Source organism: Lampetra planeri, unplaced genomic scaffold (assembly GCF_965212315.1).
Source record: "Lampetra planeri unplaced genomic scaffold, kcLamPlan1.2.h2 scaffold_383, whole genome shotgun sequence".
Classification (NCBI taxonomy): Eukaryota; Metazoa; Chordata; class Hyperoartia; order Petromyzontiformes; family Petromyzontidae; genus Lampetra; species Lampetra planeri.
The window spans coordinates 1-64,176 of NW_027615206.1; the positions used below are offsets into that span (position 1 = coordinate 1).

The 64,176-nt window shown below is 43.1% G+C and overlaps 2 protein-coding genes across 2 annotated transcripts; both read right to left on the reverse strand.

Moving 5' to 3' along the window:
• Window positions 1-464: 464 nt before the first annotated feature.
• LOC144741010 (delta(14)-sterol reductase LBR-like) lies at window positions 465-3,819 on the reverse strand. The gene is given in 9 exon segments (XM_078623705.1): window positions 465-559; window positions 650-844; window positions 1,116-1,170; window positions 1,752-1,948; window positions 2,069-2,255; window positions 2,824-2,907; window positions 3,340-3,477; window positions 3,479-3,595; window positions 3,655-3,819. Coding segments are annotated over 9 exon segments (1,233 nt in total).
• A 7,719-nt stretch (window positions 3,820-11,538) lies between these two features.
• On the reverse strand, window positions 11,539-50,795 carry LOC144741011 (protein enabled homolog). Its single transcript, XM_078623706.1, is given in 24 exon segments — window positions 11,539-11,576; window positions 11,990-12,047; window positions 12,816-12,900; window positions 15,282-15,348; window positions 15,571-15,622; window positions 15,970-15,978; window positions 16,160-16,208; window positions 16,815-16,929; window positions 17,671-17,735; window positions 17,737-17,828; window positions 19,327-19,407; window positions 19,729-19,812; window positions 19,815-19,885; window positions 19,888-20,124; window positions 22,420-22,425; window positions 22,466-22,505; window positions 23,824-24,001; window positions 24,003-24,046; window positions 24,048-24,153; window positions 31,365-31,437; window positions 41,490-41,667; window positions 43,815-43,862; window positions 43,864-43,981; window positions 50,704-50,795. Coding segments are annotated over 24 exon segments (1,986 nt in total).
• Between the last annotated feature and the right edge of the window lie 13,381 nt (window positions 50,796-64,176).

The following is a 64,176-nucleotide window of genomic DNA, read 5'->3' on the forward strand; positions in this document are numbered from 1 at the left end:
AGAAAAGTTACTGTGGTTCATTCGTACAACATCACACTTTGGCCGACACGGGTTAGCACGGTTAGCACTGTCCGGGTCCTCTGGCTTTCTACCACCGCCAAAGGCATTAAAATTAAAATTTAATTGTCTGTAGCTGGTAACTACACAGCTGGTATCGGCTACAGCACACCTGCATCCCGTAACCGGAGCATGTGGGAGATGATGAATGAATAAACAAATGCTTCACGTCATCATATTAGTGTCAATCATATGAATCCTTGTGGTCAGAGAACGGCAGCAGTCAACGTCCTGTGAGCGATAACCTACATACTGACCTGAGAACCCACTGTGGGTGTGTAATAACAGATGATTCTAGAGCGGAGGTCATTCAGTGTTTCAGTCAATGTTCAGACATATTTTTCATTTAATAAACACACTGAATGACCTGTGCAGTCTTTACTTCCTGTGTCATCTCACCCAGCCAATCAGCCCGGGCGCATCTCACAGAAGAACTTTAAATCAAAGTCTTTGATTCGAGGATTAAGCTCTCGTCCTTTGAAGAAGTCGTACATGAAACTACCTGGAAGGACAAGGAGAGACCCAGACAGCTGTGTCAGAAGATGGTGGACATAGAAGAATGATGAAGAAGGATTGGGGATCTTTGCCTCACCAGAGTTTCCACCAAGTGCTAGCTGGTCGGGTGCAGCGTAGCGGGAGCGGACGTACAGGTAGATGCTGAGCAAGACGGAGATCAGGAAGGTGGCCACGGTCAGGGGGAGGAAGTGGCTGTGGATGTAGGTGAGGTCAACACCCTGATGGACGGCTGCCGCAGCCACTGCAGCGCTCAGCACAATGGCAAAGAAACCTGCAGGGGCACAGGGAGCACAGCACATGGAGAGATGGAGGCTGGACGATGAACTGCAACTGGGGTTCATGTCAACAATAAGGCTCCACAATCCACAGCACACGGCACCACACCTTCACACATCCACATGGACACCACTGACTTACACGTCTTATATCGTACCTTGAGGAGCTAATTTTGAGATATTGTACTAAATATTACCTTGATGTAGACCACTGCGCCCCCAAAGACAAACTACTCTTTTAATTAATTAAAGACTAAAATGACTCACCATTGGTTCTGTAGGTCAGTCTCTGTCCAGACCTCAGTGGCATTCCCTCGCTGAGCTGCAGAGACACAAGGATCAGCTGTGTGAAAGCACATTTGGTGAATGAGGGGTCACACATGAAAACGTCTGGGGTAGTAAATGTGATGCAAAAGGATTCTTAACTAAATAATTGTGATAATCATCATTACTGACACAGAAAATGCAATAGTTGATCAATTAACTACAGAGGACATGTAATGATGCAGGTTAGATGCTTACTATAGTTACCATATCAATAGTGTATCTCAGATTTACACACTGTCTACTATTTCCTTCAAGGAATCATTGCTCTGCTGATCTTTTGACTCTGTTAACATTAACCTTTCAGCCCGTCAATGTGATTAGTTTCAGCTTTGCAAATAAAAAGTTGTAAAATCAGCAATTTGGCAAGAGACTAATGAGGGCAGGTCGTGTGCAGACATCGTCTGATCATTGAATAACGTCTTTCTGCAGCTTCTCATGACCCGTTATCTAATTTCTGCTTCCTCCAAGGGGCCAACATAAGAAAAATCCACATGCAGGTTGAAGAAGTCGTTCAGCGCCAGTGAATACAGATTTTACTACAAAACCAGCAGGCAGACTGACCTCACACGCACTCACCTTTCCGACAGGCAGGATGTAGAGAACGACGTGGAAGAGGATCCACAGGATGACAAAGCCGAGTGCCTGAGCATCCCAGAAAGCTTCCAGGGGGGGTAGAGGAGGGGGGAAGTTGGCCAGGCTGGGGTCCACCAGGTTGACTTGGAGCACCACGAAAAGTACCCAGGCTGGCAGAAAGAGCATCCAGAAGTACACTCCTGGAGGGAAATCAGGATCAATCATTAGTTTGATCTCGATACATCAACATGGCTGGACGGACGTTTGTCAAGCTCTGATTTCAGTCTACACACTGATGGCTTGTCCATGCTGACACCTACCCAGCTTCCCTCCAAAGTCCAGTGAGCTGGAGAGGCTGGCAGCAGGAGCTGCAGCCATCTTGTCTTCCTTCTCCGCCAACGGCTCTTTGGTCTCAGCTGCTTTGGCTTCTCCGTCATCCTTCCTGCGGCGCAGGTTGTAACGGCTCTGATTCTTCTCAGGCTCCGCGTCTGTCTTCGCCTCAGACTGCTGAAATAAGATTGTAGGTCAGAAAAAAAATCCTGAAAACTGAGAACGTGAGACACATGTCGACTGTTTCCTCACATGGCCCCCAAAAATAATGGCAGGTAATAATAATTAGTAGTTCCAAACTATGATCATTTTAGGGAACGTGCATACGAAATGACACTGGTAAGAAAGACAATGAGTGACAACACACATAACACTGAAAACAAGTCTGATGACAGGAACTATTCCAACAGCTGTGGATTATTGTCGTAAATTTGTTTACAGAGGACCTGTAATGCAGTGAGAAAGTTGTAAAGCAGGGGCACATGCTCGTGCGCCATGTGACTGTCTAAATCAACCATGATCTTATGAGGGGGCCTCTCAGCTGGAAAACACACAGGCCCCCATCGTGCATGCATCATGACATTCCATCAGCTCTGACTTACCTCAAAGCCCATTCACAGTAAGTAACACACTGATCCCTGAGCTGGGTCAACATGGCTTTTTAACATTTTCTGATGTTTCTAGCTGAACTGATGACAATCATTGAGTTTTCCTCAATGTTTGTTGTTGAAAGGTTACAACTCACCTCATTGACTTTGTTAGTGGTGTTATTCTCCTCTTTCTTTTCATGCTTATTGTTGCTATTGGCGTCAGCTGCCTTTGTCTGCGGCTGTCCATCAAACAATGAAGGGAGTTTCATGGAGATGAAGGGACAAAATGGGGAAAAAACGTGAGGGACAGACAGAGGAAATAAGCCAGGCCTCATCCAGAGTGACAGGAAGATTTGATTTCACGATAGGCTTTAATTTGATTCTGGAACACTGACTGAAATGAAATGACACTGGCTGAGTTCTGTTCTTCTCATACAATAAGTGTGAGAAATCATTACGATAGGTTTCCTCAGCATCTGTGCTCATATTCTCACCTTGTTCTAAATCTGTTTTTGTGTCACATGCCAAATGATTGTATAGGATATACGACTGACTGGTGTAATGGACTGTATTTTCAGTCAGGTTTTTCTTGTTTTTAAGTTTTTAATTCTCCTGATTTTACACATTAAGACAGCTCAGTCAGTATTATTACACTGTACTCGTGCACTTACCAGAGGACTGAGTCTGACCTCTACGGCATTCCTCAGCTTAGAGTCCCTACGAGATGGGGCCGTCTCTGTGATAGCGGCGGTAGCCACAGCGGCCGCAGCACGGGAGGAGGAGCGCCGCGAGGTCCGTGCTGGGGAGCGGGGACCGACTGCGGCGGCGGCCAGGTGATCGAGAACGAGATCGAGAGCGGGGAGCGGGTCTGGAAACCAGACGCACTCTGGAAAGAAACAGTGGTTGAAACCAGAGAACGGATGAGACCTTCAGTTTTATTTAATGGAGCAACAAAATAAAGATGACATAGGTTTCTCTGGTCTCACCCTGATGTCCTGCTCCCTGAGCTCCAGCTCAGTGCCATCCTTGTAGATGACTGTGTAAAGCTGACTTTTGGAATCAAAATCAAGCACCTTGACCTCATAATACAGGTTGCTGCCTGGCCAGCGGCCCATCACCGTGTCCCCTCTCTGGTACTTCACAGCTGCCATCGTCATTGACCTTAGAGGGAGTCAGAGATTAGATAAAACCTGGGCAGAAAAGGAGTAAAGAGCCGGGGAAACAGAGAGGGACAGAAAGAGGAAGGAAGAACACATGGTGAACCTATAAAGTTTACATTTATCTGTGAGGGTTCTCAGCCACCCAGGTCTTTGTAACTCGCTGTGCTACATCCTTACATCATAGCCAAGTTGACTTCTAGTTTGCTTGAAGACCTACCTCATGTATTACATTACCATGGAAGGCAACAGCTTTAACAAGATCATGTGAAAATTGGTCTAACGTGAGAATTTAGTCTGGATTTACTGCATGACCCTGACCAAATGTACAACACAATATATATCCCTCAGCATTAATGCAAGCAGTGGTGGGCTCTGTTTGTTTTGTTGTTTTTTTCAATTGGACAAAACCAATCGCATGAATAGTGCAGGGAAAAAAAGGCAATTGTCCCCTTACCTCACAGGTACATGACTTTTGATAAATGTTCAATATAATCTGTTAGTAGTCCTGAAATGCTCCAAACTCCACAACATTGGCAGACACTTTGGACAGGCAAAACCCTACAATGATGTGCACCACTGGACACAATGAGGTAGACCAGGCAAGGTCAGCATTATGGAACATTAGTGACCAGGGAGGCTCAGTGTCTAGAAAACCACCACACTACTGCAGAACTGCTGACAGGTCTGTCCCTGTTTACCCAAAGCCATCTGTCTGAAAGAGGTGGGCCATTCAAGTCGGAGCAAGGACTTTATCACCGTCAACCAGCAAATGTTACTTAATTAAACAGTGGTTGTGAAGTTTAAGTCGAGTGGGCTAGCTTGAGGCAAACCATGAAACAAAAAGCAAACTGATAACACAATCACCTAATCATCTCATATGCCATTATGCTTAGAAACTGAGCAGGTAACATACAGAATACGCGTGGAGGTTATGAATAGGGAATTATTAGGAATTCTCAATTTTATCCTGACCTACTGAGGAGAAATGGCTCATCATGTTCAGGCTAAATGTGAGCTAATCAACCCACAGGTGAATCATCTATCAGCCTTCAATGTACCAACTCCATCTCTTGTACACTTCTGAAAACAAAACCTAACTCCAATGATTTACAACAAATATCCTTTGACATGTTGGCTGCCAGGAGCCCCACAAACCGAGGCAGGGAAAGGCAAACATATGGACCCAAGCACAAATCCTCTGGTACCTAATCTGATTTAGCGCAACACAAAATCCACAACATCAGTGAAAAACGTCTCAATATGACACACCCAAAGTTAGTCCCTATGATCCTGTCCTGGCTCGGCTGGAGTCTTCCATGTAGGATGTGGAGGGTAGTGCTGGATCGTGGCTGATGAGAGTTTCCCATCGGTTCAGAGTTGTGCTAATGACAGGACAGGGGTTGTAATGTGGGGGGAGCTACAAATAGAAGTCAAGAAGGCAACCCCCCTGAGTGCTTAAAAAGGCTTTTTAGCGACTTAACTACTAAACCCCTTCAAAATGTCACACGTGAATTAGGTTGGATCGTCCAACAAAGAAACAAGATCTCTACCTCTGCCAATAAAGCACGTTTCCTTCAGGGCTGATACATCTGTGTTTTATCAGTATCCAGCTAAAAAAGTTCTAAAACTGTAACATGTACACTATAAAATACTGATACTGGTACATGGTAATAAGGGCAGGTGTTATCAGCTGTTTCAGCCGACACGTTTCAGTTTTATTATGTTCGGTTGTAACAAAATGAATCAGTTGTAATTGTAAATAAATGATCAGGACCAAACTACACATTCACAATCTGTTGTTAGACGTGTCATTAGAATAACTAACGCCGACTTCATACTAGTCAGTCGAATAAACAACTACTTTATTAAAAATAACCGATAACCAAATAAGGACGGTTTACTACTTAACCTAGATAGTTCGGAGAAATGTACTAATAGTTAAAGTGAGAGAGGTCCCCAGAGCAGTCATTCTCATGTTAAATATATGTAATGCAATTTTTGACGTTCACTTCGTGTACTAATGTATTAAGTTAATTTATGTGTACATGTATACATTTAGGTATTTTAGAGCTGACACACAGAAGTTGCTTTTACGAATAACAGCAGCTATTCGCCATTACTCTACTTCATCGTGTTCAGAAGCTGCGCCACTGTTGGCCAGCTTCAGATAGCTGCTACCGACAGAAAGGAGGGAAAACGTCATGCGTTCAAATGTTGTTAGTGGAAAAACAAACGCGTCCCCACCGGAAAGCACACCCATGAGCGGAACGAATAAGTTCGACTAAATATACGCCAACTAGCCCAGCAGCGGACAGGAAAAAAAACGACATGCTGATGTCAGTGCTTAAGTCAAATTTAGAAGTTGTTTTTTTTTTTTTTTTGACGTAATAGTTATCGTCTATTTACTGGATGCCGTATGACTTCGCGTGCGAATGTCATCCAAGAGCAAAAACGGAACGTCCCCGCCGACGTGCGACTGGCCAGCGGCTACAAAGACCTCCAGTTCCACCACAAACCGACGGGTTTAACAACGCGGTAACCAAACTTAATTCTTTCACACGTCCAGATAGAGCAGGAGAGAGGTGTGGTGTCCAGGAACTAGTCTGAGCCTGAGCCCGTTATGCAGTTTGCTCAGTGAGGTCCGGCTCAGACCAATTCCTGAACAAAGAGAAACGTGATTCCATTTAGTAATTCGCACAACAAACACGCGTCCCGGGCGGACACACTTACCTTCAAACTTACGGAAATACTTCCACTGTGCAAAAACGAATGATTCCTTTCGCAACAAATTCGGCAGTGCAAAAACTTAATCGTAATATTTAAGTACCAAACGTTGCTAACGTTTGACGTAAGTGTCGATCTCCCTCCCTCTGGGTAAGACTCACCAGCAACAAGGAAGGCGCGAAGACTGCTGATTGGCCAGCATGATGTTCATTTCAAACAGACGTGCAATCTCATTGGTTACTAGTCGACATTAACCACGTTGTGATTGGTTCGACTGTCATGGTCTACAGAAACAAATACACAGGAAAAATACACATTATTACTGTCATTTACGACAGCATTTGTACTAAAATCAACACAACAGGATGACTGAAAGTATACAACACTTGAATATGTGACTAAACCACTAAACCCAAGTACGTTTTTATTGAGGTTATTAGGGTTTAATAAGAACATGTACAATAATCATAAGAACACATTAAAACCACGGATACACCATCAGCAACATTATTCTAAATATTACTCTAATATCTTTGCCTTGTTTTCATAATAAATGCTTATATGGTTATAATTTATATCCAGAAACTATTAAGGGTTTGGCTCCATTTGTAGATTGTAAATCAGTACCATGTTCCTGTGTCACCTTTCAACCCTGACGAACTGTTTCTATCCTGATGAAAGAGGTCTCATCCAGGATGAAACTACTCCGACCCACAGGCCACTCAGGTTCACTGCGGACTTTTCTCGAATCACTGCCTTTATTATTCATTATACTGAGGCATCACTGGAGGAAACGGAGACGTTATCTGAAATATGATATTAAGCAACCTTAGTGGCATGATCTAGATATGTAAAACATACCCAAGACGTATCACAGGAAAAGACGGCAGATTTTTAAATTTTTAATGGTCTAATCCCATTTCAGCATCACTCTTAGCTTCCTCCTCGTTCTCTCTGCAGCTCTTGGTACTTAGTTTCCGGTGTCAGAAGAAAACCTCAAATGAACTGCAGATACAGATGCATTGTCAAACTTCTCTTAGCACCGCCTACAACACCTCCTGCTGCGCAGAAACATTTTACACATTTTCATATTACACAGAGACTCAGTGCTGCAGGATGTTTTTGTATTTTAATCACATTAAAAAATAAATCACATTTGGTGCTAAAAATGTAGACTGATATACGCAAAGAACTTTAAACAGTATTTTCATTTAAAAAAAACAAAACACAATCTCTAGTTTTATTTGCAATACAACTGCACATGTGTATATGTTAGCTCCTTTTACCTTAATGTTGTCTTTGCTGTCTCTAAACAACATAATATTCGTCATAATAGTACATAATAGTCAATGTACCAGATTTTGCCTTTTAGAACAGCCTTCTTTGGAATCCCAATGAGAAAATCACTGAAAGGTGCATTTCTTTAACCACTGACCTGTGGTTGTTTGTGGTTTTGGCAGAGATGGATAGAAGACAGCACCAGCAGTCCCGACTTTCTTTGTGCCCTCGTCCAGCTTCTTGTGTCTCCACCTACATCAGTAGTCCACCCCACATTTTGCACAGAATGAGCAGCTGAGGTGAAACGTGTCTGCTGCTGGAGGACTTAGGAGAACTAAAATGGTGTGAGGCAGCTGACTCGAGGTCAGTCATCAGCAGATGTCAAACAGTACACATGCCACACAGGATGAGAGAAAACACTTTTTCACCTGGTGCAGTTACTGATGTGGAGACAGATTCATGTTTGAAAGAAAGACCAGTAGCTTTTTGTGCAAATATATATATCATGTAAATATATCTGCATTTTTTAAAAGAAGAAAGTGATCATGTTTTGAATAACAATAGTAATAGGATATAATAGCATCACAATCCCACCATGTTTTATTCTGTATTTGAAGGAGGAATAAAATCCACATGAGCAGCAATGAGCCTGAAGAATCCTCCTGACGACAATGATGCATGAGACACTCAGAAACAACTTCTAGTCTTGTATTGCAATTTTTATTTAACTTGCTCAAACAAAACAAAATGTTAGCATGTAAGAAAAGACTAATAAACATGAGAGCAGTTCGGTACAAAGCAGATGATAAAAGAAAAACGCGTCCTTGAAATGTGCGGTGCTTTGAGGCTAATAATCCATTGTATTCACCTTCACTTCCCTCATCACAACTGGACAAAGATAAAACGTGAGAATAACAGACAGATCTCACAGCAGAGACAGAAAACTAAGCTGCTGAACACAACAATGTCCCTTCTGTGACACTGAAACGGCGTAAAGGAGCCACAGCCCGACTCATCTGGTGTAGAAAAATCATGAGGGAGTTAAGATCTTCTCTGAACCCTCAAATGTCTCAATGGTTTGACTGTACATCTGAGTTGGAGGAAATACAAGTTCATGTAAAAAAAAAAAAGAAAAGAAAAAGGTTTCCTGGTGGGGAACAGTACCAAAGTCATAGAAGTCTCCTTCCATCTAAACAACCCTCATGGAAAAAAAACAACAACAACAAAGAACAACTGCATGTAGTGATAGTTCTTAGCTATTAATTCTAGTCTTCTTTGACATATTAAATGCAACTTCGGAACAAGGCACAAACCACATAGATTCACAAAGAGAGAAACGTTTCACCTGCCATCGTGTCCGGAGTCTGAATATATATATATATATATAGACAGATAATCGTTCTGCTTTTTAGATCTCTTGACAAAGGTGATACAAAAATAAGAAAGGCGACTTTGTTGAGTGATTATGTTGAGCAGGAGGCTGCTGAGTTGAATCCTTTGGTGCGACAGCCACACTGTTGTCAGAGTATGCTGGATTGCTCTGTTGGGTTTTTGTTTAAAGTGCAATCGATGCTGCGTAAAGGCAGCGAGCCTCTTGGCTGCATGTTTCCATTAAAATGGTGGATGACTACCAGAGCGTTTTCCAACCCACCTGAACCCTGACCGTGGTGCCCAAAGCTCCGTCCACTGCAACCACCGCAGAGTCCTTTAACACATCACAGTATCGTTTTTTTTCTAGATGCAAACACGACCTCTTTCTAAGCGAACTGGGATCCAGTGCTTGGAATCCCAACATACAAACAAGGTGATCGTCAGACTTTAAAAAGGGGCACACCGCCGTTTTTAGGTCAGAATGATTTCAATTGTCTTCGGTGGTAAATGAAGGAGGTTTTTACTCCAAATTAACTCTGATTCATCCATCTGCGTTTTATAAAGGAAGCAAAGCTGCTGCATCATCATCCACCAATTTGACTGCGGTTCCCTTTAAAGACGATGTTCTCACATCTGTTCTCTCACACGTGAACCAGAGCTGTGACATCATGAACTCAGCTCAACAGCAAATCAGTCTTTTTGTATTCAATTCATGTAAAGATGCTGAATGACAAAGAATGATTTCAGAGGTAAGAGGTTGTAAAATTTTCAAATGTGGCTATGGATCTTCAGGATCTCATATAGACAACATGGACCTTTATCTGTTCCCAGTCACAGTCCTCAGACACCAGCCTGTTCCTCTCAGGTTGATTGTACTTTTTGCTTTGAGTGGGACGAACAGACACACAATGACACGTCCCCTTAAAACTTTAAGGGTAAATACAGTGTCTTATTTCAAGGAGTCAAATAAAGGCAAAAAAAACAACAACAACAACACACCAACAGTAAGTACTGGTGAGAGTAAATGGCACATTTCTGTCCTTCACAGACACCATCCCCTGACCATCTTATCTGTATTGTGCACCTTTCTAGTTTCACTTTTATAAATGTGGTAACATAAAAATACAGAATAAAAAACTCGGATGTAGATAAAGATGAAGGATCCTTGGATGTCATAGAAAAAATAAGAACGAAAGATGGGTGTGGTGGTTTATTCAATGTATTAGGTGTTACAGTGCTGCTGATCTTGTCAAAGGATCCAAAAGGGCTTGTACAGGACACGGTTGGGGTGGGGGTGGTGGTGGTGGTGGTGGTGTGGGTGTGGGGGGGGGGGGCTTAGATAGATGCTACACTTATTGCTTGTAAGAAAATTTTGCGACAGTTTATTGTGATTCGTGGCAGACTGGTGAGCCTCGTCTACAGGAAGGAACAACAAGGGAGAGAGATGCACCTGACAGGACAAACTGACACAGCATGGATGGAGAGTCAAACACGAACAACGAGTCGCTTGTATTTACATGTACGGCCACCGTCATTAAATGTTGGCTGTTAGTCACAAATCAGTGCTGTTTGCTGACAGTTTGCTTGAGAGCTACGATGCAGCCACGCCCCCAACGCTTAATAGTCTTAAAAAAATACGCTGTTCTCTATAAAGTCGCCTGTCGGTGAAGTCCACGGACAAAGAAAGCAGCCTGTGGAACAACGGTAGGACTGAGCTACGTGACACTGGATGTGATTGGTCAGTTCTTGTTGTTCTAAAGAACTTGTTTCCTTCTTTTGTACAGATTCAGGCTAAAGTAGTGGTTGCGGAAGACAAGCTTTACAGAGTCCTGCAGAAGAGGACTTCACCACAGACGGACCCCGATGCACAGCTTTTCTTTTTCACCCGTGTTCCTGTTTCTAAACTGCCCCGATCCAACATGTGTTGATGTGAATCCCCAGCGTGTGCTCAGACTCTCCGACCATGATGATACAGTGTCTCCAAATGGTTCAATACTGGTTTGTATTTGTTCTCATAAGACAAACAGAGAAATCTTTGCATAACAACATTTGTGACATTTTTTTCGCTCCCGCTGTCCTCCAGGAGGGTTCAGGGGACGTGTGGAGAAGAGGGGGGGGTCACAGCTATCAGAGTTAAAAGACCCCCCAATCATAAGCCTGGTCTGTCTGTGTTTGCTGTGTGATGCTGCTGTCCTGTCTGACTACATATGTGATTATGGTCATCGCTGCCATCCTGTTGTGTTGTTTTTTGTTCTCCACTGCTGCCATGTGCTGTCTTCAACTGACCAGAGTTTTCTGTTGGGTCTTGTGGATGAAGACGCTGTGAGTTTGGATCCTCTATGCTGTGCTGGACCTGCCTAGCTCCTCCCTGATTGCTGAGGACACAGAGAATCAAGTAGAAACTATCAAAAATACAGAAAGCCAATGAGGGTGAAATCAATCAGAGGAAATAAAACAAAAATATGGGAGAATATTGTGCAGTATCTGGAAGAAAAAAGGACCCATATTGGAAAAACTAGTGACAATAAATGCATACATATTTCCAAATAACTTTATGCCATTAGTGGTACACGTTTGTTAAACCACCAACAGATGTGACTGCAGCTTTATCTGTGTTAACGTGACTTTAATGAGAAAGTACTCCGTAATTACAAGAAATTATAACCTATTAATATCAGCCACCTAAGTGAAAGACCATCAGCTGTGATGCACACGAAAAACAATTAGGACTGTAAAAACAAAAAAATACTGCAAAGAAAGACAGAAAGAATGAAGACTTTTAGATTACCATCAATGAGCTCTTCTTTTAGCTTCGACAGCTCCTTCCTCATCTCATCCAGAATGTCCTACAGGACCAAAACAAGCATCATGGACGTCAGAGGAGACTAACCAGGCTCCATCTCCTTTATTTCCACCCTCACACAGTCACATGACAGTGGAGGGAGGGGGGGGGGGGGCAGGCTGTCATTAATGGAGGCACATGTTCTTTGCAGTGGAGCTAATCCCTGACAGATTAGGTTTATATGTGACTACACTGTGAACACAGAGTCACGGAGAGGACACAGATAGAGGAGACGCTCTTTGGATTCCAACACAGCCAGAGACACAAGTGCTGTAGTGAGTTGGTGGGGTGGGTGGACATTCAGAGACAGACCAAAAACTTGGAAATGTTCCACTTTTTCAGTGAATATATGGGCGGAGGGTAATCTTTATGTGTTTTCTTAATTGTTTACAGTATTTACATACAATTGTTCTAAATATGTATATATAATTATGGTTATTATTCATATTTATATACATTTTGTGAATTTCTGATGGACATATATAAAGTACCTATCTATTTCTGATGATGTTGTGTAATTATAGTATTTATAGCTTTTTATTATAAATACTGACATTTATCTATTTACTTCACACTTTACAGTGGGTCTCTGGCATCTGTCATGACTGACATGTTAATAATATAATACTAACTATCTAGGTTAAATGTGTAGGACTAGATACATTTTTACTTCCTCCAACCCCCTTTGAATGTGGAAGTGTCTGTTTTTATATCCATATCTACATCTACAGCATATCTATATCTATATCCATATGTGATGGTGTTCACCTACCTGTTTCAATCGGTCATAGTCAACAGCCTCTGTTAGTACGCCATTAGCACTTAAGGATGCAGTAGGTGTCGGAGTGGATTTGGGTCTGGAAGGAGACAGGAGAGTTCTACTCAGGGTGAAATCAACCAGGAATGAGAAGGAGAGAACAGGATGGTTGAAGAACGACACGTCAGTCGAGTCAAAACCTGGTCCAGAGTGAGTGACCACAGCGTGGGATTTCTGCTCAGGTAAAGTTTCTTTCCTCATATGAGTTGAAAACCCAGAAATGATTTGTCCTCAGCAGGATCATGAAACTGTTGAAAGTCACTTCAGACAGAACAGTCAAATTACCTGTGTGGATGCAAATGAAATCTGCTTGGACACAAAAATATATTAAACAAAATACATGCAATCCACATGCACGTAAACACACACGAAAACTAACACACACACACTGTCTTATAGTACATTTACTTTGTATCTGCGATCCCTCTCATCTGTAGTTTTATGGCATCAAACATGGTACAGACTGTCTGCTGCGGCACGTCTGAAGAACAGTGATAAGCCAGAAGAGAAGGAACTGCACAGAACTCACTCACTCTGCTACACTGAGGAGCTGCAGCCAACCGCTTCCAGAGCAGTGTTACAGGAAGGAGACGTGACAGAAAAAGGGAAAGAGCTCTGCGGAAAAGACTTCACTGGCAGGCCGAAATTAGGTTCCCAGGCCTGACGCATGATTGTAGGGTGTTTCCAGTGGAATGTGCAGTGATGAACAGTGAGAAATATTACTACGTATGTGTGTGTGAGGGTGTCGGTGTATGTATATCATGTATGATTTTAGAAGAATATATGTGCAGGAGGGCTTTGTGTCTTAGTTCATGCAGAAAAAAAAAATCGAGTTCTTCACCAGTCGTTGCCTGATGACATTTATGCATTTATAGTGTAAAGATGTGATGCCAGTGTTCAGAGGTTTGTTATTGTCTTCATCAACACAAGAACTAATGTCTGTTTGAATAAACAATCAAAAATAGACAAACACAGTTCACTGGGTCATTCACTGGCACTGTAGCATGACACACACACACACACACACACACACACACACACACACACACACACACACACACACACACACACACACACACACACACACACACACACACACACACACACACACACACACACACACACACACACCTCTCTTATCTCCGTATGCCTGCTGATGTACGGACTACAATGATAAAACGGTGCCATGTCTGCTCAGTACTGGGCGGTCACTCGCTTAAATGGGTGTTTATATGCAGGGTGGGTGTGTGATGTGACGCACATATGGAGTTCCCTGAGTTAAAAAGAAGAAGAGGACAGCAGGCAAACCAGCATGCAAACACTCATTACATTACAAATTGATATTATTGGCAATCACAGCTTGTCAAGCAACAGCTCAGCTGGTCAGAGCAAACACAGACAACACACTCCAAATGTTTCTTCCCAAGCATTTAAACCTCTCCGACAAAACCAGATGACAGAGAATATTGATGAAAAAAGGAGATTTTACAGTAAAAGAGGGGGCATATGCTCCAGGATCTTTGCTATCTACCTGTTGGAGGAATCTGCTGCCATAGGAGTTCTCCACGGAGACTCTCGTCTGTGTGAGCAGCAGAGACACCGACTTTATCAAATACAGCTTAGGTTTATGTCCAGCAGCCAAATGATGTGACGTTCACTTGCTTTAAGTTGTATTTATCCAGTGAAGAAGACTTGAACGTGGGAGCAGCTAGTGTGGTCTCACAACTAATTCTGTATCCAGGCTTAAACAGGACAGCTTCCGTGCTCAAACCCAAAGACAGATATTTTATCTATAAAGGAGATTTAAGCTCAGCTCATACCACGGGTTACAGTATTCTAGATATAATTATATGAGTAATATGATATGACCTTTGACCTTTTGGATGTGATCATCATTTATTTGTTGGATATTTGCATAAAGTTGTAACTTAACTAAAAAGATACACCGTTATAAGCAGCTGATGCTAACTGAACAACCTCTCCTTTCACAATAAGGCTCCGTTTCTTGAGACAAAGAGAATTTTAAGGAGGATTTTCCTGGAATAGAGTTTGTTTTTAGACAACAAGGACTTGATAGCACAGCACAGTCAGGAGCAGTGAATTAATTCAGAATATACTGTCTGTATCGTACGCGATTGAGTCCTCACGACTGATTCCCATTTCTGTGCCTTAGCAGCCTGTCAGCTCAATGTCCGTACATCAGACGCACATGAATGCAACATAAGCTTTAGTGATGTTAGCTGAAGTGCTCCAGCAGTGCATCATGCTTCATTGTGTCCTGCTAGCATTGTACCCTATGGTCGCCTCCACTATCTCCAAATTAGAAATACTTTAAATGTAACGACACAACAGCTAAAACAAAGAAACTGGAAAGAAGCTTGTGAATTTTTCAGCGGACGAACTGGCAGAGAGTTACAGTACCTTCCGATGACTGGAGACTTGCTACCGTTCATGGTGTTGGTTCTTTCCCATGGCTTCCTGGGCATGTCTGGGGGAAACAAAGAGGAAATGTAGAAAACAAATTATTTCCATGTGACATACGTGTTAGTTCATGAAAAGAAAAGAACAAAGCAACAATAAAGCAGCCGTATGCGAGAGCAGAAGGAAAAACTGTTACTGTAAAAGTTCTAACTTGTATCATCGTCTGTGTTAGAAAGCTGCATCGTAATTGTTCCTGTTCTGCCGCCAGCCTCGGACTGACGGGTCTCACCTGGTGTGCTACAGGCCGACACTTTAGGGGTTGTAATCATCTCGCCCTCCTCCTGTTGACCAGACACACAGGGTTCAAAGGTCACACATGTGATTTGTGAGAATCAGTTTCAACACAGAAACAAGTGATACCTTATAGATTGGAATAGACGGTCAGAATGTGTGTAAAATCAATTAAACACATAACAGGAGCAACATCACTCAACTGGTGACGCCTCCCTTCCTCCCGTTTCAATGACGATGTTTGAAGATGAAAGTCACAGATTTGTTCAACTGTTCAACACTTTGTTCAACATTTATGGACTTTTATTGTGAAACCTTAGTTGGAGGAAGTTTGCATGAATTGAGTTAAACAGGAACATCATCTCATGGACAGATGAATAAAAACACTCTAAATCACAGTTCTGTTCTTAAAGTAAAAGACATCAAACTCGCTAACTCACACAGATAAAGAGGGGAGTGTCTGAGGAGACGAACCACAGAGGAATCTCATGAATGTGAAACACAGAGAAGCTCTTGTTCAACGCAGAAAAGGAGCGAAATAATCTGATTTTGGAGCCTAGTCCAGATGACAAACAAAGGACACTTACTGATCTCTGGTCAGGTTCAGGTGATGAGCCCTTCTCTGCAATTCTTCTCCTGTGAGGCACAAGACGCAGGTCATGTCATGTTATCTGTCAGTTGCATCCATCACGCTATAAGTTAAATACCGATTATTTTTTATTGATGCCAAGGAAGTTATGTTTTTTTCTTTGTGGGTTATGTTATTGATATACCATTTTTTTTACAGCATGTCCATAATCTGACTGCCTGATGATGATTCTTATTTGGTGAAAATCGGTAAATTGGTTTCATCAAAAAATCCCCATTCCTCATCATTTACAAGATTTTTTAAAAATCATCTCACTCAATTCTTTGTCGATTGTTCCACGCATTGGGTGGGGTCCAATATCATATCAGAAAATTTCATCCAGATCAGATCAAAATGGCAGACAGAATTTTTTTTTTAAAAAGGCTAAAAAAAAGCGAAACATTTGATTCCAATTCACTTGCATCTAGTTAGGCTGATGTAGAATGGCCATATATTACTCTTTGCTATTAACTATTTGCAATAATTAACTACTGACTGATGTACGAGTAAGAATTCACAAATTAAACTAATAAAAAATAACCAACAGAAAGAGGAAGGAAGAGGAAGGAAGTTTAGTCATTAGTGAATTTAAAAGTAATAGAATGAGAAGTGACCTTCTGGCCAACAGGGCACTCATCTCCTCCATGAGCCCTCCTCCTCCAGGAAGGGGCCCGTTGCCTCGAGTGTCTGGTTTGGACCCTGCGGTACTAGTGGCCCCTGATATGGCTGCTGCCAGAGCAGCTCCGGCCAGAGAAGCTCCTGCATCGTCTCCCTAGATTGAAACGAGAAAAAACCCTTTTAAACACGAGTGAATGTGGATAACAGGGGAAACATGCTACTGACTGTTGTTGTCTACACACACACCACCATGCAGAGCTCGGCCATCAGCATGACTTCTAAAGCTTATTTGTTAATCAGTCAGAGCGTGTGGAAAAAAATAACAACAACAAAAAAAGAAAAGAACGTGTGGCAGAAAAAAGGCCCATTGTCATTGTTCTAACTTCATGTTTCCATTTCTTTCATATAAATTCGGAATGCGGTTTATAAAGATTAGTTTGAGCTTATTTAGTGATGTGCATGTTTTCATTTCTTTGCTGCAGTTGTTCCACAGACTCCTTTGACTGATACTGGTCCGTGTGTCTGTTCACACATGACAGTAACGTGTGTTAGTGACAGCAACAAGTGTGTGTAAATACTTACATCAGTAATCAGTATTAGTGTGAAAGTATTTACATCAGTATTTCCTGTAAAGTTTGTTTTGCAGAACATGCCGGAAAGAAAAAAACATGTGTACTTGTCTCATTTGAGTGTGTGAATTACTCGGAATTGGCATTTATATAAGTCAGTACCAGACACCATCGGGCTGAGCTGTCTGAATGTGTAAAATGAAAATGATAGAAATACAAATTTGAAAACAAACAACAAAAAACAAAACATTTAAAGTTAGAGAAGCGTAGTCAGCCAGCCAACAAGCGCTCACCCTCACTTTGCGTAGCTTGGCTCCTGCCAGGGCGGCAGCCAGGCCAGAGAGGGGGGCGGTCCTCTGTCTGAGAGAACAGGCCAGCAGGAAGGGGAGGTGCCGGGGGCGGAGGTGGGGCTCCAGGAGGTGCCGGGGGGCGGAGGTGGGGCTCCAGGGGGAGGCGGTGGACCGGATGGGGGAGTCGGTGTCCCGGTCGGAGCCAGTGTGGGAGGGAGGGGTGGAGGTGGAGGTGGGGGAGGGTGACCCGATGGGGTGGTCGGGGTGGCGGCCGGAGTGGTGGCCGCCGAGGTCACAGTGGAGCCGGGTGGTAGGGGTGGAGGTGGGGGGAGGGGTCGGTGCAGTCAAGCCCACTGTCTGCACCGTGTCTGTTTGGGGGTGTGGTGGGGTGGAGACACAAAGAAGCAACTTAGAACTTCAGCTGACGTTTTTCAGGACGGCGCACAGCAGAAGAACCTGATGACTGACGAGCAACAGTTAAATAAATGAGGAGACACAATCAACAAAAAGGTTCATCTCTTCATAGCAAACTGTTTCTAACACAAGTCACAACATCATCCCAACATGAAGATGAACACGTCACAACATGATGCAAAACAAACTTGGATCTTCGTGCGACAACTTCTAAGAGACGTACGTCACGTCACCCCCATGCAATGTTAGTCAGTTTATTGGTTCACATCAGGACTGTTGTGACATCAGGAATAACGGTAAGCATGTTCGCAAAGGACAATAATTAAACCAATAATAGGAAATGTAATGAGTCCATACGGGAGGCGCACACACACACACACACACACACACACACACACACACACACACACACACACATACAGTGACAGCAAAGAAATAATGTGATGTGTGGAAATATTGACCGAAAGGTCTCATCAGTGATCAATACTGTACGATGGAATGTGAAAAAGTGGTCCAATCTAGTATAATGATTTGAGTTCAAAGGTCATGAGGACACATCCGGTGGCTAATCACAGAGCTGCAAAACACAAAGCTAACATGTGGACTGGGGCCACAGACATCTCACATTTACATTTTCATGACTATACAATTTATCATTAAAAGAAAAGTTAAAACTACACTGGTTTGATCATGTAAAATCTGAGGAGGAGGTAAGAGGATAGAGGATAGAATTTGACTTAATAGTGGTAATTGATATATTTGATTTAATTACATTTTTGATGTAACTGATATTATTTGATTTAATACTGTAATTGGTAACTCAAATGTACAATTGTTGAATTGAGACAACTACTACCTGACACACAATGAGGAGTCAAATGTTTTGTTGAAATACGGATTCAAAACTGAAAATGAATATGACAGCGGTTCTCTGAAGATTTAAATCACAGATCTACACGTCCTGCTCAAAAAAAAAAACAGACACATCCAGTGAACTGTCAGCCAGCAGCACATGGATCATCATGGACCACCATGAGCAGTCTAACAGCAGTGATGACGACAACAATGGTAACTGATACCAGAAAGTAAAAGCCAGAATGTGCTGAGTCATGTTGCAGAAGCCAGGAGGACCGTTTACTAGGTAACACCCCCACCCCAATTCCCAGTTAGTTTGTTAGACAGAGGGGACAAAGGGCAGTAAGAACAGAGAGAAGAATCCAGACAGGCGGCCTTACCCTGGGGCTGGGGCTGAAAGAAGGACCCCCCCTGAGGATGGTGGGGCTCTGGGCCTGTGGCTGTGTCCAGATCCCCTGGCCCTAACAGGCCCAGGGGGAGGGAGGAGGGGCTCAGCAGATGTGACTGCAAGCAGCAGGGGGCGCTGTGGAGGGAGAGGGCAAACTCAGCAGCATGGGATGGGAGGAGGGGGGAGACGAGATGCAGGCAGAGGGAAGCAGGATCTGCAGTGGAAGGGAAAGGGAGGCGGGGGTGGGCGGATGGAGGCGGAGTGGGGGGGAGAATATACCAATGGGGTGGTGGGTGTTGTGTGTTTTGGATGGTGACCGGGGAAGGTGCGGGGAACATCGGGGGGCCGTTGGGGGATGGCGAGGGGGGGCTTCTGGGTAAGAGGGGAGGGGGGCCGCAATGGGAATGAGTGGCCGCGGCCCTGCGGCCTTGCCTGGGGGGCTGCTGATCATGACTGGGGGTGATGGGAGGCAGGGGGAGTGAAGTTGTATGCTGACCACACTGCAGACTTGGGGGGCGGTGGAGGGGCGGGGCTGGGAGCTGGAGCAGGAACAGGGGGCGTGGCCTGAGGAACAGCCTGCTGTCCTCCGTGGGGACGGTGGCGTAGTGAGGAAGGACGGGATGGAAGGCAGAACCAAGAGAGGTGGCAAATCGTGAGGCCGAGTGCCTGAGAGGAGGGGTTGGGGGAGTGGTGGTGGAACGGCCGATGGCGTCCCCGGAGCTGGGTAGCTGGGTGCAGGCGTGGAGGATTGTCTTGCCGTACTCCTGTGGGGGTGGGGGTGTACAGGGTGCTCTCGAAGGCTGACCACACAACGGAGACGCAAACCGAGGCCAAGACAGCAGAGGACGGAAGGAAGGAAGGAAGGAAGGAAGGAAGGAAGGAAGGGGACAGAATGCAGGGAAGGAAGCAGCCATCGTGGCACACAGGAGAGAGAGACAGCAGGTCAGGAGAGAGAGAAGGACGGCGGGTGGGGAGGGAAAAAAGAGAAAGGGGCAGATGAAGCAGGAAAAACCCAGCACAGAGCTAAACCACAGGTTGACTTCAGGGTGTGTGTGTGTGTGTGTGTGTGTGTTTCTGGGAGTCTGTTAGTGGACAGGTGTTAGCCGAGGATGAAGCTTCAGTCGTCTTCCTCTCTGACAAACGGTGAAACAGCCAAAGAAAACCTCCAACACCCGGTAACAATCTCATCCACTGAACGAAAAGTCAAGGCGACCAAATACTTTCTACATATTTGTTGTGAATCAGCTGGAGCTCCGTTTTCGTCTACCTCACATTCTTTTTCAAGTTTAATCAAAAGAGTCAATTCATGACCTATCACACGGTTTCCTCTGGCCCACACAAACACAAACACTCACACACACACACACCACACACACACACAAAGATTATTAACAGTCTTTCATTGCAGCATATTAAGACAAAAGTCTTGCAGATTTTCACAACAGTCGTAGCATTATGGGTAGGAAAGTCTCTTTGACACTAAGTGATCATGTAAATTATCCTTTAGCGTCAAGTCAACATATTGAAATTGAATTGACTATAAATTCAAATTGATTATTTTAACTCAGAATAACAATGTGCTCATCCCACTTGAAAAACTCAGGACATCACATCCACGCTAAAAGGCTCAGCAGCGCAATTAGTCTGATTAGATGTTTAGTCAGATTAAAATTGGGTGGAGGTAAAGCAGGTTGGCTTAATACATTTAAAAATCCAACTAAAAACATTAAAGTCTTGAAGCCCTGATGTTTATCTGATACATGATTTAGGAGAAAACAGGGAAGTGTGTGTTAGGAAGCACAGAGAGTGAAATGCATTTTAAATCAGAATCCAGATTGTCCCTCTACCTCGCTGACTCAGGTGCCTCAGGAGCATCTGCTGATTACAACCGGCATCAACATTTCATACTTCACCAGGAACAGGAATCCACTTTGACATAGAGACTGAGATTCACAGGTACATGTTTTTGGTGAACCCACTATTTCTGAAGACAACAGAATATTTACATTATATCTATAATCAAATTTTATCAAATGCTTCAGAGTTGACTCCAAACTTCACAGAAGGAGGGCTAATGGTGATTTGAAACAGTGTTTGATGAGGCACTGATCCTATCTGACCGTATTAACTTTGTTAGTTTAGTTGCTAATGAAGTACTTAGTGTTGTGTAGCAGAACTCTGGGCAGTTCTCTAGGGAACCATATGTTGTCATCTGTCCACCTTCTGCTCAACGCTTGCCGAGCATTCAAGCCACACAGAGGATACATGGGATATTCCACGATGAATTCTGCTGCAGTTAATTCGCCATGTCTGCAGACATTTATATTGTTTTTGATAGTTTTTACTCCAATGGTTTTTTTACCATATTTTTTTTCAAAGGCTTCAGAATTCACAAAAATATGTTCATTTATCTATTATTTCATTATTGAATGAAATGAAACACACTATAGAAGAGATGGAACCTCTCAGTGCCAGAACATGTGTGCAACAAACATGTCATTGAGTGGATTAATTGATTTAATTATGCAGGATTTATATATTTAAATCCCAGGAAAGCACATACACTGGAAACACACACACACACACACCACACACACACACACAACACACACACACACTAGAAACACATCGTCACACAGCCTTCACGAGATGTCAACTAGCAAACCAGCATCATATGATGACTCAAATGTGGGCGAGGACACATCCTGCTGTCCGGGTGCGTTTGTTGTCCGTGTGTTATTGTAGCTCGCTCATGGTGTATTTTTAGCCACTGAAACTGTGTCTGCCTCCCTGTGTTCCGTGTGTGTGTGTGTGTGTGTGTGTGTGTGTGTGTGTGTGTGTGTGTGTGTGTGTGTGTGTGTGTGTGTGTGTGTGGTCAATGCATGCATATGCCTAATCAGCCTAACACGGCACTGAAGCGTGTAACACAACGCAGGCCTCTCCCACTGACCCAGTGCTGATACACAGCAAATCACTCTAATCGTCTGCAGCTCAGTGTAGAATGAGAAACTCACAGTTCAGATCCCAGTATTCTAACAGAGGAACCGAATCAAAGCATGGATGGACAATAAAACATATCAATGACAAAAATCTAGACAATTTAAATGCACATGTTATCGTTGAATCTTAACCAGTCCACTTATGTGTGTGTAGTGTGGAATCAAACAGCGACTGATGAGGCCGTCCACTAAGTGACATACAACTCATGTCCCTGATCGTAAACATGCTTCAATGTGAATCTGATCTTTCAAAGGTTTGGTTAGTGTCAGGCTGCTCTTGAAGGATAATTCCACAGTTTTTCTGTTGTTTGGATCGAAGTTAGGAGTGAAACCAGACATTGTAAAAGGGCTCCGTACAGTGTTGGACCATGGCTGTCAGAGAGGTGTAAAATGGTTTACTCCTCATGGTGACTCACTGAATTTACCACCATCAGTGTTCAAGGGAGATGTTGATCATTTCATTTTGCTATAAGTAAATCACAGGGCTGGGCGATATCTCCATTTTTTAAATATATATTGATAGAAATTTCTGAAAGAGCCAGCCGAAAATTGATGTTAATGTCCCATTCACAATAGAAATTGTAAACAGAATGCACTTATGTGCTTTTTATCATTAAAAAAGCCAACCCAAATTCACCCGAAATCTTTTGGGTGAATGAACTGCACTGAAGGTTCGTTCGTTTCCCAGTTCAGCCGAGTGTGGCAGTGAACTGCTGCAGGTGAACCTGATTTGATGGTTCCTTCCCTGAGAACGACTGATTCGAATCTACTCACTGAATGCGAAACTTACACTGAAACAGTGGTGTTGCCAACTTGGCGATGCGGAACTCAAGATCAGTTAAAAAATGTGTACAACATTTTAAAATCTGAGTTAATCCCCGCCATTCAGGGATGACATTTCGAAAATGTGAAAATATCAACACATAAAGTACCACCATTCAGTAAAAAAAAATAGAGATATGACTCATAGTCCATATCGCCCAGCCCTAGTAAATATTTCTACTTAACACCCCCTCCACCAATCTCTCTACCCGTTCACCCGCACATTACTTGCTGTGGTGTAGGATTGTCACTCCGCTCCAACTGGCATGGCAGCGTTTCATCCAGGTAGAAAACCCTCAGCAAGCATCATTAGTTGAATTCCTTATTCTTTGATTTAACATTCTGTGACACCCACTGTGTCCCACCCTCTCTCTTCTGCAACAACTCACCTCCTGTCTGCTTTCTAATGAGACAAACATCCATCTCTGCAAGGAGCTTTTTACAATTCATGGACGACAGATGACGCCACGGTTGGTTTTACACTTGCTCTCTGTTCATTTTGGCCTCCGTCAATCATTTCCACCACAGACATGAAGAATCATCCTTCAAGAAGACCTTCTGTCATCATCTCTTCGACTAATTCACAGTTTAGACACCAGGTCAGTGTGGTCAGCGCTCCAAAGCTCAAAACCCTGTTGATGCATGAAGATGTGTGTGAACTGCATCACTCTCCAGCGTTGGGAGATGCGTCTCCCTCTCTCCCAGTCTTGCTGGCTCTTTGTCCGACGGCTCCTGCTGCTCCTCTCCAGCCGCTCTCGCTCCACCTTCTCCCTCTCCATCAGCTCACGCTCGGCGCGCTCCTGCTGCTCCTGGCGCTCCCTCTCCAGACGCTCTTTTCTCAGCTTGAGCCTCCCGCTCCTGCCGCTCACGTTCCTGCCGCTCCAGTTCCCTGCCGCTCACGCTCCTGCATCTCGCGCTCGAGGCGCTCCTGCTCCTGACGCTCTCGTTCCTGACGCTCCCGCTCCATCTCCTTCTGCCGCTGCAGCTCCTGGAGCTGCCTGGAAGAGCAGAGCAGACCACGGATGCAAAAAACATAGTTAATATAGATGTAACACTTTGTACATAAAACCAGTAACATGAAGGTGAAAGATATAAGCTGACGGAGTGAAGTTACAGTAAGAACAGACGGGTGGCCGGTCTTGACCCCGTGACCCCTACAGCAAATTACTGTTGTCATTACATAAGACGCATGATTATATAACAGTTGCTCTGAGGCGCAGCAGCTATGTTCTTATGTAACTGGCCAAGCTTTACTCAAATTTAGGCGCATTATTAAAAAAAGGCACACACACACACAGTCAGTTGAAGATGTCCAGTGGTGAAAAAAAACCCTCCTGTGCCAGTCATGACAAAGAGCAGTAAAGGAAGCAACAAGGGACAATAATGTCAATTTTTACAAATATTTTGCTCTTATGTTTTATTAAAAGGTTCCTAATATGTGAACATGTGGTGGGTTCATGGGGGTGTTTAACAGTGGGTGCAGAGGCAGATTTACCCACTAGGTGTCAGCATGCAGCAGCAAACTGTGTGTGTGTGTGTGTGTACACATCTATTAAGTGGCTGAACGCAGAATAGAATGAGGCAGCATTTAAAAAGGCCCAAGGGGACGCTGGACTGTTGCTAATGCAGTGTGTGTCACACACACCAGCAGAAAAAACTGCCAGCAGAGTTTACGAGTACGAGCAAGTGTCCAGAGAGACGTAAAAAGAACAGATGAGTATGAGTTCTGCAGAGCAGCAGCAGCGCTATGGGAGGATATGAAAGTAAACAGAAGACACAGTTAGTGAAGGTTAGAGTTAGTGAAGGTTTAGTCCACATTCATTGTCTTTTCTGGAGGACTATCAGAGTCAGTGTTAATCAAAAGTCTATGTGATTCTTTCTGGTCATTTTTTACATATTTGTGTAAAATTAGGGGGAGTGTCTTATCAAGCCAGAGAAATGGAATTGTGGGAACTTGGGCTACAACATGGATCATGGAACACACACACACACTACAGTGACATATGTCCTCCTGATGTACATTGTACTTTTAAGAACCTGGTCACAAGACAGATAGACGTGTGCTTACAAACACACAGTTCAGTGTGTAATGTGACCAGGGAGCCTCGGACCCGTATGAAAGTCATGAACAATATGATGGAGTCTCTCCAGCTCTGTGCAACACAACACTCCTGCCTCAGTTCATCCCCTGACCTCACAGCAACAGGAGGAGATCTTCATTACCACACTGTAAATACATATGAATACTGTTTTATTTTTGTTATATTTGTTGCTTATTTTACATCCAGTGGCCTAATAGAAGCTCTGCCTATTTTCTGGCTTCAGAGAGTCCCCAATCACAGACACAAAGTTAAGTTCCCCAGAGGAGAGAGATCTAATCAGTAAATTTTACGTAACACAGTGTTTTGGCTGATTAAAGTGAATGTAAGCAGCACTCGAGCTGATTCCCTCAAATCCCTGGAGCTTTGCTATTTGACGCTAACTGACGCTAACTGATTTTATTTCCTTTGTCCATTGCACCCTTGACTGCACCTTCCTGAGCTTGAGCTCTGCCGAATTCTGACGGAAGATACCGGAAAGCAAAAGTGAGAAAGTGGATGAAGGTCCCAGAAGAACCTGGGATCATTAAATGATAGAGGATTACACAATTTATCCTCTCAAAAAGAAAATGTTTCCCGGTGGGATCGCATGCACTTAAACACCAGCAGAAAATCTTTGTGATTAAATACAGAACTCGATGAGACTGATTGCACTGACATCATGAATTACGCTGATCAATTTGTTTCTGTGCAAAGATGGATGAGTCACCAGCTGATAGTGAACCTGCCAAACCACAGATGTGACTCACTGTCTGCTGGTTCTTTTCTGCCACTTCACGACTGATGAAACTCAAATACACTCACAAATGAACCCAATATAAAGTCATTTTACATTTTCTTGTGTCATACATTTTCTTGTGCCATCAATCATTGGAATAATTGCCCCCTGATCATATGTAAATTGAATAGCAAAATATTTTTCAAGAACCACCTGAGCATGCACTGTTTCAGTTTATGAGTAGGGAAGGACATACCCACTGTATGAATGTAATAAAGTCTGATACCCATGCATGTAAGAACTTTTTCTGAGTTTGTAATGTACTATGTTTCACTGCTTTTAGATTATCATTGTCATGTTAATTAAGATCTGTATCTTGTGTATTGTAAGTGTTGAGTTGTGTTTTGTCTTTTGGAGTCCAGATGCTCCTGTTCCTTTGAGTCTCTTGTGGCGTTGGCGAATGGTTTCAGTGTGCTCTGAAAGGACAATGATGTGAGTTCACAGCATCATATCCTCCTCTGAAGTGTGCGAGAGTACACAGACAGTCTGCCGTCCTTCACAGGACACTCAGGACCTCACAACACTCCTGCAGCTCTCCAGACTGATGTCATGTGACAGGAACGTTCACCTTCTCAGCGCTTACATTTCACTCGCATTCCTGCACGGTGAGAGCAGCCTCCATCACGGCCAAGACTCCACAAGTAGAACGCACTCTCAGTGGTTTGCTCATGTGTCTGCCAGTGTGACTGAGCAGGAACATGGAGGTTAAATCAGCACACACGGACTGAAACAATGTGTCATTTACCGTCAGTTCCCTCATGCTCAAACCTCTTTTAAAGGAGAAGTGCCCTCAAATCCACTGCGGCTGCACAGCTGAGCTTGCTAAAACAGAATTCCACGTGTTTGACAATCTTACCAGAGCAAATCAACAGACATCACATTTTATCCTTTATTGTACTTTTATCTCACCTCCAGTTCAGACATCTTTTTACTACGACGTACATGTCTGTCACCAACACCCTGTTCACCTCAGTTATGGAGGCCGGATTTGCACCCATAATTAATTTCTCCATAATTAATTTTGAGTAGAATGTGTACCAAAGCGTGACACACACACAGACACACACACACACACACAACAGCTCAACGTGTTTCGGACACTTTGAGAAGAAACTAAACATGATACAGATTTGTGTGTCATATACTTTTTCTATCTTAAAAAATACCTAAAACTGATGTAAATAAACTTTTTAGACTTTCAATTAAAGGCAGATTTGAGGAGTGTCCCTCTTCGGTGCAATGTTAAACCCAGAGATGTGATTCTAGTTTCTTTTTTACATTCCAGGGAACTAATGCAATAACTGAGTGGATGTTTCTCCATATTTCCTGACATGGATGAACAAACCCAAAACAGGTCCCCTCATCCCCCTCCAACCCCCCAGACTAGCAGGGAAACGTCACCGGATCCAAGACCTGTGAAAAGCCCTCTGCTCCATTTAACTGGCGTCTCACTCACCCCCTGACAAGAGTTGCCGGGGAAACCGTTGCCAGGGGAGCGTGGGTGGCAGCAAAGCCTGGATCCCAGCACACACATACATGCATTAGCATACATATTCCATTCCGCTTTGCAACAACTTACTTCGACTGACTTCACAACCTGAGCCCATTGGATGGAGAAACTATCACCAAACAAAAAACAGGATGAAAGTTTTGTGATGTTGCTCAAATATTCCAGTTTGACAGGAAGTTAAAAGAAGTTCAGAGATAAATATGATCAATTTTACACAATTTCATTTAAACAAAATGAAAATGACTGAATGCTTCCGGAACTCCTGGGTCGTCCCCATTTAGTGCCTAATCATAACTTAAGAAGTTCTCTGTCACAGATTAATTACAGAATAGTTACTTATTCTGCTTTGTGTTACAATTGCGCTAATTGTCTTGGGACACTGTGTTGTGAAATCTGTTGGCCAGCTGGACTTAGTGGCTTTCCTGATTGGCTTGGAGAACCAGGGGATGTTGACAGGATGGATCGGAGCCCAGATGAACCATATGGACCAACTCCAGTGAATGATCCACTCAACACACATTACTCACCATGTGTCGTGTGTCCTACTAACATTAAACCCAAACCCGTGCTAACGCCAAGTGAGCAAACTGGCTCTAACAGTGTGTTTGTGTGTTTATACCCACAACTGTCATCTGATACTACGTGCAGAGGTCAACACGTGTTGGCGACAACAGAGCACATGTTGTCATTAGCAGCGGCTAATGTTTCCATCTTCACACCAGCAGCTGAACATTAACAGCTGAACACCCACAATGACGTCTTTTATCCCTCCTCCCGTTTCTTTATCTTCACTTTCATTCACTATACATATATACAATACCACGCGTTTTCTCCCAAACACACCCCCGACACACACTCAATTGCTCCCACGCGCTGTGGCAGCTATTTATACTGCGGGCCTATTATTTCCAGCTGCTCGTGTCATTTTAATCGGAGGGTAGCACCCTGCATCTCTTGACAGGTGATTGATCAGTGCTCTCTCCCTGCAAACATTCGTCAATCTGCTCATAGGAGATGAGTATTCAGTCGATCAGCTGCAGAGGGGTCACAGCCCGGCTGAGTCCCTCCTGCCTCCATCAGTCTCAGATGGAGATGGAGAAATAGAGATTTTCCTCCCATTGTGCAATTCTGTGGAAAATCCCATTTCAAAGGTGAATACTCTCAATATTTTTTTGCCCTCCAGTGAGCACAAGGCAGCTGCAGAGGCAGCTGCAGACACACTGATGAGTGAGCACTAGAGGATGAATGTGTCCATTCATTGGTCAGTTAGCTGCCTTTAATGAGGCATAAAGGAAGGAGGAGTGTTGGAAAGTCACTCATCTTTGTCTTCAAGCCTTTCTTTATGCTCCATCTGCATTTCAGGCTGCAAGGTCCATTGGGACACATTCCTACAGAAATGAAGTATGACAGAGAAACATGTGAAAGAAAAGATACACAAGCATCCGTTCTTAGACTGCACAGCACGTTTTATACAAATTACTGATAGACGGAGAATTTCACTGAGAACTTCATCAACATCATTTGCAAAAATATTCCTAATATGGTCGACCTAGCCGGGCGACACGGAGGTGCAGTGGTTAGCACTGTCTCTTCATAGTGAGAAGGTCCCTGGATGGATCAATGGAGATGGAGACATCAAACTTTAACTTGAATGTTTGACATTTCCTTTAGCCTCAGATGTGCTCTTCGCTCCTGCAGCCATCTGTGAACGACTTGGTCTGTAGGTTCATTTTGTCACTGACATTGTTTTATTGATATCAGTCGGATTATTGCTGTTGATTGCTTTCTAGTTGGAGTATATTGGTTTGTATTGTGATGTATTTTACTTCTTTGGACCCCAGGAAGAAAATTTGGTACCTTTGATAGCAATCAATGGGGATCCAAATAAATAAATAAACAGACCTAGTCTTTTCTAGCTCAAACAGACGTCAGCCAGACGTATTTCTGTTACAAACATTATATATGTTCTTTTATGTCCAGTTACCAACAACTGCTGGATTCATGTGAAACAGATGTTGTTGTAAAACAACCTGTGAATGTTGTCAGCTAATAGACTGTTTCAAAGCTTATGTTACTGTAAAAAGACCAAACATTTCTCCTCCTTCCATCGCCAGGCTTTGTTTTTCTCCTCCTGTTCTCACTCTGCTCTGTTCATTCAGCACTCTCTCTCCATCTCTCGTTGCTGACATGAAGTTTGAAGTTTGACAAGCTCAGTCACTGACTTATAATCTGTCACTACGTTGGAGCGTGACGGCAGCAGAGAGAACGAAGTGAGAGGGAAAGGACGCAAATGGAGGCAGACGAAGGCAAACAGTGAGAACACAGAGGGAAGAAGGAAGAACTGGAGGAGTTGGAGTAATAAAGGAGAGTTTAACCACTCTGACCACCACAGTCTGTTGGACCCACATCCAAGAACACGGGACGCAGTGACTCACCCTCCAAGAATGTTTTACTACACAAAGTCAGAGAGAGAGAGAGCAAACCGATTACTACAGGCTGACCGAGAGAGAGCATGATGGATTTTACAATGGTGTATAAATATGATGTAATAACACTGCTGAGGGACCTCACTCTGGTTGTGTTTCTGAACAGATGAAGAGACACAATGATCTGACAGCTTGTTCCAAATGTCATGACACCACAACCAATAGCACCATAACAAACTGATCAATTGAACAGATCTTCTCCTAAAATCACATAGTCTGTCGCCGTGAACGACTTCACAGCATCCGACAGTGACAATGTAATTTTTACACTTTTGCACTTCCACCCTGCTGATTCCTTGAAGTTTATTTTTCCGTTATGGTTTTCAGTCCATGTAAGCAGCTGAGTTCTTCGCCTATTCTGGCAGATGACATCAATTTTTTGGAATTTGCTGCTTTCGCTGTGTTTGTACAGTACATCACCTTAAAAGTATTGAATTTTTTTTATGAAAATGAAGTAAGAAAAGTTGCGAATAGTATCATTGTGTAGTATGTTGAAAATAACATCTAATGTCAAATATGACAAATTCATATCTCTGCGACAAAATGTAGCCAAACCAACCAGTAACAAAGTAACAGTTAAAATAAAAACTATTAACAGACTTCACCAAAATTACTGGTGACTAAAGCAGCTGTGTGTATTTACGACTGTGTGTGAGTAAGAGGGAGTGCGTGTGAGATGTGTTCCAAAGACACATTATCAGCTGAAGGAACAAGTGGCCATGTAAGGGGAAGAAAAACAAGACTGTTCACGTCTCTCCGCTCCAACACTCTCATTTCAAACTGACAGAGTCAGTGCTCCGTCCATCTGTTTACCATACTCATCCAGCGCAGGGTGACGCGAAGCTGGAGCAAGTCCCAGCCGACCCTGGGTGAGAGGCAGACTCAGCCAATCAGAGCCGACACAGACGTTCACACCGTTGTAAAGGAAATAATCATGATTTTCACCATTTGCGGGGATTCAAATACCATCATCCCATTCACAATTATGTTATTCTTTACACAGAACTACTTGAAACTTGTACAGCTAGTCCTTATTTTCATGTGGCTAAAATAATATATTAATAATCGTAAATAATCACGTGACTCCAGCTAACGTGATAACAGTGTTTAAAGAACTCCAAACCTACCGAGACATTTATAGTCCATGGTAAAAATCAGTTAATGCTGACATGGAAACCCACTGATTTGTGGGAGACCAGGAGGACACACCCACACCCACACAGCACCAGAATCCACAGACAGTGCACAGCGAGAGAGATGAAGTAACACACAGATGAACAAAGAACAGATGTTCAAATGTATCTGCTTTGTCTTAAAGCAATCTTGTGGTCCTTACCTTCTCTGCAGGTCCATTTCCTCCGGTGTGGGGCCATTCTGAACCTGGGGGGTCTGCCTGGGCAATGTGGGACCTGTAGAGGGCGACAGTCCCGCTGTTAAACACATGGACCTTTATGAGCTCTGAAGCAAACACATTCTGAAACACATGAGCTTGCTTCTTCTGCATCCCAAATACAGAATCACAGTTCAATTCAACGATTATGACCGTGGATGCAGAGAACATTAGTATTCACCCTGGTGTGGACTGTGAGCACAGATGGAGCCATGGGGAGATAAAACCTGCTGCCAGGCTGACAGCAGCTCCTGAATACCAACATGCTCAGACGCTTAGAATGCTGTTGTTGGCGATGGCATTTCTCCAGAAGACGAACAAATAGGTTTGGGTACTTCTGAGAACAGAACACTCAAAGAACTGAATCTCTGTGTTCATTCCGTACATGACATATCTTTCTTCCCGTCTGACAGTGAAACAAATTGAACCAGGAGCTGAAGCAGACACTTACAGGAAACTTATTTACACCATAAAGTCATCTTCATTGTCAAGTCTGCAACATATTTAACTCAACATACAACTCCCACATTTAATAAATTCTCTCTTTTTCAGGTAGTTACTAGATTTTTTTTAAGACTGTTTGATGCATATTTATGACTGAGTAGATTTAGTTAACCATGAGATGAAAGTGTGAGTCAGGCAAAAATTTCAGTAATAGTAGAAAACATTTGCTTCTGTATCCCCAAATAGAAGATGAATGTCAAAGTTATAGAAAAACATTGGTTGAAAAGATGTGGGTTGTTTAAATTGAGACTATAGAACATCTCTCTTCATCCCTAACTCCCATTAAAGCTCAAAAAGTACTTTGTGCTGCTCATTGTGATTCCACCCTGTTTGGAAGAAGATGGGATGTGATTTACTTCACAAAAACTTTCTTAAGATGTTAATGTACAGCATTTGTGTCCCCTGCTGTTGTTTTTAAAGTGCTATATAAATAAACCTGACAGGTGAAGAACATGAAGGCAGCTGGTATCTACAGATGTGAACAATGACTGCCGATGCAGTCTCTCGTGTCCATTTTCAGCTACCGGTGGGTGTAACCGTGTTAGCGTCGGCTCCAATAGAGCTTCTGTGCAAACGACAGAGACAAGAGAGAACAGCAGGACAGGGCGGCAGCAAAGCACTAATCAGAAGAATATAGTAATGTTGCACATCAAATTAAACAGCAGCTGGGCTACAATAATATATGTCATTCTGACATGACCCAATCACCAACTAAATGAATTATGAAATATCAAAATCCATGTGGCCCCACCGAATCAACACACTCGCCACATTTCTGCCTCTACCGGTGTGGAACTTCATTCAAAACACACAAACAACCCCTAAAATGAAAGCAGACAGTCCACAGATTCAAAGCATAGCCATCAAAGTTCTCTAACATCAAAGCATCAGCCAGAACAGCCAAAGAACAGCAAAAAGTCAAATCGCTTTGTCGAACTACGGTTGTAGTATTTCTCTACTTTTCTCTTAGTTTTAATTATACTTATTCAAATAGACCTAATGGTTTCACAGATACTCTTTTTTTATTATGGGTATGTAATTTTTGAGCAGAGGCCTGAAAAATTAGGGCTTAAAGGGTTAAAATGACCTCTTGTTGAACCAAACAACTGGGTCATTAACTCACGTGCACGAAACACTACACGTGGCCCAACAAGAGGTGTTGCCCTTTAAATAAAGCCATTAAACACGTATTGTCTCTCACTGTCTGAAACATTCACCCAAAGAGAAAAAGCTCCTCTCTGGTGTCTACGTACATGACGGCAGCGTCGGCCTCCTCTGGCAGCAGACGTAGCACCACAGTCGGTGTGGGGCCCAGTCTGACCCAGGTCTCAGTGAAAATTACCACAGCGCTGCCAGCTCCCCCCAGCAGCCCGGCAGTCCCACTACAATCCTGGGCGCTCGCACACAAAACCAGAGCTGAGCTCGCAATTTCCTGTGACTCAGCTCTGCATGAACTCATGTTCCACTGAGAGGAGATTATGAAAAGATTTCTGAATAAAATATGGAGTCTTCTCTGCCGCTGCAGCCTGGTCAAGTTTCTTTGTCGTCTGTGATCGTGGCGGGTGTGGGCGCTTCCCATTAGGTATAAATGTAAAGGAGGGAAACAAAAAGAGAGGAGGGAGGGATGGAGAGGGAGAGGGAGGGATGGACACAAAAGATGATGAGACAGAAAGATGGAGATTGGCAAAGCAAAAGAAGAGATGAAGAACAAGGAGGAAACAAAGCATGAAAGACAGTGACAGGAGAAAGGAGAGAGAGAGAGAGAGAGAGAGAGAGAGAGAGAGAGATGTGGTGGGACGCCAGCGGATGGGCTGGTCGTAAGGTTTGGACTTCCTGGAAGGGATCTATTATTCATATGTTGGATACAGACAGAAGGACACAATGCTGCTGCTGCTGCTGCACATTACGGTCAGAATGAGTGGACTAATGGATGGAGGGATGACAGAGGAGGGACAGAGGTTATAGCTCAATCGGGTCTATATCACATTCCTATCTAAATTAAATTTCTACAAAAGATCAGTTAAACTGCATTTCATGTCATGTATGTCCACCTCCTCCCATATAATAAAAATAATAAGATCTTTTACTAGCTGATGACGTCCAAAGATTTAATGTCAGAGGTTTCTGGTCTGGTTCTATCACAGAATGAAATCTATGTCGGTTCCAGGAGTCAATTTTTTGGCTGATGATGATATTTTGAGCTCAGTAAAGGACTATGGTTTTTATATAAATGTGGACAAATGCTGCTTTATTTGTATTTGTTATTGTTGTTCAAGATCAGATAAACCACAACAAGGGAATAATAATTGATAGACCACTGTTTGATTCAGCAATTTCCATTTCTGTCCATTTTCTTTCAGTCAGTTCAGTTTGATCGTGAGTTTAAAGCTGGAAACACAAAAAAAATCAGTTGATAATCACAGCCACAGTTCAGATAAAGAGCTGCTTCACCTCAGTGCTTCACCTCTGCCAATATTTTGTGTCACACTTGTGTTGTTTTATTTAGTGGATGACTTAATTAGGAAAAAAACGAATGAACAACCTCTTTAAATACAGGAGAGTGAAGCAGACAGACAGGAGGCTGGAAAAAACAATGTCCGTTGTTTGAGAGCGTGTCAACAGTGAGTGGATGACGGGGGTGGAGGAAGGGGTCATTGTCCATCCATCCTCTGATCATCCACCATCCATCCATCCATCCACCCACACACTATCATCAGTCCATTCCGTCCACCACCCCACTGGTTATAAATGACACTCCCCTCTGATCAAATGATCTGATGGTATCACGAGTCACTCCCATCCAGGAAAATTCCAGTTGTCAGTCAAAGTTAACCTGGCGCCTACATCCAGGTTTATTTCGACAAGCGAGCTGACATCGCTGGATTACAGCATTCCACATACCACATGAACCCAGTGAGGTCATGGCGTCCGCAGGCTGTTGTCGGGTAAAAACGACAGCATCTATAGTTAAACATGGAGCTTTGGTCGTGTGCCTGGGTCAGATCAGTTTACACTGAAGAGGTCACAACTAAAAAAAGGTCAGAAGACAGTTCAGAAGACAGGCAACGAGAAAGTTATTAAGAAATGAATTTGTACTGTGCCTGTCCGCTGGCTTCTCGGCTGCTTTTGCAGCTCCATTGAATTCATCCTGCTGACGACAGTGTTTCAAAGATGGGGGGTAAATGGCTCTTTGAGCTCCATCAATAACCATTATGTTAGGAGACATCTAAAATTGGGCTTCTGGCACAGATTTCATAGTCAGTCTTCGTCCAGTGCACCATCCATTCTTCCGTGTTCATCCGTACCTGAACCCTCTGTGCACCCTCTGCATACTGATTCATCACTTTTAAACTACACTGGCGTCATGTCAGCTTCCTTATGACTTTCAGGAGTATGTTTGACAGGATACAGGGATGTTTTTGTGTGAATTCTTAAACTTTTCTGACAAAAATCCACAAATTCTAAAGCAGAGGAGGCATGTTAGATCAGTGGAGAGTCCAGGAAAAGGAACATTTCATCATAGTTTCATCATCACATACTAACTTCAAAAAGTAGAACTGAAGACAAAAGACAAAACCAACTCAACATCTATGATGGGACCTCGTCTTATTTAAAGAACGTTAATTAACATATTAAAGTGTTGGAATTTGATCCACTACCATGTGTCCTACATTTGAATGATCATTTAGGGTGTCAGGGGAGTCCGGATGTCGAGAACTGCACCAACCTCCACCTCTCTTCTATATAAATACACATGCACACACACATATTTCCGCTCACCTCAATTTGACATTTGACGCCCAGTGAGAACATCTGACACAGGAGATATGATCCTAAATCCTCCAACGGACATCCTGCTAACGTGCACTTATAGATTCAGATCTTCCCAGCAACAAGGGCTCGATTACACACCCCCATTTAAACACAAATGACTCTGAACAGACATCATTGTAAAATCTATAGGTTTGGACTTTGGACTATGGTCACATGACAATGATTCCCACTAGGAACTATTTGAAATAGCTGCTCTTTCAAACTGACGCTGATGCGGGATTGGTCCAGGCTTGGTCACTGACTGTGTTCAATGACTCACACATCGAGCAGATATGTACAGTAGCTCATGTATTTATCCTCATTCTTTGTCTGGTATACTCACCTCTGACAACTATCACACATACAGCTGATACAAGACCAACCAACGAAACGCTTAATGGAATGCGGCCACATGTCATGTGATCAAAGCCTCTGGCAGTAAACACCACTAAATACTAACACATTCATAACCTGAACATACAGCAACAGCAAAGGATTTTAGTATTGGCTTAATAAAACAGAACACTTTCACTTCACCGGAAATGTCTGGTAGAAACACAAATCTGCCACGTATCTGTATGTGCCAGTCGACAGCAGAGGACACTGCAGACGCACAGTAAGATGAACAGACTATAGAATGACAGTGGAGGATGTGATGGAGAGAAGGACAGGAAGTGGACAAATCGGTTCATCAGCTTCAGAAAACACCAGATTATTTTAAACGATGAGCTGCTGCTTGAAAACGATTTGATTTAATTCACGTATTTGATCCATCAGGATTACTATAGTTTGAAGCACAGAGATTTTTTTGCAGGAAATACAAGAACCAACCTCCGTACTGCCTGTGAACGCTCATAGCAGCTGGCACGGCGTCGTTCTGATCTTACAGCATCAGATGACTGATGAGGAGGATCTGCAGAGGGCTCCAGCCTTCAAATGTCCTGACGGGCATTTGTTACATGCAGAATGAAAAGGATATCTATGTCTATGTTAGTTTTGCCGAGCTGTCATAGCGTCAATCTTATAAAGCCGGCACAGAAACTGAATTATTTTATCCTACATAATAACCTACACCCACACCACTGTTTTAATGAACACCACTAAGTTGATAGTTCAGACTTCTGTATGAGTGAAGGTACTATTATTTTTTATATATAGTATACTGTTCTGTGGTCAGTGAATGACAGAAGATCCCAAAAATTCTCCTTCAACAGATGATTTTGTGTCACCACAGGCCCAAAGCCAGATGTTCACAAAGGTCAGAAGCTGGACCGGATCATAAACAAAGAACAAACTAGAAACACACACACTCTCCCCTCTGACAGCTGTTCTTACTCACTCCTGAGGACGATCTGAGCTCGACTGATCTTCTGCTGATCCCGGACAAATCTGTGAACTGTCGCTGCAGAGGGCATCTCTGTGGAGAACTCTGAGGACACTCGCCAGAACTTCATAATTCCCTTCTTTAACACCTCTTACATCGACTTCTTTATTTTCAAGCCTTCTAGTCTTGGTGTTCAGCAGACTGTCCAGCAGTGTCACCATCTAACCAGACAAAACAGGAGTAGGGCAGGGGGGCAGTCCGATGATGGAATGAGCCAAAGACACATGGCAGACTGCTGAGGCGTCCTGTTGACAGTGTGTTGTTCCAAACGCTGTCAATCATATGACCTGCAGAGTCCTTCTGTCCAGGCTGTTTCTAAGGGATGAAGAAGTTCTCTCAGGTTTCAGCTCCTGCTCCTCCTCCCACTGAGGAACACATGGCATACAGATGGCATGAAGCAACAACAGAATAAATGCTGAACTCCAGTTAGCAACACTTTTACGTCAGTGTTGAGACAAACCTCTGCCAGCTGAGGCCGCAGTCTTTGCCGCTATATTACCTTATAAGGAGGTTATAATTTTGCCGGCGTTTGTCTGTCTAGTTAGTCAAATAACTCAAAAAGTTACGATCAGATTTTAATGACTTTTTCAGGAAATGCTGATAATTGACACTTTAACATAAAAACACACATGGTGAATTTTGTCTAATGTATTTCCAAATGGTAAGGCGATGTTTTCTTGGTCAAGCAATCTATTGTCATTGACTAATTTTAGATATTAGATATTCTATTCGTCTCCCAAGAGAAATTCACATTAAGGTTGGTAGATTAATATTTTGCGTAAATCAAAACGTAACAAATATTGGGTTGAAGTCACAACATGGTGGAAATGAGCTGCCTGGCAGTCTTTGGTCTCAGTGTTTTTCTAGTTCATTATCAGGTGTCATGGGTGTAAAGCATCTGCAAAGAACAGCCATGTTACATGTTGTCTGTTTAATACATGAGACACGAACCAAGCACAAGGACAGAACAGACATTCATCTGCACGTCACCCGTTCCCACCGACCGATGGGGGCTCGTCCTCTCACATTCCTCCTGCAGCCTTTTCAACACAGCGTGTTGCAGTGAGCTGCTGGCAGCCGACAAAGGTCAGGCTGGGACAGTGTTGTTTTTCTGACCCTGTATTGGTTGCTGCTGAACTCTTCGTTCTTGTATATGTTTATGTCTCTGTTGTTCACTGTTCCCCCCCCCCCCTCTTTCATCCTCTATGAATGGACAGAAGGTCAGGAGCTCAGTGGAACCTAAACACCACTAAGATCCTCCTGTACATATCCTCCTGCCTTCTATCGCAAAAACAGGACCACAAATAAATAAACACAATCTATCTGAAGCGTGTTGGTACCCTGCTTACCAGAACATGATGCGACTGACCTGGTGCGCATGTGCCAGACCTTTTCCTGCTGAATGTGTACCTCAGATACACGAACAGAACGATTTACAGCAGACTGCCTTATTTAACAGTGCATGGTTTCATATCTGACATGATTGAACAGTTCTGATTCATTCACCTGCTTATGTGCAAGAAAACCGATTTGATCCACCTTCAGTGGATCACTAGCAGCTAAGAGCTTCTTCTCTCCCAGTAACAACTGAAGTTATGAGAAATATCGAAGCAGCTGCAGGTTTAAATGAAATGAGGAGTTTAATAGAGTTGGGGAAGACAGACGACACATGACCTGTGTTGTTAGTGCTTTTCCAGCTTTTTCTAACTCAGCGGGAAGACAGAGGGGAACAGGTGGCCCGAGAGCAAAGGTCATCACCTGCTTTCACATGGTTTTCACATGGCGTTCAGATGTAACATGTCATCAGTGACTGAAAAACACATTGATCATAGTCACACTGACTGATCCCCAGAGGAACGTGCTGTGATTTGACTGTGGCTTTGTCATCGACATCCATATCTGTCAGCACATTTACACCACCCTGTGCTGCTTCTGCACGCCAGTGAAAAACACAGCAGAAATGACAACTGAGCCCTCCAGTCTCTGTCACACACACACACACACATACGCAGGCTCAAGTACACACACTTGCACTCCCTGTACCCTCCTATACTAGAACCAGACATGCACTGGATTTTTATCTGAATGTGCTATGGTGTTAAGGCAAACACATGTCCAATATTGATGTCAGTTTGATTGATGATCTTTTTTTTTTAATTTTCCTGTCTATTTTGTTCCTGCATCGTTAATCAGCATCATGCAAAATGCTTATTTGATTGGCTGGGGCCATACTACAAGACTTTATGCCACTCCAATTGCTTGATCTGACATGCTGACCATCGGAAAAGGCAAGTCTATCATGTCGTCTGGCATAAACAATGAAGTTTAATGAAGCTATTAAATATAGAAACAGCTGTGCTGATCCAGCAGTTTGTCCTGGTCCATTTAACTCTGTCACTGGCTGCGGTTCAGAACCATGTGATTTATGTCGGCATCATTGCCTGGAAGAGGTCAGTGATTCAAGAAACAACGATCACTTATTGCGCTTTTTAAACTGTCAATTATTAGTTACACTGAGATAAACCACATGTAGGTAACAAAGAGCTGAGACTGAGCTGAGGCCCTGGAATCATTATCAGAAATATGAGCTATAAATCCACATGTCAATCTAAAACGATTAACGTGTTATTTAATTTTGATAGCTGATATGTGGCGGGATGTGACACCCACTGAGTGAGTGATGGAGGGGGACCAGAAGACCGCGACGGCCGCAGGCGCCACTGAGAAGCAGCTGTCAGGACAGAAATACAGTAGCTGAGGGTGGAAGACTTACTGCCGCACTGAGAGAGGAAGTATGGAGAAGGGGACAAGGGAAGGGACGGAGGACTGTGAGAAGGAGGTAGTGACAGTAAAAAGGAACTGGGAGGAGCCAAGATATGAGACCGTTGGCTGTGGAGAGAGATGGACTGTGATGTTGACAGTAATCAATGTGTCAACTAAACAAGCTTCAATACTTATAAATGTGTCCTGATGCACTGAGGTCTCTGGAAGTGCTGCTTTCATTCAAATGTTACCTCCACCAAAGAAACTGTTTTGGTGACATGTTTGTCTGCAACTTCACACAAAAAACTACTGATTGCATTTAAAAAAAACAAAATAAAGTAAAAATATACTGTCTGTTAAAAATACTGTGTGTTGGACAAGGAAAAATGAAAGCATGAGACATGATCTGGATCCAGTATTATTAAATACAGTCTTATTTTTGTGTTGTTTCCACACTGTTCAGCTGCAACTTGCTGAGTTACCTCTAGTAAGGAGATTATATTTTCACAAGAGTTTGCAGTGAACAAAACCAGAGTGGAGGCCTGTCCTCTCCAAATGCTGTTGTTTTTTTGTGCAAGTAGTCTGAGCTTTCAGGAGCAGAGGTACCGAGATGCTGCAAGATGTTTGATTTGACTTTTTTTTAATAAACATACCACATTCAGCGGTCTGCTCCATTTGACGTTTAATGACTTTTCAATTACCAGTAATTAGATGAGTGTTTGAGACAAAGTGGGAGCAGGAAATGAGGGGAACAAATCCTGTCTGGTTGTAATAGATTCTGACACACAAACCAACAAACAAAGGAGCCTCCATCATTGGAACTCTTCTCCAGTCATTTCGTCAGATTTTAGTCAACACTTCCCTTACCCTCTCACACATGCACACAGACAAATCTTTGCTGCATTAGCATGGGAAGGTGCATTGCTATGAGGCTAATTACTGGATGGGATTAGAGTGTGACGAGAGGCACGACTTAGAGAGGAGGAGACAGGAGAACAGAGAGGAGAGGATGCGGGGCACGGCAGGTCACGGTGCAGCATCACTGCACAAATACAAGGAAGTTGAAATTAGATCCTCCACTCTGGCTTTGTTGGATTAAAAACAGGATGATAAAAAAGGAGAGGAGGCTTAAACATGGTAGCTCACGCGAACGGTTCTCTTTTGGGGTCAGAATCCGAGCATTAACTCCTTGGTTATGTTTTGCAGTCAGCTGGGGAATCATGCTCAGGCTGTGTTTCTGCCGCAGAGGATGGAGCTCAGATAATGAGTGAATGATTCAGAAAACCAAAGTTGTGGCAAAGATACAGCTGCAGAATATTTGTGGCAGAGCTGAATTCCACTGAATGTGTGTGTCATGTGAGTCATGCAGCACTCCTGATTTGCTCCACATGAACCATCAACCTCTGACCGCAAATCACTCTGCTTATTCAGACAAGGTTTCATACATGATCTATAACTGTCTGATATGAATCATTAATCTTTGGTGCTGGAAACAACTGTGTAATTATTGTGTAACTCCATAATAACCGACAAGGTCACAAGTAACTGGTAACAGCTGCTTTACAACAGATGAACAAACCAGGGCACGTGGTTTCGAAGCAGCTTACCTGCTTCCTGGGAGTTGAGCACTTCCAGCGCGTGCATCATGGCACTAGCAAATACGTTGGCGTCCTCCTTGCTGCCAAAGTTTAGGCCATAGACCTGTCGGGCATCACGCCACTGGTGGAAGGTCTGTGTGGCCTGGTTGTACTTCAGCCCCTTGGGAATGGCACAGTTTATCACTACCTGGAGAGTGAGATGAAGCCCGGTTACTGTGTGATTGTGAATATTACACTATGTAGGAAAATAAGTAATTAACCACTTGTTTGTTATGGTCCAACGCTGTGGAAAACACTTCCTGAAGACATCAGGGTAACCAGCTCTTTAAATATTTTAAGACAAATCTTAAACTGTTTTACTCTTGCTTTTAACTAGAGATAAACCTCAAGTAGATATAGGAGAAAGCATCACTGTGAACAACTAAAACACAATTCATGACACAAATCTGTCCCGCCCTGAAACCGTCACCCTCCTAAACACAAAACTGCTGTGATGTTGTTTAACAGAGGACAGAGAGGACATAGAAACATCTGGAACTTGAAGATGGACCATGTTTAGTTTTGCACACATCAGCCTTGTTAAATTAGCATGAGACGAAGAAGACCGATCGGTTGGTGCATTGCCACTGCCGTCATTTAAAAATGGCGTCTCATTTTTGTGTTGATGGTCACGTTTCTCTCTGTGACCAACACATTTTTTAATCGACAATTTTATTATCGGCTCAGAGCAAGGAAAGTATCAACTATCAGTAAAAAAAAAAAAAAAAGAGTAAATGTCAAGTAATGCTAGAAAAAGTGACAAAATATTGACTTGCCAATCCTGTCCAGTAATGGGAGGCTGCATCCTCCCACTACTGCAGTGAACCTCTGACTCTGCTTAGTTTTAAAGCTGCTTTTTAGGTGTCAACCAAAGTTTTTAGTGTCCACAGGCAAAAAGCACAGGCAAGAAGGAACAGGGCTGTGAGTTATTCCGACAGAAGTGGCTCTCAAACTGGGAGCCTGAGGGGCTGCGCCAAGAGCAGCTTTCCCTCTTTTCACTCCTCAACCCCCCAACACAGAGTGTGAAAAGTTGCTTTAGCCGTTGGCGTCTATATCTGCGTCATAATCTGCAAATGTTGGCACACTGACATGGGGGGATGATATCCGACGCGTTCGCTGTTGATCTGATAAAAAACAAAACACCCCGAAAAAGATTTGTAATGCGGCTTAATCTTCTAATCACTGTGTCATCTCATATGCAGACTAATAAGAGAGTGAGGCCACGTTTATTTTACGAGGCCCCTGCGGTTGGTCAATATTTCATTATACCGCTCTGGGACGAGCCAATAAACACGAACCTGTGCCCAGTCTGATAGTTTATGGTAAAGTCGAGCCGTTCCATGATTTATTTAACCCTGCAAGAAGTTCTCCCTGTGATTATTATAACGTCTCTGGCTTCGGGGGGGTGACTTATTGCTGATGGACAAAGTATTAAACCAGGCGTGAGAAGGAATCGAGGTGGTGTAATAAGATGCTTGTTGGACAAAAAAACAAACATATGAAACGTGGCTCCTAAGAAAGCAGCGACACACAGCTCGGAGGTGGAAGTGTGAAGGAAAACAGAGCCGTTTCCGTCACTGGCGTCCAATTTATTCCCGTTACACAGGAACACTGAAGAATGACTTAATGAGTGAATGTGCCAGAACATATTATATAAGGTAAATTAAATTATTTGAAATAATATTTGAAAAAGACCTTTTCCATTTTCTCATATTTCTGTCATTCTTTGTTCTTTTACTTTTACTGTCTCTTTTCTGTCGCAAAAAGAATAACCTGAACACTACATTTTTTATATTTGGTTATATCAGTTGCCACATGTGACAAATTCGTATTTCACATATTATTGTCTTCTAACATAGATTATATATTCTAATATAATATTTCTATTTCATATCATTTTTATTGGCTGTAGGCCTTATATTTATCTATCTACATGTATTCCTGGAGTTCCTGTTATCAGTTATAAAAACATAGGTTAAACTGCAGCTGATTGGAGTTTGTAGTATTATGTTCATAAATGTCAGTATGCTAGCATGAGCATGCTAGCACTCTAAAAACAAACAACCTCCCAGCTAGTACAAACACTATAGTAATGTGTAATCGCTGTGAACACCTGACTGCTGTCAATGAAAATTCAACAGCACTGTTTTTGGAAACTGTATTTTTCTATTCAGTTTGTGTCCGACAGTGAGATTCAGAACTGAACATATCAGGCACTGACTGAATTTCTTTTATATCAGCTATAACTGTGTTTTAGACTTGAGGACATTCCCCAGCAACCGCGTATCCACTGACCTGATGATCTTGGATCTTTCGGCCAACGACACGGAAGGCGTTATTGCCTTGTGTGGTGGTAGATGTGAACTCTACTGAAGCCTGTGGAACCACCAGCCGGGACCCACTTCTTATTGGCATCGTCATAGACCATTACAGCGGCTCGTGCCTGGCAGATACTCTGTTCACTGCAGGGAGAGAAGACACAGAAAATGTCATTTCCAGGACCTGCAGCCAAACAGTCTGTTCATATGGTCCAACGTGGAGTCAGTCAGGGCTGAAGGAGGGAAGGGATCGGCATTCATTCCTTGACTTCCTCTTTATACTGACATATTGTCAAGTCTGAACAGTATGTTTCCAGGGACCCGTTCCAGAAAGCAGGTTTTGTAAATACCCTGAGTTTGTTAATCCTGAAATGAAGAAAATTGCTCATAAATCAAACCAAACATCTTTCAGGTTTCAATTGTTTTAATTTAGTTTATCAGTAACTCTGAAACAAGGAAAATTCGACCGTTTTCCTCGGTTCCTCAGGATTAACAAATCTTAAACGTGCTTCCTGGAACTGGCCCCAGCTGTTTATGAAAGCGTTCGGTATTCAAAGAGGCTAACCGTGTAGCCTACCTTACCAACGTGGGCTAGCAAAAGCATTTCTGATGAAAGCTCACTTAGCGCAAAGTAAAAGATGTCATAAGCATCCAAAATTGACATTTTGTGGAATGAAAAACAGCCATGGTACTTTTCAAATTTGTGCTTTTGCAGTTCTCACTCACACTCTCACGAACACCACGTGTTTGAGGTTGACAACTGTGCTAGCTCGAATGCTGTACTATCAGATGGAGCTTTGTGACGGTCTAACTTTAGCTATGAGTGCTAGTCTGACTTACTTTCCCCTTCTTTGTAAAAAAAGGCTCCTTATACCCATCTCGTCTGTCAAATTAACGCTGTTGGAAACCACGTAATATCCTATCTGGGACATGTTAACAATGTTACTGCATTATCACATTGCCCAGGTAACTGCTAAGAAAAGTCCTTTGATGTTCTGGATACTCCATGTGTGTATATGGGGAAACGTGGAAAACACGGAGTGGACTGTGTTGATGTGGGTAATTCATGATAGGAATCAAATCCTTTCCATAAAGTGGGAGATGAGGGGTCCAAACAACTCTTTATTTCCTAATATATGATGGTGATGCCCATGTACAGCGTTGACATTATCAACATGTTCTTTGACTGACACTGATTTAAGTCTATGTGTGTGCAGTGTGGACTGGAAACTGGTGCTTTCGCATTGCTGTCATAAAGTTATGTTATGCTAATTTTGCCTTGCATGTTTCAACTGGAAATGTTGAAACTGTTGAACGTTTTGGCCTCTTCTACATGAGATGTGAAGAATGTGTGTAAAGATCTATTTATGTCTCAGTAAATGCACAATCTGCAGCAGACGACTGTGTTTTATGTGTAATGTAACACCCACAGTGTGCTCGTCTAACGATGAGCAGCGTCTCTATGCAAAAGAAGTGACAGACTGCAGGGAGGGAACAATCAATTATTCATGCTATGACTTCTCCTGTGACTGTGAATGCCAGAGAACACATCAGCAGGACAGGTTTTCTGTGTCACTGCAATATCAGCAGATGAGTAGATAAGGAGACGGAGAAGTGTAAAAACTGCAGGTTGAAGTCAGTGAAAGTGCCACAGTGAAAGGGAAGACAGGGACACACCTTCAACAGGGGACACATCTTGTGTTATTTAAACTCACAAATAAAAATGAAAGAAAGATAAGAATTTACTCGTGTCAATGTCAAGCATAAATTTGGTTTACAGCTATGCTAAAAAAAAGCCTCCATTTCTCTCTGGGTTTGTGAGCAGATGGTGGGAAAAGACTGAATCTTCTTCAGCTGTGAAACATGTGTCTCCTGTGTGCACATTCAGACTCCTTCATGTTCTAGACATTGACTCTCAAGACGCAGAAGATCCTCATTTGACCAGATTCTGCTCCGCAGGGACCCTTAAATCTAAAATACCTTGGTAGATTCTGTATCCAAACACATTTTTCACTATTATTTAAACAGAACAGAGGCGCTAAAGACAAAGGATCTAAGGACACAACTTAATCATGGCAACATTTAACTACGAAATCAAAGTAAGACCAGAATTTAATAGTAAGAACAGTATAGCCAGTAATGTGTATCATCGATATTTTATGACATTACCTACATCAGATACTGTTGCTTTCAAACTACAGTAATCATGTTCAGATATCTATCTATACAACGGGGTGGAAGGACACAGAAGAATCTGCAGCTCAGACGAGAATAGAAATGGAAAAAATGGGATATTTTCATCTGCTTCATTAATGTTAATGAGGGTCTGACTTCTAATAGGTTCCTAGCAGCTCCAGGCACTTCGCCCGCCATGATGTCACGTCCTGCCTGGACCAGTGACATGATTCCGGTTGGGTGAGAAAGGTGTCAGTGGATCTTTGATAAAATGATGAGCCATACTTCTTACTGACAAATGTGAAGAAACTGAATAACTGTAAATGTCATTACTCCATATGATAGACGGATAATGACAATGGTTCATTCTACTTCTCATTTGAATCTTTCAGTCGACTTCTCATTTCGATCTTTGTTATAAAACACTGGAGATTACTGAACTTACTCACTGTTTCGTTTCTACAGCTGGAAATGGTGACTAATTTCTCTGTTGATAAACCAATGTTACATAACCAACCGACCGACTTCTTAAAATAGAAACAAACCCAAACCATCTCCCTTCTTCCATCAATCTAACAAACCCCCAGAAATGTTTTGTCAAACAGAAGTTACCATAATAAAATATAACTAGAGAGTTACTGTAGTAAAACTGTAGTAGAGAGTCCATCAAGTGTCACTTTGATTGACTTTCAAAATAAAATAAAAACGGAAAATGGAAAACAGTGGACAGCGGTGATATAGTAGTCCACAATAAACAAAGCATGACCGACAAGAATTTCTACAAAAGTGTGTGAATGCAGCATTCGTTATTTTCTCAGGAGGATCATTGAGGCATTGAGAATTCAGGCTGCAGAAGATTCCAACTTCCTGTTCTTGCCTCTCCATCTTGTTCTACATTGACATTGCATTATGCAATTTGACCTAATTAGGTTCAAGACGCTGACAACAATAAACACTCGCTGTGCTGCGAAAGGCCAACGTCAGCTATTTCTGAGCTGGAGGAGGATGATTAATCCTGTGGAGCTGAAACAAAAAAAACACATGAAAGAAGCCTGCACAGAATGCAGGGTGAGTTCCAGCAGAGAACGTGGACCAGAGAGGAGCACGGACTGATGAACCTCAAAGTTTGTTCCTGAGAAATGCAGCTGTATTGGGCCTGGAGGAAGGAGCATCAGGATGAAGGAGCTCCAGGGAGCTTCCACATCTGCACGCTTCTCCTCGGCAGCTAATCTTTAACTCTCACGGTCTGATGTTGTATACCGCCGGCTCTCTCCAGCCTCCTCCAACCATTCATCGCTCTCTTCCTGCCAAACACCCCCAGCCTCCTTTTCTATCTTATTCGTCAGCTGTTGCTGATGGTGCAGTGCTGCGACATGCTTCCAGCCCATATGGAAGTGATCAGCAGCAGGAAGGAAGGAGCTGCGGAGGCTCTACAGATGATAGAGAGTCCCAGGTTTATCTGCAGGTATCGGGCAAGATCTTCAAGCAGAAAATCACTGACACGTTTTAGAGCCTCAGATTCCTGTTTGAGAAATAAGATACTTTGTCAAGGTGATGATGTTCTGTTGCTGAAACAATGAAGATGAGCAAGAACATAGTCCTTGCAGTGGCGCTATTTCATTCTGTGTTCCCATTGGATGGTTATTAATAACAACTGTAATTAGAATACAGTGAGTTGAATGTGATCATGTTTCATTACATTAATTTCATGATTCATTACCAACAAGAACAAACTCTACAATCCACCATCCCTTTTTTGTGTTCTGCAACATATTGGGACACCCGGGTTCTCATTTTTCTGGTCACCCTGAGTCTCTGATAGCTCATGAATGAGACAGTGGTAAAGTCTGTGGTAAAGTCATGGAGCGACTGCAGCTATAAATACTGAAAAAAAAATAAATGTATTTTTTGGTCAAAAATAGAAATAAATATTTTGACGCGAAGGTTATTTTCTCTCCACCTCACTGAGTGGCTAATGGAGCCATGAGAAAATACCCACCGCTCACCAGTATGAGTCATGTACTCGACCAGATGGCGGGAGGGAGAGAGACCGATGATAGTGGTAAAAAAAACACCTGAGGTGTGACAAAGGAGCCGTCATCACAATGGTTATATATAAATCAGTGATGGAGAGTGTGTGAGTGTGTGTGTGTGTGAGTGTGTGTGTGTGTGTGTGTGAACAAAGGTCAGACTGTGGCCGCCACCTGCAGCCGAATGCTGCTATGATTTACAGGTTCATCCCATTAATCGGTCACAAAGCGCTTCACATCAACTACACATGAAAGCAGTGATGAGTGGCTTCAGCTGCATCCACAGTCCAGAGTCATTACGTTTACTTACTCTGTGTTCAGTAGACTAAAGAAATGTGATACAGATTTGGACAAGCTGCTTTCAGGATATGAGAGTAAAGCTGCTTTTTCAGTGTTTTCTTACTAGGAATATTGTGCTGTCGCTGCTCTTCACTGTTCACTGTTATTGTTTCACTTCCAGAGATATTATTATTCCCACTGGCTGAGAGTTGTACAATAAAATCTAGTTGTGTCTTTATGTCTTTAATTATTTCCCAGCATGTACAGCAGGCCATTAGGGTCATTATGGTGTAAAACATTAGTGCATGGTAATTACCTGGACCATTGAATGTCCCATTCAAGCACCTGGCTGCTTTAATAAGTAGCTGGTCGACCCAGAATCCTCTTGGATTCAATGAGGTGCTCAGACACCATTAGCTCTGTGAAGAAGTAGGTCCCAGTGGAAGGATCCACAGGTGGTGTGTCCTCCCTTGTCCCCTTTAATGACTCTGGCCTTTTCAATGGCATGGTAACCAACTCCTGAAGAGCAGGGTGGGAATCCCCTGAACCAGCCCGCCTGTCCTTTCACTCAATAAAACAGCTCGTTTGGGTTACAAATGGCTGTCAACCCATTCAGAGAGTGCCACTGACTTGTAGATGAGACGGCAGCGGGGGAATGTGACGCTCATTTCAAACCCTTCTTGTCACATGTCAAGATGCTGTTGATTGTTGCGTTCAAATGACAATAATTTAATCTAATCCAGTCTAACCAGAGAGAGACAATAACACTGGTCAGGAGTCAACCTCCTGACCCCATCCAATAATATGTATGTATATGTGTATACTGTTTATCCACACATATACTGGCTAAATTATTTATAATGATGTTATGAGATCCATATGAAGGACATAGTGTTGCACCCACACCTTACATTTTATTCATAATTTGATGCTACTGAGTGCATTTCTTATTTAAATAGTTCATTTTATAGTATTTTATACTTCTATTTAGTCTGTTTTATTGTATTTTTTCACTTTCTGAATCCTGCATGCCCCTGTGTCTATATTCTTGTCAAGCCTCTGGAAAACTGAAATTCTATTGGAGATGAATAAAGAATCCATCTGTCTAAAATATATCTGTTCATAATCAAAATATTCATAATATTCAGACCGGTGCTACCTCAGTTCAAAAGGCAGCAGACAAAATTCAGCAGTGACTTCTCCGTAAAACACATTTTCTGCAGCATCAAGTTCGGTTCACATTGTCTTTCAGTAAAGGTAAAACGATGATGGAAGACAACAATCTGACGCGTACCGACAGCGGCATGATGATGTTGCAGCCTCGCTGTCTTCTACAGGGATACAGAACTCTGTCGCAGTCAGACTATGTTACTGCACTGAAGCAACGTTTCTGAAGAATACAACAACAACACACTAAATAGACAAATGCAGCAAGGTAAACAAGCGGGTGTGCGGACCAAGAAGAGACGATCACAAACAGTTTCATCCGATTTCACAAAAAAAGATGGATAGGACCTAAAAAGGCTGTTGTTTGATTTCGTTTCACATGTTAATACTCACTCTCTTTCACACACACACACACAAACACACATACACAGAGGGTGTTCGCAGTGTGTTAAGTAGCAGCCTGGCAATTTTAACAAGAGTGACCTCACGCATCCATTCAAGCACACACAGGGGTCATATTGACCAGAGAAGACGTCTGGACCAAAGCCAGCACTTCACTGCTCGTATATCGCCATGGAAACTAACAAGTCAACTTTTCAAATGAACCACTGTATACACCGGTTTGAGAATGGAGGTCAAACGTCCTGAAAGGTTCATACAATTTTGGGGAACACTGTTGCTTTGACATAAACTCACATGTGAATGAGACATTTGTCCACTGTAAGAAATGTTGTGACTTTTGTATCAAAGTCTAATTCATCCTGCAGCATTGCAACATTGTGGAAAAAGACACAAACAATGATGTGTAATCATATTTAGCTGCTTCAGGTTGGGACAGAACAGGACGACACAATGACAAGACAGCACCAATGTCCTGAAACACTATGTTTTTGGTTTTTCCACATTTAGTTTAATGAAAATACATCCACACTGACTTGTTTCTGCTATCTATTGGTAATTTATCTCTTTAGTGGTCGATCCAATACAAACATGTATTCGTTCCAGCTCCATGAAATTTCAGAGTACAAGATCTTAATAAGAACATAATCATTAGTTTCCTCTGTAAGAGCAGACAGGAGAGGAGGTACAACTGTTTAATTCTATGCTAACGTATTTTTCAAACCTCAAATACAAACACATCGATTAAAATCATGAGGAGTTTAAAGGGCACAGAGATAAATACTCTAATGATGAAAACGATCAGCGGGTACGTACCGGTAGATGTCCATTTTGGAGGCCAGCACACATCTGTGAGCGACCATGAAGCTGAAGGCTTTGGACTGTGGACCAGAGGACTGGACCTCCATGGCTCCACTTCCTGTTGGACCAAGCCAGCCAGCCCCCACACCTCACCTCCACAAGCCTCAGCTACTTCTCCCCTCTCCTTCCCCACACAACCCACCCCCCTCCTCGCCGTCTCTCAATTCGCTCAATAGTCAAGGTAATCTCTCTGGTTTCTCTAGATGCACAAACCCGCTTTCTTCTTCGTCAAAGCAGTCGGCCCCCCCCGCTCCACCACCAACCACCCCCAGCCTCCCACCTCCTCCTCGGGGCGAAGCCACTGTACCAGGGTGATTCCTCTCTTATTCACACATGCTCTGGCAGCGAGTGAGGAAGCGGGGGAGCCATCCAAACAGCTGCACTGAACACACTCAGCTCAACCCTCATCCGCTGTGGCGACAACAGGGGTATCCAGGCAACAGGCTCCCTGGGCTCTGTGGTGGACGCCGTCAGGGGGAATCACCACAGTGGCACGACGCAGCCCAGCACGGCTCAGAAAGGTTCAAGGAGCAGCGGTGGGGGTGGGTGCTTCCTTCTCGGGCTCTATTGTTCCCTCTGCTGCCTCTGCTACCTCTTCCCTCTGACTTGATCTCGCCGTCTGTCGTCCATCCACAGCTCCCTCCCTTCCTCCCTTGCAGCTCCTCGCTCCGCTTTCATCCACTCCCTCCACCTCCGACTTGCTTCACTCCCACCCAACTCATGTGTCTCTCTCTCTCACACGTAAGGATGAATATAGTTTTGGTTCAATTAGCAGCCAAATTAGTGATGTTTGGTGGCACTGGCAGGAGGAAGAATCTGTCCAACATGTTCTAACACGAGGGATTGTCCTTTTTTCACAGCTCGACTCACTCTGCGACAGGCTTTGGATTCACAATGTAAACACGGTGCCTTTAAAGTGAAGGAATGCGTCGTTGCCTCTAATTCACCCCCATCTCAGCAGTAAATATACAACAAATAAAAACACAAATGCTCAGTTCAGACTGGAAGAGGCACCGGAAATCCAACTCAAAAGCACTGCCATCTGACAAGTTTAGCTCAACATTCTGGTGAGACAGCATCTATGTATCGAGACTTGGGGTAAGTTAGGAGCCTGTGGTTAGTTAGGAGCTCAATGACCAGCTTTTTTATCTAGTTTTCGTTCTGTATATAAGAAATTGAGTGAAATTGAGTCACTATAATCAATTACAGCAATGATGTAGTGAAAATGTGAAATGCATTTATCACTGATAAAGTAAGACGACTGTTATCAATAAATCTTTGGGATATTTCCCCACAGAGGAGCTGGAGATGCAAATGTTCTCCCCTAAATACCAAAGCAACTGATATGACTGACATGACTTTTTAGCATCCACATTATTTCTAATATTCCACACAAATGGAAGTTATAATTCAAATTTTAACATCTTTCTTATCTTCTACACGGTGAACAAATGACACCTCATCAGTCTCTGTCTTCTTCAATGTATGTTACATTCCACTGGAGTCTGTTTCTTCCTCTGTGGGGACGACAGTAACAAACACCAGCCTCTCTCAGGTTGAAAACTGTCCCTGGTGGCCATGTGTCGACTGTCTGCGGTGACAACTGCTGAAACTTATATCTACGGTTGCGTAATGTTGAAAAATGGACATCGTCAGCTGAAGAAATCTGCATGTTGTATTGATAGAGAGTTTAACAGAGTTTAGAGAATTACAGTTGGGGTTACATATATTTGTTCAAATAGTACTGATGATGGTGGCGTTCTTTTGGCTCCACAGGAATGAAATCCATCACAATACGACTTCATGTCAGCGAACACGTTGAGGCTCTGGAGTGTTCAGTGTTTTGAGGGGAGGACACAGAGGATATTGACACACACACCCTCTCTCACACACACACACACACACACACACACACACACACACACACACAAACGCACAGATTTACACTGACAGGGCTGCAAGCGAAGGCTGTACCAACTCTCAGGGGTTGGAACAACCATGGCTGGAGGAGAGCTCTGTGCACAGCACATCAACACGCACACTGCTGCTCCAAGGCAATGGGATGCTTAATTGAGTCCCTCTCAACGCCACATTACTGACGCGTTGCTCATCTACACACATAAACACCTTTTAATTAGTCTGAGAAAGATTTAAAAAGAAACTGGCATGAAGTTGTGGGCTTTAAATGAAAAAAAATCTATTTTCCCTCAAACTCTGGTTAATGATGCGATCCCAGTTATTAACTCCAAAGATATTTAAAGCCTGAGAACAACTGTTTAAACCACATTTTCAGACAGCATATGATTACTGGTTACACAACTACTGGTGAGCCCTAAAACGAGCTTCTGAGAGAACACAAACAACTATTAACTTGAGTTTTTATATATAGGAAGAGGCAGCACGTGCCCCGGAGGACAGGCGGCGGCGGAGTAAAGGTCTACGACCAGAACAGTTTGTCACACGTCGACTGATTCTCCCTCCCAGCGTTTAGGAATAAACATTAGCACAGATATTCCCAACATGACATCTACTGTAACTTCAGTCTCAGACAATGAAAGTGACTTTCAGCAGGCTGGAGCCCATCAGGGCCGATGTCTTTGACCTGTAACGCGCATCAGTGTCTTGTCGTTTGTCTTCAGCCACAGTTATATAAATATATATACATATATAAATATATATACATATATAAATATATATACATTATAATTATTTGTTTTCTAATACAGTAAGAAATTCAATACTTGAATTGAATACTTGAACCTTTGATGAAACAAGTTCATCAGCGAGGTGGACTGAATTACCACTGGGTCTCGCATTTCAAACGGCAACATCCTGCAAGTCAACTTCCACGGGTGGAGGTCTGAATATCAGTTGTCCCTATACTATACGTTTTTTCCAAACACTTTGGCTGGAAATGGTCTCTTGACATAACAGAGACAAATGATGTTACTTAAGCTGCAAATGCACCTTCAGTAAGGTTTTGTGTAGTGAAACCTGGCTGCTGATGTCAACTACAACTATTTGTCAGAATGCGTCAGAATGACAAAAGCTAATTTGCATAAAATTAGACTTCAAACTCTCAGACACTGACCCCAAAAAAGACTCAACGACTCCTTCAGAGCTGTTTGCAAGAAACATTGACAACAAACATCCGACTCTCCCAGGGGACGCGCATAGCAACGAGGTCCATATCAGATGTCGGACAGGTGCAGCAGAACTACAAGAGAGATGCGTGTATGAGACAGCATCCTGTGGATAGTGAGCGATCGGAGTGTGAGAACACACCCTTCAAACGGACAGAGCTTCTTTATTGTCATCTACACAGCAGACATTATACGAAAGCAGTGAAAGAAAACACCTTCATCCTCTCACCGCTCCCACAGGAGCTGCTCTGGCAATTATTTAATCCTCGATGTGAAACAGAAACCTGATGATGCGATGGAAACTGAAAGAGCTCAACCCTCCACCGAGGCATCCTCAAGTACAAAGACGTTTAACATACATGTCATCTAAAGAAGCCTCTCTCGTTTCAGCCATCAACAAACATCTCCTTGTTTGTAGACAAAGACCTCCCTGCTGAGACAACACCCCCCGGTCAGATTGATATATACTATTATATAGTGATATACATTTATTTCATGCTACGTTATTCACTTTCATATCAAGGCTTAGCGTACATTCCTGTTCTGTAGTGGTTTTTGCTTTTGTAATTTGTTATCTGTGCAAAGTAACATGATCTGGAAGAAGAATTTCCTTCCACATTATGTTAAATCTAAAGATAATATAAAGCATAAATATAATAGTTTGATCTTTAAAATGAAACGAATGAATCAAATGCATTATTATTGTTACTAGAGGTTAAGCAGACATAGCTTGTCCTTCCATGGTTAGTTACCAGGATGTAGCATCATCTCAGAATAATCTACAAGGACACAGGGGGATACACATTTGAAACATCTGACTTTGAAGGCCACACAGGAAACATTCCAGTTGACTGTCACACACCCTGCTCTGTGCTTGACCACCGTCTGGACAATTATGTCATTGTTGCTGGGTAAAATCACTGCGCGTGGCGGCCAGCAAGTCTGACAACATGCAGACAGATGCAAACTTCAAGGACGACACAAAGAACGATAAATGTGATTCAGCAGTGACACTGAATGGAAACCTAACCGGAGGGTAAACACCTGGAACCAGACACAGTCGGAGCCATTGGAAGACAATGGATGGATGGATGGATGGATGGAATGTTTGCCAGCTTCCTTTGCAAATATAGAAGCAGTGACACAGGCAGGGATGCAGATTCTTACACGTCATCTGCATGAATTATCATATGAAAACGTGCAGAAAAAAGGACAGCAGAGACTCCTCCACAGCGCCGACACTCTCACTCCCACACTGAATTGACTTTAAGAAGAGAAATTACAGTCATCATGGAGACATAAACAGACTCCCCCCATAGCACCAGAGAGACAGTCAGCAAAGAGCTTTTACATATGTTCCCTTGGTTACACAAAGTCCTTTAGGAAATAACAGCTGCTCGGAGCAGTGAAGGAAAAAAGTGCCCCGTCACCTCATGGTGAGAAGAACCCTGTCCTGTGCCGAGTGAGAGTTTAACCTCCACTGCTGGTCTATAAATACAAACGCTCCTGATCTGGCAGCAGAGGCTCTTTGGACAGGGCGTCTGGATGATGGGTGAATGAATGGCTGACTGTGATTGTTTCTCATCTGAGCAGGAACACGCCTCAAACAAACAGAAATTAGTCCATGTAGGTCTACATGGCAGGCAGCATTCATGAAGGTGGCTCATCCTCTCACAACTTCTTTGTTCGGTCCGGACTTTCACGTTTGATTTAAACCAAATTTACAGATTTGAAAGCTCCCCTGAACCGTGGGTCCATAAACAAACTGAACCAAGAAAAGGTGACACAGCTTGTTCTAAGCCATCCTATGACCCAGTGTTTTCTACTGCCCCCTAAATAACTAACTCTTCAACTGATACTTACGAGTCACGAGTCATCTCGGCGTCACTAAGAGGCGAATCTCCACCTACGAGAAGAAATCTGTTGTTCAGAGTTTGATAGAAAACTTCCTGTTTCCACTTTCCTTTCTCTCTGACTGACTGACTGAGCAGCTGCCTGGCCGGCTGGACACCGTCCTTTAGATGGACAGTGACAGTAGGAAGGCAAACACCCACCCGCAGCCTGCTGGAGCCTGCGCCCACCCACAACCGCTCACCTCACTGGGGCCTGGGCTAAAAGTGGAACAGCTGGGGGAGTGGGGGTGGGGGTCGTCCCGAGAATGTGTCTCAACACGGGCCAAAAATAAACATTCTGAACCAAACCAATCATCAGCGAGTGGGTTTACAGCCTTGCCAATAAAACATTTTGTCATTATCTCTCACAATGGAAGGAGGATAAATACATACATGATGTCAAAGTTGCTGTTTCTATTTTAATGTCCTGAAGAGCACACAAACTCATTTAGTTTGCGGCCACGAGTCGAAAATCATGAAATCATCATCATCACACCCATGAGCACCAACTCCACAGAGTTAAGTACAATCTTTAACTTGGACCAGCGGTGTCACAGTACCAGATATTTGTGGGTTGGAAACTATAACGTCATTTGTTACTCACAATAAATATACGAATCTAATAAATCTAGCCAATGACATCATTTCCAAACAAATCAGTTCCTCTAATGAAAACCTGCAGCCGCAGTCGAGTAGTGTTTGAACTATTTACTGTTACTGGCCTATTTGTCTACATCATATTTTGTATCTGTCCGCAAACACAGTAACAACTGTTAGTCAGACAAAAACACCATACTCAACGGAGACACACATACTCTACTCATACTTTAGTTGGTCAGCACTCGGAACTTTTCTTCACTCACTTAACGCCTGAAGATAAAAACAGGTTTATCTGTCTTGTTGATGACAAACTTTCCCTGCATCACTAGAGACACAACAGTACAAAACAATACTACAATAGTAACAGTTCTAATAGAACAATGCTACAATATTAACAGTAGTTATAGTTCAATAGCTGCTGGACATTTAATACACACTATAAGTCTGGCACCTACAATGCAATGCAACCATTGAAAACAGAGTTTTAAGGGAACTTCTATTTAACGAGACTAAACTAAAGACTGCCACGTAAGTATCCGTCTTCTCAGCCTTGAGTATCCATCCAGGGTGTTGAATGTAGTCTGGCTGCACTCAAAGCCAGTAATTGATCTGAAGGCCAGTGAATCAATCCAGAGCGCAAGAATAGAAACAGTCTGAGGGCCGTGTGATGACAGAGTCAACACAAAGGTATTTACAGTAAAATGAAAATGGCTGATGGAGTCTCAAGAGGGGAGCGGCTGCATCTGGATCTCAACAGACGTCGACTGACAGGCGGACAAAGATCAGTAACCGGCAGCCGGCACTCACACATATCTGGCCTTGACCCTACTAGGATATGTAGGTCAGATAGCTTCAGTAAAGGCACTACGGGGTCAAAGGTCAATGGTATCTGGTGTCCGTCAAGAGCCAGTGGTGTTTGCTGGTGCTGCTCACTGCAGCAGTAAGTCCGTTCATAAATAACCCGCACTGTAGACTGCAGATTCATCATGTGGTGTGTGAAAATCATAGATTTTCTACCTTAAACCACCATGCAACAAAAGGTCCAAAGTCTGGGACAATTTCACCCTCAACTTGACTAAAAAACAGAGACATGCAACGTCTGGAAGCTGGAACTGGCATACAGTACCACGATGTCACCTCAGCTTCAGAAGGACCCTGGTTACATCGTCAGCTCCCACGCTAGTAGCTAGCCCATTACTGGATGTAAGATATGACACTGTTTTTGTTTCGTTCATCATCAACTAGTCGACGATTAAAATAGTCATTCGTTACAGACCTGGTGTGTTGCTCAAAGACTCTTGACAGTCAGGAGGAACCGTAAAACTTTGGAGAAATGGGATGGCTGCCCCCTGAGCCGAGCTAAAACCTCTCCATCATGACACCAGGTGGACTGTGAGTTCTTGTGGAACAAAATAAGAACCACACGACAGAAGATAAAGGATGTTTGTTGCTCGTTTATAGCAGTTCCAACACTCTCACACATGGTAGAGGAGCGAGAGTGAGACGAAGGAAAAAACGAAGGAGCTTGGAAAGCAGTGTTCTCCACAGAACTTAAACCCCCTCCTTGACTAACGTAGCACTCGTTTACAGCTCTCCCCCTCTGCCCACTCTCAGACACTCTCTCTATTCATTCACTCCTTCACCCCCCACTTCTTCCTCTTTTCCCACACTGTTCATCCTCAACTCTTTCTCCCTCTCCGATGCCGATCAGAGGTGATTCTCTCTTTCACTCCCTCTCCGTCTTCCCTCATTCACAGTCTCTGTTCTCCCCCTCAGCTCACTCTCTCTAACAGGCCATTAGTGCGTCTCTATGGTGATGTTCTTCTCATTCCACTCGGCCAACGGACTTACGGGATTAGTAAGACAACGTGTGAATGTCTGTGCAAACAACCTTGTGTTTTTCGGAAACACTCAGGAAAGACGTTTTTCTCATTTAAAGCAGAGAGTGTGTCAATTTTTGGTTCTACCTTTAGAACTTTTACTCCAAACATTTTATAAAACATTATCTTTCTATAAACTCATACATCAGGTGATAGTCATAGTCCTTCTAATTATATGCAATTCTGGTAAATTATGTGTTTTTGTAATTGAATATTTAAAAAAAAAAAAACGATAAATTCAGTCCACCCAACCAGACATGGTATAAAGTTATAGATACAGATATATAGATAGAGATAGGGAGCACAAGTTCTGCGAGTGCCTTAAACACAGTGTTGTTTAAGGCACGAGTGCAGCTATTTCAGTGTGAGAGAGACATGACTGACACAGAATGGGTGAAATGAAAAGATGGTGCTAGAAGTCACTTTTCACACACTGAACAGGATTTATTAGGACTAATAATAGAAAGAGTCACACGTTACTGTCACACTGACCAAACACTGCAGAGCAGGTTCGACCACATCAAGGTTTGTGTGTTAGAGTGTGTGTGTGTGTGTACATGCAATACATGAAAACAGAACATCAGTGAGCTGCTGACTCGGCTCTCCACAGAACAGAACCACTGTGTTTGTTGGAAACGCTCGGTTGCTAGCAAACACTCCCAAGTTCCGTCCATCTATCAACCTCCAATGCGGTTACATCTGGACACATGAGAACACAAAGAGACACGCAGAAGATGGAAAAAACACAACATTTTATGTAAAAATTCCCCAACAACAGAACATTGTGAGAGAATTAGATGTTCACAACAAGCAAACAAATATTTTCTTCAATCATTTGTGAAAATGACAAGATAAAAATGAACAAAAAAGACTTTATTCAGTGGGATCCAGCGGCTCGATGTGAAAGTCTGACTCAAAGGTGAAAGTGAGGTGAGCGACGGATGTTTCCGAATGGACAGTGAGCGGCGGAGTGACACTGGAGGGAGGAGCAGGAGAGGAAAAAGGCTTTGTGTCTCATGACTGATTGTCTGACTTAATTTCCTTTCTCTGAAATATCCAATACTACAGGAAACAAATAAATGAATAAATAAATTTCTAATTCAAGGAACTAAAATGTCTCCTTCAGTCTTCTGAGTGTTCTGTTGAGCAGCTTCCGATAGTGAAATTCAACACGACACTGTGGGACAGACGATGACAGAGCTCAGAGAACTCTGCCACATGGGTCGACCAGTTTTAGAACAGGAGAACATCAAACCACTGCTGGTGGCGTGAGAGTAATTTCAATGGCAAACACAGGAAAAAAAAGGATAGAAAAGCGGCAGTGTGCTGCAGCAGCATTAATACTTTGTGGTTGGTAGTTTCTTCCTCCCTCGTCTGTCTGCGTACAGGAATGATGTCTTTATCCTTCTGGCTCAAACCAAACATCAGAAACCAGCCCGTGTCCCATTACTAACAAAAGATCAGTCTGTGTTTAAAGACGTGCTCATGTTTCTTCGCATGCAGCTTTTAAAATACTTAGCCTGAGGATCCTTTCATAAATTAAATATCCAGCAGTTTCCAGATGAGGAAAGAGGAGCGCGGGTTGTTGAGGCTCGGCCTCTACCGTACATCAGTTTGTGCTGAGTCTGTACTGTGTTTGGGAGCGTCAACAGACTACTTAAAAGACTACCATGACAGACTACTGTAAGACTACCGCTACGCTAACAAACTACTGTAAAACCAACAGACTATAAGACTACTGCTACACTAAAATATGGTTTCATTTCCTCTAAAGAATGAACACAAACACTGTAAATAAGAGGATGTGATTTAATCAGACAGCTGTTCTCTTGTTTACAAGCTGATCACACCTCCTCTGTCCAATTTTCAGGACACGTGGTCAGTGCAGAAGAACGATTTGTGATAACACACTACCTGATGACCTGATTACGTAAGAGCGGATGTGTGTGCGCATGTGTGTGTTGTATCTTGTCCCACATTCCTTTACATAGTCCAGGTACAATACGACAACAAATCCACCACAGTCCAATAATCCTCATTCTTATAAAAGGAAAAAAAAACTGATCAGCCAAGAGACAACAGAAACATTCTTTTCCTTTCCAGCAGATTCCAATGAGTCCAGAGGCCCAGAATGGAAACTCCACAGCACTACCAGCTGCTCGCACATCAGTGTGCTCGAGGAAAGGTTCCACGTTAATCACATCACCTCCTATTATTATTTAATGAATAAGAACCAGAGTGCATATGGACAACTCTTTTTTTTGTCTATCCTTTCTTTTAAGTCATCTGATTGTTTACTTCTATCTGTTAGAAGTAGATTTCCCTCCTCATGAAACACTTACTGTTTGCACAGCTAATGTAAAAAGTGCATTGAATGTACAATGCAATTCATGTGAACATTGCTCAGTAAATATATATGCACATCCACAAAAACACCAATAATGTCCTAACTATCAGCTATTTCAGTGACATTTGACCCGTGTCTGAGGAGGATTTTTTTTTATAAAGGTTGAAAATGAGTGAGAACATGGCTGCAGTCTTTGTCTGTGATGTTTGTGGACAGAGACAACCAGAACCTGTTCCTCAAGGCAGGGTTAAGTGAAAACCAGTGTCTGTTAACCCTGCAAGGACCTAAACTGACAGAAATCAAACCAAACGTCCTCATAGTTTGAATTCAGTTGATCATTAACGCTGAAATTGGGGAGATGACACAGCTTTCATATCAGGAGGAACAAAGCAGGTTTTCTTGAATGGCCCCAGATAAGCGCAGCAGCGCCACTAAAACAACACTCCAAGCCCCAATGAAGCCGTCAGCACACCTCCTCCCACCTGACTTCCCTTCCACGAGCATTTTCTCATTCAGTGAAAATATTTATGAAAGTCGAGGCGGAAGCCTCCCATCCCTCCTGTTGCTGCTTGATGCCTCATCTTCCTGCCAATCCTCCCCCTCAACAGTCACCGACACTGTCGACGGCCGATGAACCTGGATGGGAACTGAGAAATAATGCCTGTGTTGGAGCCAAAACTGGAGGAGGCTTCATTAGTTGCTTGTCTCATCTCTGTGAATATGCTTCTTTGTCATCAGCTCCTATAATTGTGTGTTTTTTAAAGACGTCAGTTTGTCTCCCTGATGTTCTCTGGCAGAGAGTTTGAGTGTACGGCCCCTGGTCTCCTAGCAACCTCTATGGTACCTCCTGTCTTCATAGTGTCGGTGCCCTCAGGACCACAGTTAATAGCCATGTTTCCAACCCAAAGTGATGGGAAATGTGCATTAAAATAAATAACAATCCTGTGCGTTTCCATTAAAAGTACAGACTTTGGTGAAAACTACAAAGTCGAGTTTTCTAAATTGTGCAATGTTTTCCAGGCCATACAAGCCGAGATGATGAGGGAGTTCATCAGACGTCACCGTACTCCCTCCATCCGACGGATACTGGGACTACATGAACTGAACGGGGTGGAGGTGGCCCTCCATCATCATGCAGGTGGTGGTGGATGATCACTACCAGACCGGGGACATCTGCGTCGGAGCACCCAGCAGTGCGCACGACACAGCTGTGCTCACCACATCCGACTTGTATGTCAGACTTCAAACAGAACTGTTTCCATCCCCCGTTTCGCGAATAAACCAAAACCCGGATGAAGCGAAGAGGTTTTTATTTTGTGTGAATCAGGGGAGTGTAGTTGGAATTTGTTTCCATCATAATTTTCCGATGCGATCCGTCAAGATGCACATCAAAACAGGCTGAAGGAAACATGCCTACCGATGTCAAAGGCTCTAAGATGTTTTCACTCTGAAACAACAGCTCGCTGACATCTGCTGGAGTGGGTGAGTGTGGAGTGACAGCAGAGAGTGGAAGAGGCTGATAGCAACTCATCAAGTATCTGCTGAGGAGGACGCTGCTCGTTGCACATTTTAATGCAGAGGAACAACTCAGCTTTTATCAGTCTGAGAAGAGATTGTGAAAGTGTAAAAAGCTGCCTCAGCAGCTCGGAGGACGTTTTAGAGCGGAGGATGGGTGGAGCAGTGTGTACGTGTCCAAACTGCTGCTCATACGTTTGTGTATCGCATTCTGGATTTGATGGAACACAAATGAAAAATACATATGCAGGAAAATGAGGACAAGTAAAAGACAAAACGGATTCACAGAACCGGGAGAACGAAGCCACGGGGCAGAGAGACATGTGAGAGGACGAGATAAGCTGAACGTCTCTTTATCTTCTGTTTCTTGGCTCATACAGAAGAAGATGTACGACATTCGCAGCTTCAGGTCGCTCTCCTCTGGCAGCAGGAGTCGTCCTGACGCAGACGACGATGACAATGACTTTCAACTGTGTCTCTGGATGAATGAATGACTGATGGAGGAGTGTCCAGTCATCTCCATACTCCTTTGATGACAACATCTGCTGATATATCTGCTTTCACAGTGTCAGTATAGTTGGTCCAAAAGAAAACATGATAAGAAACTTTCTGCACCTCCACTCTTCTCTAGGACAATTATTTGTGGGGAAATATACAAGGACACACACATTACTGGGTGATTCACAGATTATTATCACTTACTTGCTTCTCTGCTCTCAGCAGAAACATGAAACACTAGATTCACACTAGATCACACAGACACAACAGATCACATTCATGTGATGAGGACGAACGACACAGTCGTTTGCGGGCACAGCAACTGACTTGACTCAGGCAGGGTGATGGTGACCCTTGACCTGAGCACAAACGGACAGTGGAGAAAGGAGAAAGGATGGACAGCTGCGGTGCAGGAGAGTGGACAGATGGACAAACAGAGGAGCCACCTGTTTCTAGTCCTCAGTCACTGGCCGATTTATTTGGTACACATGGATAAAACTAAGGCCTAAAAAAGGCCTTCTCTGTGTTGATCCAGTCCAGCTAGTCTGGACTGGATCATCTGATGGCCACCAAACACACTGAGCACACACAGCCGGGCAGGGACAGCAGGAACTGAGCGTGAGGTTGGCAGAAGCACTTTAATATATGGGAACACTTACGCTGATGATACACTGCTGCTGCTTTTCCACTCATGGTTACAAACATATTCAAACGGTCTCTGCTGCTTTCAGTACGTGAACTCTGCTGCCCCTTCCACCAGTTGTTCTTCTGCTGGGTGATTTAAGGACCCCAACATCCACCGCCTAACTCCTCAGATGGACCAGTTGTTCCATGCCAACACCATTTCTGTGGCTCGTGTTGCCTTCTAACATACCATGTTAATGATAATGTTTTTAAGAATAAATTCCAAAAAAATATATTATATTTATCCATGTATTTGTAATTTTGATAAAAGAGAGCTGTGACCTCCAAAAGCTGTGAGCTTGGGTCATAAACTCCAATGTCATCACAGAAGTCCAAACCTCCGATCAATTGACTTTGACCCGGGATTGGTCAGGAGCCAGGAGAAGCTGTAATTCAGTCTGGAGCTATGCAAGTGATTTAAAAAAAAAAAAAAAAAAAAAGATGGACAATGTAACGTCCATGTAGGAGGAGACTCGTTCAAAGGGTCATCAACCAGAAGACGACCCTCAGATGGAGCGTCACATCTCTGTGAAAACACACTCTGACTAACTGCTGGCACAGTCGCAGCGGTGCTAAGCAGACAAGCCAGCGTCTGTCCCGGCTAAAGTAAACAGATTGAGGTCTTGTCCAGGTGTCGCTGCCGTAATCCCACCTGACTATCATCTTAAGCCTCCCACCTGCTGATTTCTTACACAACAGACAGCTCAGGCGCAAACATACAAACAGCAAGTGAACACAAGCTACTCCACGTGTTGAAAACCATCACTGCTGCACAACAGTGGCACTGAGGGGAGGAGTGTTATCGTGTTATATTTTCCAGTTATCGACGGTTGCATCAAGGGATAGTGACTGAAAGTGAGCAAATCTGC